Raw genomic sequence first — 72,089 nt, forward strand, 5'->3', positions numbered from 1 at the left:
TCATTTGTTTTTTTTTTCTAACCCTATAATTGTTCTAATAGTTTCTATGGCCAGAAGTAGACAGTGAGTGATACTGGCTGATGATAAATAAATGATAAAGGTGTGCTGACCTGAATATTTTAGCAAAACAAATAGCGGTACCTGATTAGTAAATTAGTAATTAAATATATAATATTTATTTGTTGCTAAACGTAAATGAGTTTGTATATGTATAATAATGTTAATTGAATTATGTTGAGAAGTTGGTTATGTCCGATGATAAATTATTGTGTTCTTTGTTTGGGCTATAAGTATTCATATAGATTTATGAAAACCAACGTTGTATGATGATTCATACAACGTAAGTTTTTGTAAATCTGTGATTAGGGGCAAAACTAAGGAAAAAAAACTACAACTTGATTTGGTTAAAAAAGTATGCCTTTTTATTTTTTTCAAATAGTCTTCATCTAAATTTATAAGAACATTGGACACAATCGAAGCTTTTTTACCGATAAATAAGTATAAATAATTTTATATTCACATAAATCGTCTTATTTATACATACATACATTACATTTATTTTTATATCAGTCCTCTCAAAAGGTCCATTCTCTCCCCGCAAATTAAATATTATTATTTACACAGCGATAGGGATCCATGACTACATACATACATCAACAATTAACAATTAATAGAGACTATTTACAAAATATATTTTCACGAACACTCACACGGACATCCATCATCGTTCGCTCTCGCGTCGAGATCACATTCACACACGTTATTTGGCATATGGATGGCGGCACGTCACTAGCAGACGTCGTCCCAGGCGAGCCACCAGGGCGCGCGGCAGTCCTCGCGCTTCCGTCGCCGCCGCTCCGCGCGGTCCGTCCGCTTCTTCACGAAGCGCACGTTGTACGGGTCCTCGGCCAGCTCCGGGTACCGCGCCACGTCGTGCACGTACTCTCCCTCGTACCCGGCCACCGAGCCTGCTTTCTGTATCTCGTCCAGCTCCGCAGCTGACCAGTCGAGGGATCCGCCGAGACCGCTGCGCAGAGTTTCGCGTTCGCGATGCCACGCTTTGCGCACTGCAGCTGCGCGCGCATGGTGAAGCAGCCGCTGGCGTTCACGCTCCGCGCTAGTTCCGTATCGCAAATTCACAATACTCGTCTGGCCATGAATTTTTACGTCTGCATATGAACGTCCGCCTTCTGCCACTTCGTGGAAAGTAACATTCAGCTTGCCCTGCATACGTTTCAGTTGTTGTTTGTCATCGGCAGCGCGCCAAGTTTCTTCTTTAACGAAATAGAAGACATCTTGTTGATCTCCATGGACAACGAATGAGAATGGCAGCAGATGAGATCTGTTAAATACTGATGTGTAGACGTCGCGATAGATAGCGTTCGCAGATGGCACGGCAGTTACTACTGCGCGGCCTCGGGAATTTCGAGACACTAATATACCGCGGCCGAAAGGAGGTTCTGAATCCGAGCCTAAGCGTTTCGGCGCTAAATTAAGACCATCCGTCTTTAATGCGGACATAGCTGGAATTGAAAGGCTTCTGAAGTCAGCTATGCGTTTGTTCGACATGTGAGACAGGAAGCCGGATTCGATAGTGACGCTTGGAAGTAAGGACATAGCTGAAGGCAGGCCAGGTCCAACGTCCGTAGGTGCTATACCCCAGACAGAACGCCCGCGGGGTATGCTGGGCAAGACTGATCCACCGGGTAGTTCGTCGGGGTAGAGTTGCGGTGCCAAGCTTTTTGTGTCGTAACCCAATAATTTTAGCCAAGATAAATGGTCTGAAAAGTTAATTATATAATGTTAACATTAACATTTAATAAATCAGGACAATGAAGAATTGAATACAGAATAGAATGATATTTTAATGACATTCAGAATTTACCTGTTGGTTTTTTATTTTGCGGTCTTACGTTAATTGGATCATTGCCATTAAATCTGTATAAATGTAGTTGTGTGGGGCTGTGGATTCTTTCAATTAAATTCTCCCAAAGTGGTGACATCCATTGTCCAATAAGTGGGTCATATACTTTTCCATTTGCCATATGTACTAAAGATGTTACTTGGTCTAAAAGCCCTCCACAGAAGTCTACAGGCAAGTATAAATAAGGATTCGAATCGTAGACGATGTGACCATACGGAGATCTCATGATTTCCCGAATGCCTTCGCCGTACTGGTTGAAAATCATTACAGGCGTTCCACATTGATCAGTAGCTATGTAATATTTATGTCGTGCGACCTGGAAAATAATTGTTCTGGATTAAAAAAACAATCCTTTTTTATTTTACAAATTGTATGATTTGAAAAATATATACCTGGGTGTATATTAAATGTCCTCTATCGTCGTAGACCAAAGTCATGAATCTATTTTCTCTAGGTGAATATATATGACTGACTTCATGAGGCTTTTCCTTATTTGTGTAAAAGAATTGAGTGACGTTACCAAAATTGTCTTTCCGTGTCGATAATCTGCAATTTGATATTAGATTATTATTTAACATTTTACATTTTCAGTCTATTGTAAATTACGAGTAATCAAAGCGAAATAGCATTTATTAAATTTGATTAAGTCGGCTAAAAAAAAAAAAAAAAAGCGGCGATAGCCTAGTTGGGTGTGGATTGTGGAACGGACTGCCGAGACGAATGTCCGCAGGTTCAAATCCCAAGGGCACACACCTCTGACTTTTCTAAAAAATCATGTGTGTATTCTTTGTGAATTTATCGTTCGCTTTAACGGTGAAGGAAAACATCATAAGGAAACCTGCACATCTGAGAAGTTCTCTATAGGAATTTCGAAGGTGTGTGAAGTCTACCAATCCACACTAGGCCAGCATGGTGGACTAAGGCCTAATCCCTCTCAGTAGTAGAGGAGGCCCGTGCTCAGCAGTGGGCAATATATAATACAGGGCTGATATTATTATTATTATTAAGTCTGCTATATCTTTAAGACGGTTTTATTCAAAAGACATCAAAAAGAGTTATATAAGGCAGACATTTTAAAAGATTTTATTTTAAAATCAACGTGTGAGAAATACTTAGCAAATTTGATTATTTTTTTTAAACTCTGAAGGTACTAATGGAACAATGTCTTGGCGTTCTGGGAAACCAAGACCCTAAGGTTATAAAAAAAAACGCGGGGCAAAAGGTGTTATAATAATTATACATTTTATTACATACCTATCAAGATGATCGTAGTAGTAGCGAACATCAAATCTTCCTCTTTTCATGGCTCTGATCAGCAATCCTTTAGAATTATACTGGAACCTCTCCTCTCGAGCGTTTTGGGATACAAGACCTCGGCTGTCATATCTATACTGTCCTTCGCCAAATTTTATAATACGATCCATGTCGTTATACTCCATCGGTATAGTATTTCCTCGATATGTTAGAGATAGCATATTGCCATTGTCATCGTATCTGAAACCCCATGGTTCCTGAGCTTCAACTCCTGTCAACTGACCGTCACAGTCCCACGTATAGTTCTTAACATTGGTGTAGGTATTAACACCTACGTTTCTCGTATGTGTCCTTGTTTGGGATATTCTTCCATGCCTGTCATACGAGAATTCCATTCTAAAGACTTCCATTCGATGGATATTTACAGTCACTTCTTTTTCCAAAAATTGGTCATTCAAGACACGTGAAAACATAGCGATTCCATCATATACCGAAGTTTCGTTCCACTTCTGTTTAGATACTGTAAATTGTCCGAGGATTTCTGGAGCACCTGTTTTGCTGTTGTATATAATGTGATGTGGTATAAGAGTTTGACCACCTATTCGCCCTTGGACTGCTGTTATTCTGTAGTTGTTATCGTATTCATAAATTATTTTTGCGTTACTTAAACCTGTTTTGGCCCCATAGTCAAGTCTCTCTTCCATGAGCAGTCCACCCACATAGGTAGACTCCCATCGGTAATCAACATCACGATCGACGTGCAATATTTCGGAAGGAAGTCCACTTGTTTCTGAATAATGGATTTGAGTTTGCCCATCCCCATGGACTACTTCTGAGACTTTATTAGTTGTGAAGTACCGATACACTACTCTTGCACCGTCACCAGGGAATACAGTTTGTAATAGTTCCCCGGTATGGGAATAATGTTGTAAATATTTTTTCGATGATCCGGGTGGTGCATATGTTACTCTCAAAAACCCGATGGACGGCTGAACGCTAAATGAATGGTTCGTACCAGAAGGCAGTATCACGTGCGTAAGTCCACCATCTCCATCATATAAATATTTAAAGCTTCTTTGGCTTGCTAAAGTAATTTTCGAAACCATGTTTCCTTCGTTGTAATAAATGAATTTTGTTCCATCTTGAGGACTCGTTATCTCCGATAACATACCGTGTGGATCGTAATTATAAGTTTCTTCCGTATCACCCCATTTCCATCCATTTATTCTGTAGAACCGATCATAGGAAATGTTTAGAGGTACTCCGGCACCGTGAGGATTGAAAGATAGAGGCAACCCGGCGACATCATATGAAATAGTGAATAGAGGTATTCTTTCGGCATTGAAGAACGTTTCTTTGCTTTTAAATTGGTCAAATTCAATAATAAGTACTCTAGAATCGTTGACCCATATCTCGCGGTTTAATGTTTGTTGTGGATTTCTTACGTCACCGACCAAAGTATACAAAGAATACATGTTATTTATAAGTCCATCTCCGAAAGTAGTTGTTTGATGTGACCACATATGAAGCATTTCAGCTTCAATAGGTAGTGCGGCCTCCAATAATGGGTGTTTAGCAGCGGCAATGCTTTCGAACTTTCCTGTCCACGGTGTTTCTAACATCAACGTGTTATTAGTATAGATACGACCTTCAGTCACCTGTTTTCCATTATTTATTGTTATTTGTTTAAATGATTGGCCGTGAAGAACGTATTCACATTTCTTTGCTACACCCACTGGAATGGAACTGGATGGATTTGAGACAGTTACCGCTAATCCATAATTTTTTGCTAGGCCAGATGTAATTTGCACTTGTTCGCCAGAAGGCATAATAATTTTTGTAACACGGCCTAATTCATCGTAGGTGTAAATAACTGTTTCACCAGCCTGGAATAATAAACAATCAAATATTAAAAGGAACTTTGTAAATATAAAAACATACCCTTTCTTGTTATACTCACCCCAGATCGACTGTTAAGTAGCCCGGTACTAGGATCATAATCGAATTCAATTTCCGAAGTGCCCTTTTCAGCTATTTTCGTTAAATAACCAATTCCAGATATCTTTAGTTCAAGTTTATGGTCTTGTGTATTTTCGATTGAGCTGACGACATTGCTATAATCCCTGAGAAGTTGTATTTTGTTTCCAGATGCATCAGTCACTGTTGATAATTTGCCGAAGCTTGTGTTTTTAGAGTACAAGAAGGAATATCTAGTTTTTCCAGATGTTAAATCTTTTGTGGTGATGTGTTGTCCGTAGCGATTAAACACATAAATCTCTGAGGTTGGTGGATATGGTATTCTGAATTCTCCATTTTCGTCATGTGTGGGCAAATAGTGTCTTAATGCTAATATATGAAGAGAACCTATAAGAAGAGATATGAGAAATTTATATGTGGCATAACAATGCATAATGAATAATAATTTTAAAATATACTTTTTTAATTTTGTACAGTAGGTACTCGTATTCAACCACACTGAATAATATTTTTGATGAATATAATTTTATGCTAATACACAATATCATGTTTGCTTACCTTGGTCGACTACGTTAAGGACGCCATCAGGAGTGACGGCAAGAGCAGAGATAGTCTGGAACTTGGCATTAGATGAAAGCAAAGTCTCAGTGCTTGTTGGTGGTTCATCTCCTGCAGCGACGCTTAATCGACATGGACATCCTGCGCCTTCATCCCGACTGTTAATTGGAAGCACGGTAGCTGACATAGACATATTACATTCGCAGCTCAGTTCTTTTAAGTTCTCTTGTAGTTTGCCAGCGAAATGTGTTATCTTTCCCGATGGATCTATTGATTTTATCGTATTCGTCTTTTTCGAGTCTGATTCTGCCACGTATAGAATTCCACTTGGCGCAAAAGCAATGGCTAATATTGTACCAAGACTAGAATCTTCCTTAGCTTCGGCATTCGTTCGATTAGTCGCTTTAGTAATCGGTTTACCGTCAGCAGTTATACGACAATGTGATGGTTGACCAGCCACCACTTTAATTTTCATATCGACGGTAAGTTTTAGTATAATTCTATCATCAATAAAGTATAACGACCCATCGAGCGGAGATAGTGCTACTCCAGTAGGCCATTGCAATTGAGCCTCGTAAGGGGGTATAGCTCCACGGCAAGGAACCGGTGACCAATGATTATGATGTCCGTGATGTCCGACTAGAGTATGTATAATTCCATTTGGATCTACAGCTCTGATGTTAGTGCCATCAGCAATATACATAGTTCTATCTGCTGCTATCGCGAGACCTATAATGAAATAATACGACTGGTTTATACAACGACCGAAAAACATTTAGTATAACTAATTTAAAATATTCTATACCAAAATAAAATAATATGTTAATTTATTTACCTTTAGGGTGAGCCAATTTCGCTTTGATAGCAGGTCCTTCATCACCACAGTTAGAGTCGTCTCCGGGGACACATCTATCACCGTTTCCGACCACTGGTTCTGAGTTCAACGCTGGATCTCGAACTTTTTCCAGGGACAAAATCTTTCGCACTTGATGTCTTTCTGAATCTGATATGTAGAGATAGCCATCCGCTGGTGATATGCAAATGTAATATTGATATGCGACTTGTGTAGTTCTGTGAAAGAAAACAATATTATTAAAATAATCATCGTTTAAAACCTTTTATGTAATACAAGCTTTGTCAAAAACGTAATCACTACTTACTCAAGTTGAAGTACAGTAGTGACAACACCTTCGGGTGTAATACGGCGAACAAGATTGAAGTCTCCGATATAAAGAGATCCATCTGGTCCAGAGGTTAATGCCGTGGGAGTCAAGAGACGCGAATCAGCTGCCTTTCCATTGCAATGATCTGGGCATTCCAGTGATCTTTGAAGACCAGTACCCATGACAACCTGAAGAGACATTCAAATAGGGTAAATGACAGAAAGATTAATGAATTAGGAACAGATTTTGAATAAAATACTTAGGTTTATAATTAATATATAGATTGCCGTTATATAATAACCGGAATGCATGTTCACCTGCACTGTCCTAGGATATTGCTTCAAATGTAGTAGAGCTCCGTCACCCTTCTGCAGTATGCCTTCGTGGAAATTATAGTGATGATGAATGTCTAATCCCCAGCCTCCGATATCAGATATATCCACGTCAAAGCCCGCTAACGTTGCCGTCTGCGTCTCCCACACGATTGACGAGCACGATGAGTATTCGTATCCGATCGATATTTTAGCTTGTGCTTGGCCATAAACCTGAAATGTTTATGACAATTTAAGTTTTGATTCCTATCAAATGTAGAGATCAGAATTTAGAGAACTAATAACACACTCCTTTACGAATGTTAGTAGTCTAGGTTTAGTAAATTCAATGTCCGTTAATGTTTTTATTAATAATTTAAAATTGTTTTTCTTTACTTTTTGTTTGTAAACATTTCTCTTGTTCCAAGCGAATACATGTGTCAAATCCGGATCTGCTTCGTACGTCTGTGTTTGTAAGGAACCTTCGATTTCAACTCGCACGTGTACCCTTGATAGGGTAGCTGGGACTATACGTCGGGTAAGCTGAATGTGGACGCACGAGAGATACCCAGCTGATTGCGAAGAGCGATATGTTAGTTTTACCAAAGATCCTGGTATTCCGATGGACTCGCTCACGATCTGAAATTAATATTTGATAGTAAATTAGGCGACATCAAAAAAGGATAAGTCAATAATAATTTTGGACTGCTTTCATAATTACGAAATGGACAACAGTACAAAAATTGCATTATATTTACGCAATGTATGTTTCAAATAAACGAGTTATTTAAACTAGAGGAATGATTTTAATTATTTAAGTAAACCTGACACCAATGTTTTTGTAACAGTTCCGTTCAATTTCGTCTTCTTTGGGCAGTAAGAACTTAAAAACAGGATACTTTATAAAGGACACTTAATATTTTGTGTCATATTACCTGCGCCTCCGGGTAAACGACAGTAGTAGTGGTAGCAGATGAGGCAGCAGGGGCTGCTAGAGGAGGTACAGCCACCACTTCTGGTCTTAGCCGTTCGTGGTCGTGAGCCGCGCATGGCGGCGACGCTACCTCCCACCATAGCGGAGTTGGCGACCAATCGATTCGCGATGGAGCTCTATGGAATAATTTCAATGTTACCCACTACATAATTTAAATATATTTACATAGATGCAATGCATTACGCTTCTTCCCTATTTACACGGGTAGGCGGTGTTATCACACCAACATTTCGCCAGTTGTCTTCGTGACATGGGGCTATTGCAATTTATCGGCACCAATATCAGACACCAATTAATTCATACTGAGCACCAAAAGCTACTTTACCCAATCTGGCGTTCGAAGCCGAGAAATTAATATTATAACACTTTGTATAGCACTACCTATAGGTATAAATCTTTCCTATAAACTATAAATAAAAAAGTATTGCAGAAAAATAAAAATAAAATAATATGAAATAATGGGAACATCAGATAAAACTTGTACATAAATATTAGGATATCATATTATGCTAAGCCGAGTTGAGCCTGTCTCTTGGTTGGCTTAGTGCCATTTGTTCCGATAAATCTTTTATTTAAAACGAATAAATATGACTGCATGATATAGATACAACGTTCGCTCTACCACATGTTCTGTGAATATAATATATAAATGTTTAAACTTAGCAAAGGCTTAGGTTGTTAGCTTAAACTGTGCATTGAATTGAATATATAGGCTTCATATTTTAGTCGTTTTTAAATCACCATGCGCGTTAAAAGTTTTCAACAAAATATTTAAATAAAAGACGAAAATACAATCCAGTTAAGCCCTTCTGTATAGTAACTTTTTGTGCAAGGTGTACGTACGCACGTTAGTACTTAGTAGGAGGTCTCTCTGGTCACCACATATGCAGATTTTTTTTATTGTTCCTAAATTATAGCAGGTTTTTCTTCTGCGTTAAATATTTACTGTAAGCGATTACAACAACGTGAATAAGGAACATAATTATTTTCCTTACTATCTAAGGAGAACTATCTTAGGAACTTATGAGTCAATTTAAATCTGCCAAAACATACACATTTCGAACGGGCCTGGCTGCGTGATATCAGTTGCTGCGAAGACGCATTGGCAGATAATCAAAGGTATATTCTGTAGTAAAAGCCGACAACGAACAAGTAAATCATCTGATTACTGCAATCTCTTATACATTTAGCAAATCATAAAAATCAACGCATCACCGACTCTTAGCGTACAGACAGCTTCTTACTCAAAGTTCTCTAAATCAACGACAAATGATAAAACCGCAAATCCGAAATGGTTGAAACTATGCAGTTCTTAACTTTAAGTTAATGTAATGTGGAATATAAAATTTACCTTGGCGTCGGGACCTTTACACTATCGTCGCTAAGATCCATTTGGACAGGCGGTAAAACAACAATTTGATTCCATGGCACGAATACTGTTTTCCTAAGCGGTTTGAACGGCGATCTCTGGAACTGCAGCGTCACGGCGCCTCCACCATTCACTAGCACGTCGAACCTGGAGTGGTTATATTATATATGTAGTTGCAGCACGTTCTGATATACATTATAAAGATAAATAAAAATAATACCATTAGACATTTGTCACAAGGGCAACCACACATACATGATCAAAGAATTTTATTTTATAAACTGTGTAGGTCTAAAATATAGAAAAAGAAACAAACAATGAATGAATGGGATGCTTCGGCTTTTTGGATTTTATAAAATGTGAGTCTATCCATTTAGACTGCCAATTAGTCTCTAACTTTTAAATGTGATAAAGCAGTCATTTTATTATGGCAATCATAAGACAAAATATGTTCATAGACTAAAGTACTTTAGAAATCAAGAAATAAAGCTATATTAATATATTCATTTTATAATATAATTAACGTTTAACATTTATATTCAGTCAAGTTATTCTACTATTAGATGTATTTTTTTATATAAAAAAATCAGTGCTATATAAATTTAAATAAATAGGTATACATTCAATGTGATGAAATGAAGTCACGTCATGTTAAGTTAAATAAGTATTAAATAATATAACAGATATTTTACGTAATGACTAGTTCTCTAGCCTCATAGCTGTCTTTATTACCTCATTAAAAACTGTGAAATTACTCATACGATGATGAATCTCAGGTTCGATCCCCAGTCGAGATCCAAATTTGTGTAACTTTTATGAAGCAAAATACGTCACAATACATGTAAGATTAGAATATGTGCTGGATTTGATAAAAGGCTCGTCTATCAGGCGCTGTATGACATAGCGCAACTCTGCTAGGCCTTCCAGCGAAGGATAAGTACATAAGTAATAAAGGCTTGAACTTCTTTATACATATATATTTGTACATTACATTATACTTATGCATAACATTCGTAAACTACCAGATACGTGGCCTTGAGAAATGAGAAATAAATTAAAAATAATTTTGATACTATTAAATAGTCTGTAAGTATTTCTACAGTTTACGGAAAATTCAACGGTTGGTATTATTTAGTTAACTATAGTCTATACAGTAACGTCAGGTACTCAATAACGGTCTTACTATCGCGATTATACGCATTTTAAATTGTATAGAAACTAAATAAAATAGAACCTTTAGATTAGGTAACAAAGTTTATTTTAAACTGTCGGCCAACGTCAGTCCTAACGTTTAACCATTACAAATTTAAATTAAATACAAATTAATTCTAAATTTGATAAAGCAAAAGTAAATGTTTGTTTTGGAAAAAGCTTACATAACAGGCCTACCGCGCAGATTTATGGTAATAGATATTTAAATGCTTAAACGTGACATGTTATTCGATTACCTGTTCACATGATACTGGTTCCGTTCCGCCGCCAAGTAATTCGATTTCATACTTGATGCTTTTACGGTGTACGTACGAGGAATACACAAAGACCGTGGCCGAAACTTAATGACGATAGTACGGATGTTAAATCAAATATTTTGTATTCGACGCTTTGTCAAACATTTCAGTTTATCACGCGATACAAACATTTTTGTCTATACAAAATATGGGTGCATATACTTGGGGGTTCAAAAAAGTTGCCTTAGTATCGATAAACTATACAACAAAAAGAGAGCCGTGTTAAATTCCGAAGCAATTTATAATTCCCACCTTCATTCAACCCGAACAACAGATACAAATAACTAACAAATAACACAATCAACATGAACATCACATTCTTATACACAATGTTTATAGATAATGTTATTAAAATAAAATAAAAAGTGTTTACTAACCATCCTCCTTGTCTAGTAAGCGTAAAGCCGAATCGCGCCTCTCGATCGACAGAAACTCTGATGCCGATGATGCCCAGACCTTGAGGCGAAACCACTTGTCCCCGCATCACCGATACACGGCTGCACAGATCACCTCACGTTAATTGTAGTCAGGTTGCAAATAGCACAACCCATCAAGCGATACGGTTTACTTGAACACTAATCAATATTCAATAGATGTATTGTATTGAAATACCGGTAGAATCAAATTTAAAAAATATGCCAGGTGTATAATAAAAACGCAACAAACAACTTCATAAACCATATCGCTAGATGAGCTACTTCGATCACAATTTCTGACCGAAGTGTTGTGCTTTGCTATTCTTTAATTTTAAGGTACTTGCACGTGAGAGTGAAGTATAAAATAAAATTAAAAATAAAAATAAATATGAAGTTAGTAGCATTGCACATTCTCGTCTTAGGATCAGCTAAAGATCTAGAGTATATTTCAGTTTACTCGTAATATTTATTTTCAGTAACATTCTATCACAATTACTAATCCAATCAATTAAGTACTAACTAGTGTATTAGGGATATCCCTGATTTTAATTTATTATGTAAACGGAAATTTACCTAGATAGGTATGTATGTATGCATGTAACAGCTGCCACACAAACCATAGTCAGTCAATTTTGTTATATCTTTTTTTATTTCTTTCATATGATATTCATGATAATGAAAATTGGTGCAAAAATCTATCTTATTAATAAATGAATAATTATTGAACACATGTAAAAATTGGTGATCTCCAATTTCAATATAGATTGTATATGACTGATGTATAATAATGACTAGCATGTCTATCGCATCATGCCAAGTGCATTGTCCAACGAGAACAATATTTAACAATCAAGCCACAACGTCAAATGAACTACAAATTTCTGTTTGGAATTCTGTTGCGCTTGTCACTATAAGCCATCTATATTATGTCTTAATAATACTCCATCTAGTATTTGTAAAATAGATACTTACTAGATTATTACAGCATTAAGTTCGTACCTATTGTATAAATTAACCGCGCTACTGAGTTTAATTAATCTAGTTCATTCTCTATTGCATTATGTAAGCTATCTTTAACGAAATGCCCGAAGGCTCGTAGCTTTGTTAGGGATATAGGCATTATAGTAGATATGGTAACTATTATTATACCATAGTAGCTTTTTACATCGCTCTAGCTGCGTGTCCCGTGGGGGCACAAGACGACCCGAAATCGTTTAATAACCCTTCGATATTTATTTTACCAAAATAACCTATTCTACTTGACTAGACATATCATTCTAGAGCCTAAATTTCTATAAATCTCTCCTTTCATTAAAATGTATCATTATGCATATAATATAAAATAAACAACCTCTAAAATGTTCGTGTTTTTATTCTTATAATGGAATTATAGAAGGGATTCGGATAATAATAAGTTCTCCCTTAATTGGTTTAAATAAAAGTATAAATATTGTATAAAAAATGGAATATTTAGAGTCATAACATTCTAAAGATACAAAGGTACTTAGAAATATACTATACTATTATATAAATCTGAAGACTTTGTTTGTTTAAACGCTCTAATGTCAGAAACTAGTAGTTCCAATTGATATATTATTTCTGTATTGGATAGCACATTTATCGAGAAAGGCTATGTAACATCACGCTACAACCAATAGAACCGAAGCTTCAATGAAAAACCTTGCAAAAACGGGGAAAATTAATTTCTTTTAAGAGCTTCCGTTGCGTGCGCTATGTAAAGGGTTAATGTAACATAACAATCAATAACGGTATTATACCTCTGATAAAGTTCTAAAAAACAAATTTCAAATAAAGTCCCCCGCCGCATTTGTCTGAACGCGATAAACTCAAAGCTACCCAACGAATTTCGATAAGATTTGGTATGAGATAGAGAACCTGGGAAGGACATAGACTACTTTCTATATCGGGACTTTTATTCCAAAAAACTGTATCATGCGGGCGAAGCTGCCAGTAATATAGGTATATGATATACATATAATATAGGGTCCCTTATGCTTATGTTATAACAGCGTGTCAAGTAGCCCGGATATTGAAATCCATGTAAATTACTTAGAAACTTACTTAAATTCAATACTTGCAATTGTGGAGGATGGATTAACTTAAATTTAAGGCCGATTTGTTCTAATCTCTGACTGGAAAAGGCTGAGTGGATCTCATAAACTATAATAATAAAAAACGTAAATAAAGGAAAACGTTTTGATTGTTGCGGTTAAAATACTGGAACAACCTTCTAATGCCCTCACTTTTTTCTTTTCGACGAAGATTTATGCGCAGGAGTCGCAGGAGAGCGGAAAATAACATACAATCTTTTCACCAGAATATTTAGTCCATGCATATAAATATTCAATAATTTCATGTTAAGTTGCTGACCATTGATATCTCTTTCCGATTTAGAAAAATATGTTAAATTGTATTACGTAGTCTCTCCCTGTCATGAGTATTTATAGATGCAGTTGATGGATATCCTTAATTAAAATTTATAAATACATTTTATAAATTTCTAAAATCATGAATAATAATGATTGAGCTTACGAAATTAACGTAAGAAAGATAACAAAATTATACTAAAATTTGTGTGTCCTGGTAATAATATAACTCAATAAAACAATAGAGAATCCAAAATCAAGGAAGTCTGGTTAAATATACATTTCCATAAATTGACTTTTAAAAACAATAGTGGATAAAAAATAACAATAGTGTATAAAAGCTTTTTTCATAGCTCATAATTGTACATTTATAATATAATAATGCATGGTTGATTGGAACAGATCTATAAACTTATAAAATCCCGCGTGATGTCCAGCTGGAAACTGTGATCTGCTGTTTAGAAAAACTATAAACACACAATACAAAACATAGTTAAAGATTATTATATTCGCAGGAAAACCTCTATAATTTTATTTATTAAGTAATTGCACACATCTTAGAACTAAGTTAAGCAATGAAAAATATATTTGCATAGTTTTTGCACCAATTTTAATGTATCATTATATTATTATCAATGAGTAATGAATGGAAGCAATGATTGTAATGTACAAGTCGGTAAATTATCTTGCTGTGAAGTTGTAGGAGTACATCCAAATAAGTTGTGATTTGGTTAGTCACAATGGTTGGGATCTAAACACATAGAGCTCGGGCGAAGGGCAGGGAGTTGGTTAACAGATGATAGACGCAGACAAAGGGTAAGGAATACATAAAAGGGTAAGTTCATTGGAAGCTAAATTTGCGTGTTCGCTGAATATTTGCGCAATTGATATCATACAATTCGCGTCTCGATTCGTATTTTACAAAGCCTACACCTGTCAAATGTGTTTTAACCGTTTTGCGTGAAAGCGTAAATGATTTTCCTATTTTTCATTCTGTATAACAAAATTATACCACAGTATACATATGTGAAATATAAGCCAATAGACGAGACAAATAAACAGTACAAAAATATTGTGACTGCGGCAAAACATACTTGAAACATGACACCGGTCGCGGCGCACCGCGTGATTTACAGTGAAACATTTAAGATTTTGTCGCAGCCACCCGAGAACATTCAAGACAAACATACAGATGTTACATACACATAGAGAATGAAACGAATACAGACAGAGGAGTGAACATAAAATGAAAAAGCAACAGTGGCTCCATCCGTGTGTCGAGCGTAGACACGCGGACTTCACCGGCATCACACACATAATGCAGGAATCGCAACCAAATGGAAGAGGTGAACAGATATTGAACACTGAGGGGCGAGGGCGGGCTGACTGACACTTACCATGGTGTAAAGGAATTCCAGAACTCGCTAGGAGTGGCGGACACACAGCGGCACAGGGACACAGAAAGACAGGACAGATTACTACACAGATACCTACATCCCTCAGTGCAACCCCACCCCGGATTTGCAACCGCTCCGGCCGATCGCACTCGTCTATATTGGTTACCTTGCGTTTAACTTTTGGTAAATATTTAAAATTTTTACTTGCGCACTGACTCACTGACGAAGCCCGTTTGCATTAGAACAACACCACCACTATTAATTTTTAATTTCATCTTTAAATTTTTAATTAAATTTAGAATAAAATTTATATGTAGGTTGCACTAAGATTATGTGAAATAAAAAACATGCTGGATGGTGAATGCATGAAGGGACCCCGTCATATGTTAAGTTTACCAAGGTTGATGAAACATATACCAGAACGCAATATAACCACTCTAGACTCAACTTAAATAAAATAGTTAAGCGGCTCGTGTTTTAATGCAAACAAACTTTTAGAGGCGCTTTTGCATATTAAGCGAGGTGGGTTGACTACTTTTATTATTCAGATTTGCTTTGTCTTATATGTATACAAGATCGAAAGTTTTATCAACGCACACGGTGTACAGTAGGGCAAATAAAACTTCAAGACTATAGAACTCAGATCATGAAAGACGTGTTTCTCGAATCGTTGTTGTTGTAAAATTTGTAAGCATCCACTAATCTCAATTCATTAACTTTTTTTGGTTTAACGCAATCGTCTGTCATGAGCCGAGCAGTTCGACCTTCTAAATTTTTGGCTAATTTTTTTGACGAGAAGACAAACCAAACTGTTCGAAAGCCTGTGAGCGCTTACTCGCTTTTATTTTCCATTAGAGTTTTCTAACTAAAGACGCCATTGTTATTTTTAGACAAACAGGGAGGGGTAGACACACACAAGGGATGAACATTAGACAATACACAACACATCGGATCTGGTGTGAAAAATAAAAAATTACAAAAACAAAAATGTCAAAATTATGGTTAATGATAAAAACATAACCATGCTAGGATAGCAAATTAAAAATTATTATTTTACACGCGAGAAAACACAGGAAAATCAAAACACTTCCACCAGATGGTAAAATAAAGTGTAATCGATAAAAGTATTTTTACTAATTAAAATTATAAAATAACCACACCAAATCCTTGGAGAGGTTTAGGAAGATGAGCGGGATAATATTGGTGAAGGTGCTATATCTTAATTTACTTTATGTTATGAATTTGTATCTTCTTCTTAGGGTACGGTACGGCGATGATATCGCTGATCTAAAATCACTTTAAAGTGCAAATATATTAATTTTATGGACTGTGCAAAACCGATAGACAAATCCTAAACCAACTTATAATAAAAGATATCGTAGTTAAGTCTAATTGTTAATTAACATATAGAAACATAATTTTGATAAAACATCTACGATAACTTTTATGTATATGAAGTGATTTGGTGTTAAATATTTACGACTGTACGGTTAATTTTACTCACTTACCTCTCTGAATATTCGTCCATATGTGCATAGCTTTGCACGGAGTTTTCTTCTATCAGGAACTTAACTCTTTGGTAGAAAGATGCGGTGACAGAAGGTGGTTGTTTACGTAGCAACACCTCTACAGGATCGTTGGAGGCTAGGCACATGATGTGTTCGGCACATTCGGGCCGACTGCAGCATTCCGAATCCGAGCAGTCCGTCATGCCATCTTCAAAACGGTAGGGCATCGTCAGGTGGTATAATTAATGATTAATTAAAAACTTACGCCATTTTCGAAGACGTGGCTATATAAATCTGAAATTTGACATGGTCTTACCTTCATCATTGTCTTCGTTGTCGTTGCAGGATAATTCGAGAGCGATCGAACAGTCAGTGCCAGCCCAGCCGTCAGCGCAAGAGCATCGATACACTCCGTCTTCTAGGAGACACTGGCCGTGGCGAGAACACCCATTGGGGCAACCGGCTGTCATATAAATATTAACATTAAAACTAGGGTAGTTGCTGAAGATTATTACACTATGCAATGAGCTTTTTAAGATGTTTTTTCTAAACGTTAATATTCTCATGTAAGCCTTAACATTGCTGATGATCTTAAACACCTTGTCTTATTTCTCTGGTATATACATAAATATATAAGTATACATTAAAACAGAAGACTTCTTAACATACGAATTTAAAAAAAATGGTTCATGACACACAAAAGTCTAAAATGTTTTGAGTCAGTGTCATTTATAATTACAGTTGACGCATAACTACATCCGTACTCTTATGATTATGAATACTTACGCAATGTACAATGCCTGCCGTTCCAGCCTTGAGTGCAGACGCAGGTTCCGTTCTTGCATTGTCCGTGGTCGTGACACCTGGTGTCACACGGTCGCTGGTCGCACATAGACCCTGTCCAGCCGTCGTCGCATCGGCAAACTCCCTCCGCGCACACACCGTGAGGTCCGCAGTCCAGTGAGCACACCACTGCAACATGTTCTTGGTTAAGTCACTATTGTATAAAAATGCTGTTTTATTTTTATAAATATTATACTCGCAAATAAATCTATTAGAATTTCATGTTTTCCGTGTTAATCAGACATTTTATAGCTATGGACTACTGCTAAAACTTCTTTAACATTGTGGGTCCTGTTTGACACAATTTTATGTATCTCAAAATGAATTTAATTAGATTAGTAAGAGTACCTAGTTTGAACGCACCTTGGGAACAGTCGTCGCCTGTATAAAGAGGATCGCAGACACATCTCCCAGCATCAAGGTCGTATATTCCTCGTTGTGAGCAGGCTGGTAAACATCGCTGTACTCTTGCATCTCGTTCGGTGCAGGCTGAGCCACGCCAGCCCGCACGGCATACGCATCGCCCGCGCACGCACGATCCATGGCCACCGCAGCTCGGGTCCAGACAGTCCTCTGAGAAAGAGAGCGATCTTATGAGACAGAGATAATCTTTTGTATAATTTTTATGTATATAAAAAAAGTCAAAGATATTGGCATTTTATATCGCCTTTTGTCCGTGTACCTATACGTCACCATTACCAACGATAAATTAATATCATTGGTGTTGGTTAATTTTCTGTATTTTATTGAATTTAATAGTTTTCTTTTTATTGCAATATAAATTATAATATACCTTCATCGCATTTCGGTCCTTTCCAGCCAGCTTTACAATGACAGTGTCCCGCTAAGCATTGACCTCTTCCTGAACAATCGGCTGGTTCGCAATCATGAGCAGGAATATCGCATTCGGCGCCCTTCCAACCTTCGGCACAATGACAAACACCACCCGCATACGCTCCGTGCCCTGAACACAGCACTGGACAGACACCTAAAAAAACGTTATTATTGTTAGCATCATTTATCCAAATACGTAAACAAAAATATTATAAACTAAAAAAAGCAGTACTTTTAGAACAGTCGTGGCCTTCGTATCCGTCCATACATTCACATTTTCCAAGATAACAAGAACCGTGACCAGAACAGTCATCGGGGCAAGAGTTAGTAACACCCTCAGCTTCCGACACAATCATCTCTACGTTATGCGGTTGAAGTTCGTCATTGTATATCGATATAAACCATCTTCCCGTGTCGAGGTACTGTAATATACTGACGTTCACTCTCATATCTGTCGATCTTTTGCTTATCGTATGATTCCATCTGTGAAACGGGCTAATCGTGCTCAGTAACTCTTCCCAGTCGACAAAAGTGTTTTCGTGAGAAGCGTCTCTGTGTGGACTCCTCCGTTTTCTAAGTCTGTGATCAACTCTGCCGCCTCGAATAAATTCTACAAAGTCGTACTGAGTAACGCTGGGAGCGACGTTTCGCCTGCCATAGACGGCAAAATTAGCTCCCCAGGGCACAGTAAAATTAAGGCTAACATAGGCGGGTTGTTTGTTTCGGAATTCTGAACTCCAAAACTGGTAAGCGGGTATAGTTGCGCTGTGAAGTTCGTCGAATTCCCTCAGTTCCAAAGCCGGTGACCAAGGCGGTGGCGCTGCTTGTTGCGCTTGCTGCGGTATTATGGCTGATTCTAGTGCTGCCTCTGCTGTAGTTGACCATCCGCCTAGTGATGATGTTGATATTGATTCTAAATAAACAGTTATAGAAGGTCAGAATCGTAGAACACAATATAAATTAATAATGTAAATATATTTATTTAAATACCGTCTGAAGGTGAAGAAGTTGATAAAGCATCCCTAATTCCTTGCGCGTGTGTAACCGCTTTCACATCTTGTACGAGGATGCAATTTGAATTGTCTATATTACTTTTAATTGACGATAGCGCTGGAACAAACAAAAAGCAATTAGAAGATAGATTGTCCAATTTAAGTAAGAAAAATTACTTGTTAACATGGAAACAAATCTTTATTAAACCAATTCCATCTAAGTGAGACCCAATGACGTGTCTCGTTTGAAAGCGTTTAAAATGTACGCCTTATCGACATCTCACATTGATAACCAGTAGCCGAGCTCTAATTTTGTATTCTTATTCATACACCCGTCAGTTCAGTGGAAGGGTATTACGAAAGTCAATACAATAAGACGTTGTTTGGGAGACGCACGGTTGTAGGATAGGTGACGCGATGTCCCGTCGAGTTTTAATTAAGCGGAGCACAGCCGTGGTGCATTTTGTACTGGTGTGACGGAACGATTGGACGCGCTCCCGCGGCCAGCTCTGACAAGCACGTAGGTGCGTCGCGGATGCCACTTCGTTTCTTGCTTAGAAAAATGCCGTTGTATCCTCATTATACGACAGTCGCAGGAGATCGAATCGATCATAAATTGGTACGCTACTCTGTTTAATTGGATAATTCTTCACGGCTATAAGTAATACCGGCACGAGCTAGACTAATAGAGTTGATTTGGTAATATGTATATTTTGGACGTTTTAAAAACTTTTTACCTACAGTAAATTCTCCATTGCAATAATTCAATATTCATTACTTTTTTGAAACTTTAACAAAACAAGTTTCTGTTTACAGCCATTATGTAGTTTATGAGTCTACAGTTTCAATTTAAAAGAAAAATTGGGGTGCAACCGAATGTAGCTGGTGTTATAGAGAGAATTTATTGTGTTTATTTATTGGTTTTGTCAGTAGACTGCGAACGCTCGGGATATGTATTTGAATAGGGACCCGATATTTATTTGTTTCCGAGCGTATGCGCAGGTTATACGCCTAATATGCGGCGCTGCTTGCGTTAAATCTCGTATATCAATCCGTGTACTTAATTGACGTAACAACGTTTTCAGAACAGTTAATTGGTGTCTTATGTTTGAGACTAATTTATTGAAAGATTTACATATACTTGTGTTTTTATTTATGTTTAATGGTAATTTTGGTATCTACCAATATTGGTAGTTCATCTGAACTAGAAAAAGTATTGAAGTATTCAAATACGAATATTAAAGAGGATAAGAACTTAAATTATCAGAGACTTAAATTATTCAGGTATTCTATGAAGACATATAAAAAATATGTTATAACATTTTTAAAATCGTGATCTCATTAATGTAAATGCATTTATTATTTATGAGCTCTTTGATGCAATTAAGGTATCTCCCATGACCCTAACAATTGAGAATCTGTCACCAAGATTCATCGGGAGATAAGATACGCGGTACATTGACGCCATTTGGTCGCTATAACTTAGTATCGGACTATTACATTAAAGGAGAATGCCCATTTTTGTATGAAAGTTGGGCTACGCTTGCGTCTGTACAAAACCTTCACTAAACTATAGGGAATATATCCTAATTCTTATACAAATTGAAAACAATTGGATATTCGATGGGAGTTCGGAGTTATCAGAATTTTTATAACGCAGTTATTTTGAGGTTAAGTATGGACTGCAATAATGTACGGTAGAAAGAAACTACGTGCCTAATTAAGTTCAATATTGCAGAACCTACTTGTTATTGCTATAAGCAATTATTGGACATTCTTTTCACCTAGCTTTAATCGCCCTTATAAGAAACTGATAGGTACTACATATGTGATAAGACGAAACTTCAATAAAACTTCTAAGATAATATGACGGAATATTAGTTTTTCCACTGAGCATATTATGTTACCTGACCTTTTGTGTATATATTTTTCTGACTTACGACTTATTCTATTACATGGATTGCCTAATCTTTAAATCCACCTACCATGATCTCACTCCAATATGGCATCAACACATATTGTAGAATAGATTTTATGACCGGCCTATGCCTGACGCCAACCCTCTTTGGAGGATTTCGATCCCAGGCAACTCATGTTAGAAACACCGAGATAAAATGTTGCTTGACCTGGAAATCGAACCCAGGAACTCACTTCATAGCCTGATTAGGCTAATAATTAATTATCATAGGGAAAGAAAAATAAAACGAGAAATACGAAATCGGATGCATATTTTTATATAGATGTATATTTTTAATAGAGGTATATATTCTTGGCATCCTAAAATAAAAACAAGAATTTGATATAGCTGCAGCACGTTTATATATACTCCTGAAGTGAGTGCATGGCTTCTTGCAGCGCTGGTCGGGTCATGTCATGTTGTTGTTGTCTGTGAACCTCTCTATTAGCTGATCTCCAACAAGCAGCACAAACTCATTCCCGCCTTAAAACCTAAAATATAATGTAGAAGTTGAGTAAACATGTTCAGATTATTATTATTGTTAAACTGTTTTCTTTAACTTTGGCAAGATTTTTCCCACATTGTGGGTATGTTAACAATAATCTACAAAACTTACAAACTGGACAGCTCGTCCAAGAAATATACGTGTCGTTGCTATGGCACCGCATAGGTGCAGTTAATACACCACCGGGATATGCCGTCTCGATTAACTGTCCTGGGTCTAGGTTCTTGATGACATTGTGTTGCTAACTAAAAGCCTTCCGTCTCAAAGTTCGAAACACACACTATACACGTTGTTTTTTAACAGAGAATTTCTCGGCTCAACATTAAAATACCATAAGAAAAACACTCCGATCTTGAGTAAGATAAAATATTTTAATGATTTAACATTCAAATCTGAAATGTCAAAATGTCATTAATTTCAGTTGCCAGTGGAATAAAAATCTCTACCCATATATTCATAATTTAAAAATAAAGTCCAGACATGTTTTAGCTGACTTTAGTATTTCTGTCAATGCAAGTACAAGTCACCATTTGTTTGTTTTTTGGAACGATTAATATTTTCTTTTTTACCAGCTATTTGGAGTTTGGTCATAATTATTAAGTAAAATGTATTATTTTATAACAATATATTTGAGATCAATAAATATATTGTTATAAAATAATATACATATATTATAAATTCAAGTACAAGCACATTTATTGTACATATTTACTTTTTTATTCCATCTAAGATGGGAATTTGTTATAAATTGGTATCATTTCGCCATATTGGCAGTAAATTACCGGATGTTTCATTTGCAACAATTAAACAACTTTTTATTTTCATATCTTTTAAACCCCCATTCGCTTATAACTGAAAAAAATACAAATGAAGTAATAATTAAAATGATGATTTTTTGTGGATATTTGGTTGAGACGCATGACTGACGCAAAAATAGCCTGGTTTTGGGCATTGTCCTTTATGGCAGTCACGCGTAAGTGAGGGTCAATGGGTGACAGTAGCAATATTTTTTAATGGTAGTATTTTTGCAAACCCTAGCTTTAACAGTTTAAAGAATCTTGGTGCTGAGTTATGGTCTCTGCTTTTCTAATCCATGTGACTGGTCTTTTTTATAATATTAATTTATTGAATTGTTCACCATTAAAGGACAAAATTAAAATATTAAAAAAATCTACTAACTGGTTAATAATGATGTTTCTTTCATTTGGTGTAGTTTAGTTATATTTGTATTTTTATTCTGTAGATCCGTGTCAACCGTAAAGATTTTTGGATATAACTTCAACAGCTTCCGATTGCTATTTTTTTTATTGCTCCTTATATCCATACTGTGAGTTACATAAAGCTTAATGATCTAAATAAAATTTTTGGGAGCGAGCGGTTTTATTTAGTATGTTAATATTTCGGAACAAGGGGAAATTCACCAACAATTAGCGCCAGCCCTACCCCTGGCGTCAACAAACTTATTTAATTTCCATGTTGAAGTAACGTTGCGCTACATTCTGTAACAAGAGTTACTACAACAAAAAGTTGGGCTGCAATAATAAACATGACATTATTTATAAACAATACATTGTGTAATCATTGGCTACTTGAAAAAGTTGGTCTCCAAAAAGGTATTACGATACAAATGCATCATGAATGTATTATCATTTATGAAATGCACCATCACATTCAAAAAGATGACGCAATTTCCTACATAAAATAAAGTATGGCAATTTCTTGTATTCGCGATAATCCTCCGTAATATCCATAAATTCGACATTGAAAGAGCGAAGAAAGTAGAGGGTGTCTCAACTGACATCGGCCGCGAATGCAGCGATTCTGTGCAGATGGACGATGTTTGCTATCTCAACTATTTTTCGAGTTAATACAATTTATTGTAATACGATTCAGCATAGATTGCATCGCCAGTTGGGGGAGCGAAACTCGTTTGATAGAGTCCCGAGGGACGGAGCGACTGACTCGGTATTAGTCACGTGATAAATCTTCCCATCCTAGTTTGCCCCAGCTTCTTTTAAAGCGTCACTATTATCGTGCTTGTTTCGTGAAGATATTATTGTTATTCGTTTTATCTTTAACTTATTTTGTAACACCACACATTTAAAAGACGTTTATTTAATAAAACAAAATTAAATTAAGTAAAATATTATGAATTCGTATACACAATACAAAATAATTGGATTATAAGTACTTATCATTTCAGTATTTGTTTGCAACTGAAAATAACGAGGACGGATTGTTCGAGTTTTTAATAAAAAATGGTTCGTGATATTTTTTGTCACTATTTCATTGTACCGATGGTGTTTTTGAAGCACTTCAAACGCGTTAATGCTCAAAGCTGAGAGAGCTTTAATAAAACATTTGGGGTCGTCACGATTTCAATTATATTAAAAAGTTGACGGCCCCGTATTTGCCCCTATTCAACTGCGGCGTGTGCTTAATGAAGGGGGCAACAGATGGTACTTATTTTTTTATTTAGCTCAAACTACCAGTAAAGATTACGAGAGATTTGTGAATCATTAATACTCAACAGCATTATTTCTCGTATACAAATTTGTGACGCTGGGATTTGAATTATTTTTACTAATAGTACAATCAGTAGATAGATCTAATTGTTAAATACCAACTAGAGAAAGGTAAACTTCGAACGGTTTCCTACAAAAATCTTAATGGGGTAATTTAGAAGCGAAGGTACTTGTCTTTTAAAAAGGGGTATTTCATTTTCATGTGGACACCGTGCCGCGTTGTATGTATGTGGCATTGCCTTATCTCTTGTCGCTATAATTTAACAGGCATCTAAATGAAGTGAGATCCGATACGATAAGTCTTATTGACTGGGGACACCTTACATCGGCTCGTTTCATTACATTTCCTTCGAATGCAATTGAATAAATTTATTTTTCGAGAATTTAAACAACAATTGTTTTATATACAATATATAGATTTAAATGTTTTTGTTTAGTTAGTTTCCGAAATTGGTGGTGTCGCTAAACATTCGCGTAGCGTGTTCGGCATATATTATTTAGTGTTTGCTGAAACCATTTAATAGAGCGGCGGCGGGTTAAGTTAAATTGAAACGGTAGTTAGGCAAACTACAGTCCTAGCAGGAGCTATTATAATTATCATTTTAAAGTAAGTCTGCTTACTTACAGACACTGATACATGACGTAGTGTCTACAGTCTAATTGACAACTTTGTTAATATTTTCTAATGTCAGCATTATAATGTAACAATCGCGGTAGAATCCTAATGCAGAGTTTAATATTTCATGGTAATATAAATTGAAGTGCACAATCACTCACATAAACTATTACTAAATTGAGCAAGAAAACATCGGGCAAAACATCATATTACAAAACAATAACGATTCATAAGCTACAAAATATTTATAATACGAACACCCCCATAGAAAAAAAATATGAAGATGTAAAGCGCACTCGTCAGATTATTACTTGACAATATATTGTCAAAACTGTGATTTTGACAATAAATTTCTATTGAAAATTTGATTCAAGATCAGTAACCTATTAATTAGATAACATTGCGACAAGTTAGAATATTCATAGCTAAGAATGCATAGGACTATTTGACATTCTGCGTCAGAGAAGACTATGTCAAGCGTTGGTTGGATAATGATTCATATGAATATACGTTATTTTTTAAGTTTCTGAAAAAAATACAAAAGCTAATATTCTATATGACAAGTTATAGCATAGACTATTTTAACCTATAAGGCAACATTCCGTAGTTCTTTATGATACATGTATCTATAACGTTATCTCATTTTTTTTGTTTAAACTAGTGATATGTATTTAAAGAATAATAAACAAAAGTAATTTCCTGACATTACTCACCTAGTGCTTTCAGTGTAATGGTAGTGAGCAGCCAAACAACGTATTGTTTCTGCGAACGTTCCGTGGTTATGCGGCATTCGCGTGACACTTCCACCAACTTGCTTGGCAAGCTTTTATTCTCGTGTATGTACGTACATTAAGTACGTGATAAGTTTCCGTTATTAATTGAAAGCCACTATTTTGCTTTCTTAAAACATGCTCTATCTAGGAATGCTGCTTTATTTAATAAATTATGTTATAATTTGTTAATCTGAATTATGTGCAGTGTTGGTTTTTTAATTGACGGTATACATGTCATCTGTCGTAGGCATAAAGTAGTTAACATTTATTATTCTAATTACAATGCGAATATCTATGTGAAAAAATCATCAACAATGTTACTAGTTCTTTGAAAATAAATCGAATACTCAGGCCTATCTATGACCACTTTATAATACCATTAATGACGTGACTGAGTTTTTAATGACATAACTGAGTTTTAACAAGAATTTCATATCAACCATTTGCGCCAAAATAATTAAACACGTATATAATTATTTTCCAATACCAGGAATAGTTGTGTGAATAGTGAGTGAGGGACACGGCAGGGTAAATGCACTTCCCGAAAGTAGGCCAGAGGTAGCACTCCCGTAGTGTTTCGTGTCGACTTTGATGCTATTTTTGTGATATCTTATATGTCTGCGGTGACGTTTTATTGCCCGGGGCTCACTTGTGGTTGATTGCACTGAAGTGAAGTAGAAAATAACAGAACGGAAAGCACACTTTTGTGTTTTTAAACGATGTAGCACTTATGCACTTTGCAAATTGTATAGTAGATAATATTTTGCAAAATAAGTTATGAAATGTTGGAATATAGAATTATAATAAATAAAGAATCACGTAGGTATACAATTTACAACAAACCGTGGTATCCTGTACATAACTATTAATACTTTAAATCGTTATTTTATACAAAGACGAATAGATTAGTCGTTTTGCTTCAGAATGTGGGCTTTACCTTCGCGATTTACGAGCATACAGCATTCCGCATGTAAGTATAAATTATGATCGGCCGTTTGGCGAATAGGCTAAGATTCTGAGCTTGATATATCTGTAGTAAAATAATACGGGACGTAGAAGTGTAAGATAATTTATAACCGAGCAAGCACGGGCGCGCAGCTCCGGGGCACGCAACGCGCGTTGCCTTACGTTAGGCGCATCATTAATATTTTTATCATGTTTTTTTAGTTGTTTTGAGAAGCCCTTTTGGGATGCCGGTTGCGAGATAAACAAAGTAAAATAATGAAAGACTAGCGGTGGATGTCGGTTTTAATCGGAACATCGATTTTTAATCATTTTATTGATATGGATGATGCGGGAATTTAAATTTATCACATTTTGTAATTGGATTCGTAATAAAGAAATATTTACGTATATAACGTTATTACATACAGCCGATAATCAGTAAAAAAAAATGTAATGTTTCTTCAGAAGTTGATTAAAATGCACAAATGGTGTATAAAGATAAAGACTTACCCTAAGTTTTACTGAACAATTTATAGCGCTACTCGGAAACTGATTGCAGCTACTGTTTCATATTGAATGGAATCCCCGCAGAGCTTTGTTATTCTATGCGGCTAGGAAGCTAGCCCTTTAGTATTCAATCGTACATTTATGGCTCCACCCCGATCAGGAAAATTAAAAAATAAAAACTAAAAGAATAATACGCAGTATAAAAATAGTAATTAAGAAATGTTAGTAAGTATACTATTTTATTGTATTCACATTGTAAGACATATTATATAAGGAAACAATAGAGTTTTTCCTTGGAAATATATTCCCATTTCGGAATAAGAATATACAACTTACTTAGATGTATCATGATAATAAACTTTTGTTTTCAATACCGTCCAAATGAAGACCGTTCACAAACATTAATGGATTGAAAGAAAAATGTTATGAATATTTTAATCAGTATTCTGAGCGAGTTCATAAAAATACTATCCTAACAACTAACGAGTGTTCTAAACGTCCCGCTGTGATTTTATGAACAAAGCTATTTACATTGACAGTGTACCTTTCAGGAATTCAATAAATAATCGATGAGTTATAATTAAAGGTTCCTCCTAGAACTTTCTTTATTGTCTCTACTGATTTTAATAAAGGAATGTTATAAGGGATATTTCGAAGATACAATTTGCTCATAAATAAGAGTCTGCAACTTTTCATTCAAACTTAACCGCTGTAGTTATAAGTTTTCGAACTTTGATTGCAATAAACTTGCCACTTAATGGATGAAGAATGCGTGGACTGCTTAATTAAATAATTTCGGACTAATATAAGAGTCAAAGTTCGTCGCATAAGAAACATATCGGTGTTTTTATCATTTATTTTGTGAAAATTATTATATTTTAACACAGACAATATCTAATTTTCTTTTGTTCATTGCGTTTATTACACCAAGATATAAGATTGTTAGTGATTCTTTTTGCATTACGACCCGAATTAGTTGCCGAGCTATGAATAAATGAAACATGTTCGTTACTCACCTATAAAGTATGCGAGCATGGCCGCCAGTATAACACAGAGGCAAATCATGGATATTGCCAGGCACTTCCACGTGCATCGGTGCTGACACCGCTTGTCTATGTGGAACCGAGACGGCGAGTACACCGGGACGGGGCTCGGCTGGCTGGCTCGCAGCGGGAACACCGGCATCACCAGCGGCTGGTTCGCGAGCTGGCAGTGCCCGCTGCTGAGGGTCCCGCCGCCCATACCACTCGACATCGCTGCGCCTCCCAATCTGTCGACAATTCATCACTTATATTAACATTTGAGGAACAAGTTCGTGTTGAATAATGGTAGATTTTTTGTGATTTATTTTTGTTATTGCCTAAACGGATATATTAGAACATTTAAGTTTATAGTTTGTAATCTTTTTTACTTTATTACAGTTATAAAGTTATAACATATTATTCGATATTACATATTTAACTTAGCAATTTGTAGTAGTTAATAGTTATTACTACTAAATTAACTAAATATATCAATTAAAAACTTCTCAATTCAAATTGCATACCTGGTTTACACGATATCAATATTTAATTTGCCATCTGTCGTTAGAAATCGGTGCTTCGCCACCATATGACGCCGTTTTTATAACCGTGTGGAATCAGAACGTATCATTACCGGGGTTTCGGACAAAAAAAGATGATCGCGCGCGTTTAAACACGTCCGCCCCGAAGGCCATTAATCAATTATCCGAACTTCACTGTCACGACTGAATTTAAAGGCCGAAGAACATATGGTGCACCGACTGTGGCGCTCGCCAACTGACGCCATCGTAATGACCATAAAGAAACGAGAAAAAAGTGCGTAATAATAATTGGACCGACTTTAGCAAGAACGAACCGTGACTTCTAAAGGGTTTGTTTCGAAGAAGCCCTCCATTGTAATTTTCTTTTGAATGGCAACCGAGAAGCTCGAGAAACGTTTGTAGGAAGGACGAATTCATTAAAATGTGTACAGAAATCACAGCGCCTAGACGCGCAAATTTGCTCTCAAACCACTTTAAAAATGTTGAAGTGTTTTGTAGTTTCATTTTAATTTGTAGCTATAACTTTTAACATTTTATTATAAAACGTTTATTTCATATGGAGATTTTATTTATATTTATTGATTGAACTAAGACGGACGAAAAAGAAAAAAAATAAGACGTTATTTGTGTTGAAATATGTGGCAACATAATAATATATTGTACAGCCATCAAATCGTGTTGGCCAGTGCCGATTATGTTAGCGTCGGTAACTGTAAACGAAATTGATTTTTTCTATCCATCATGACATTGATGGATTTTATTGTTTGTAATATCATGTAAGTGCTTGTGCTCGCTGTTTAGAATGCATTGAATCGGTATATTACCGAATGAGATGAGCTGTTGGAAAAAATGATTTTGTATAAAATTGCTTGCGACAAGGGAGCAAGTATTTTGTGCTACATTAGAACACTGTTATTATGAAACGAAATGTAGTTATGGATTATAGGTACATAAAAGTTGCTCTTTTGTGTGAAGTACACGAAGTACGTCACGAAGACGGGAGACAACTAAGACAATTAACGAGCTCGACGACAGCGTTATAGTAGGACAATGCTGCGATATTTCAAGACACGGCGGACGAACGGGCGTTCGGCGAGATTTTGACAGTTGCTCGTCGTGAAAGAGCTCTTAATGAAGCGGTAAATAATGAGCAGAGGTGTTGCGTTGCGCCAGAACCGAGTCTAATTAACGCGGGAACCACGACCAGTTTAAACGTATGAGTATACGTCTACACGTTTTGTGATAAATTCACATTACTACCATTTAGGTATAAATACGCACACATCGTCCGACGGACGACTAACGGTAGTGATATCTCGATCGTCAACTGTTAAAGGGAAGGTATGAGCGAACAAAAACATTGGCAGGTAGCTTAAAGCTCGTTAGGATCAACGGCGTCACACAGTTTTTATTGTCGTAATCATGCAGCAGTCACTCTAGTCCCGCAGCGTACAGCGGCGACCTCTACCTCGGAAACCAGATGAAATAAAAAGAAAGAAACGCAGGCACGGGCCGTGAGAACTCGTCTTCTTCGCCGCGGCCGCTCGGTACCGTCCATTTATCTTACACAGTCGTGCAGGAATGAACCGGACAGCGATGTGCTTTTATTGCCTCGCGCTTCTAAATATAGGCCTGTGCGGCCAAACCACAATGCTTTTAGCCCTAAAATGATTAGTCCGGGGAACTGGTCGGAATGGTAGGTGTGGCGTATGTGAATGGGCTGTCATGAATTTCTGCTTTTTCGCTTTACATTTTTCGGTCTTTTTCTCATTTCACGTATCTGCTTTGCACAGAAGCTGCATCACTAAGAATAATGAAGACAGTCGCGTTCAGAAGTTTGTTAATGTAATGTACTCGCTGCTACACTCATCCACTAAGGCTCAAGTAGAAGGTTTTGATTAAAATTGGTTACAACAGATGACTCGTAAACATGTGAATGAACACAATCTTCGACGATGATCATCAAAATTACGGCCACCAATACTTTATAAAATGGTAATTTAGTGCCAGTATAAGTATTATTGACAAGGTGGGTTAACATTAGGCTGCGAGTAATAAAAGTAAAATCCATGTATTTCCTACAAAATAGAATTTTGCGCGCAATATTGTTCAACATATAGAGCATGTTGAACAATGATTGTTTTGTTTACAAACATCCTCTGTCCATACATATGGCACAAACAAACACGTTATGTTTTACATCTGGCAATCTCACGCAATGACAACGCTGTAGCGAAACATGTGTGTGATATTCACCTCAATTGTCTTGTAGAAGAAGCTTAGACCAATAAATATTTTTAATCTAGGGTTAGTCTAATCCGTGTTTCATTGTGTTATTATACTTCGACGTAACAAAGAATGTATAAAGGTATTTTTATTGCAGTGTTATTCGAGGGGGTAAACGATTTAAACCAAATGACTGTCGTAATTGGTTTTGTGATAAATATCACATCGTATGGTGTACCGACCTTGCGTATTTGAGTACGGAAATAAGATAGTGATCAGTTTCATTATAAAGTTAAAGCTGATTTTAAGATTGTGTCGATTATTGGGTCGGTTGAGAAATACTAGTCGTGGACGTAGTTCCTGGCTTTAGTAGTTTTGATGTGCTATACTTCCCAGTGACCTTCGAGTATAAAGAATGGAAAAGATATCTGCATGTCTAAACGACAAGAACTGTACGTGAAAATAACTATTGTCTTTTGTATCCTTATATTTAAAATTAACTTCATTCCAAATTAATATGATAGGAAAGTTTCAAAACTTATATTAAATTTGAGTATAGTTATATTTTAAAAAAAGAAATTGTGTCTTTTTACGTTACGTCTGAAATGAATAATACATAATAAAACAAAAATAACAGTTAATTTGTATGGTTGGTAGGTGGGGTACATTGTAACTAATCCATTTTTTCCTTTCATAGCGGCACTTCAAGCGCCTCCTTCGTTTTGAGGGTTCGAACTTCGAAAGCGCTTAAGCGATGTTATCGATTTTATTTTAAACGAATATTATTTTGTAACATTGAATTGCTTTATTTTCTGATGTTCCAACTAATTGTGTAGGATGAACTGAGAACAAAGAAGCGGGCATAAAACGAGCATTGATCGGAGCCGAAGCCTACAATGATGATTGTTTCGCATTGAACGCAAATTAGCCATATATTCCTGTAGACTTCACAATGGAGCATTCGATACGTATTTTAATATTAAAAAAACAAATGCATGATTTAAAATTGCATTATGAGATTTGTTCATACGAATCGTTCCTTTAGTAGTGAAGACGGGCCCCACAGGCCACCCTCCCATTGCAAGTCATGGGTATAAATTCAAGAAAGCCCCTCAATTTAAAACGAAATGTATAACAATAGCATCGACCCGCTGCGCCAATTTCCTTCCCCGACGAACGTTTTTACTACAATGAAACTGAATAATATTATCACCTACTTATACTTATTACACAGTATAATAATTCTATCGGTATATATGTGCGAATGTGTAGTATATAAGTATATATATAATGTTGTGAAATTCAAATGTACATGACTAGGTGTTTGTAAAGCAAGTTTTTTTACGAACAGTGTATGTGTAAAATAAAAAAAATAGAGTCGTACCATACATCTCTGTTAAATCGCGGCGAGCCACGCCTGGAATCTGTCCACTTAAATAGCTGGCTTATGCGCCAGCGATCACACCCGACGGATTAATTAAAAGCATTTGTCAAAATGAGCTTTTAAATGGGAATCTTACTCGGAAAGTATAAACTGTGGATGTATTAATTGCACGTTGAAGTAATAAACTAAATAATCTACGACAATCGATTAAGTTTGTACACTCGTTTAGATGATCGAACGAGTTTACGATTATAAATTGACGCCATAATTGATTTCCGTAAAGCTACTATTCTGGGACTCATTAAACATGAAGCCGGATAATCTGGGCAGATAAATAGCGCTCATGCACGGTGGAGTGCGGTGCGGTGCGCTCATGGCACATACGGCGTGTCGCCAGTCGCCACATGATACACGGATTTAAACAGCGCGTAGTCGGATTCATTGAACTTGCCATTTTTATTAATAGCTCTCATAGCGTGATATTCGTTTTAGCCGTCTCGTGCTACGGTTAGGTAATGCTAAAGTTGATTCATGAATGGAGGATTGCGAATCGCGAGTCGCGGCAAGCGCGAGCACGCACCCACACAAATGTACTTGTATATGTTTAGCAAACGTATTTTCCTAGAAATGTATTGCACAATGGAAGAGGTTAAATTTGCGTTTTACATTAAAACTTTATTTTGGATGAAAATAAATACACAGGTTAGACTATATGATAGTATTTTATTTAATATGAACGATAATGCCGACCGTATATTTTATTGAACACTCACCCGTCTGAGATTTAGTATAATTAAGCTATGTAGATAAGGCTAGGTGAGATAGCATGTTACGACTAAGAACTTTATCTAATCTTTACTTAAAATGTAAATTCAACAATCTAATAGCAACAATCCAACTAAGATAATCTTGTACAGTGGCATCGAGGGAGCTTAATGTGCAAAGCTCGGAGAGCGCCCCAGGCACCAGATCTAGGCAGATTTATCGCGAGAAATGAATGGATGCGATACTGAATAAACGGCCAATTACTAGCCAACCGCTAAACTGCTAGGCCTCTTCACGTATCCACGTGTAAAAACACGATAAGTGTAAATCTGTTGTACGTGTCCGAGCATAGAGGATGACGCTACTATACAATTATCATAACTGAGAGAGATTTAGAGCCCCGTAAAGTATATATTTTTATTATTGAATATGTCATTTGAGGATATTATCATGGTAAAATCCGAGAAATGCAAATTAAGCACAGCGATAAATAAGAACAGGAATAGTTAAGGTGTAATTTATTTAACTGTAGGTACGAAAGGAAGTAGGAGCTTTACACGACGATGTACAAGTATTATAATGAGAATTTGTTGGTAAGATATATTATTTATGTAATTCTTGGACGCGGCTTTTTTGAATTTATCACCTTTTGTGACCCGATTTCGTAAGGAACAAAAATCCTAAACTAAACGCTTGGTATTGTTCAGTGAAACGGAAAAACGGTTTCACAGGAGGCGTCCCTCCGCGGGCGCTCGTATTTCACCCAGAGTTCAATATTATTTCGACAGTCGCCGGCACAAAGAGGCGGAAAGCTCGTGCCCTCGCTGCCGCAGCGGCGCCGCAAGCGCCTCTCGCGTATCGCTCCACAATATTGTCCTCCCGCCTGCTGCCTCGGGTTACTGTAAATATTTTTCGGCGGTTGCCTGATTGAAAAATTTTATCGCATTCCACCCCCGCCTTCCACGATAATCGATTTTGTTCGATTTTAGGCACCCAATGATAAGGGTGTTGTCTACTCTGAAATTCTTTTTTCCTATATATTGTCAACATCTCATGTATGTAAATAAAGGTTTCGGAAGAAAAGCTGCGTGTTTAAATATTGTGTGACTGGTAGCGAGTATTTTTTGTAAGTGAAAAGTTGAAGTTTGGGTTTTGTTTTCTTAGCAGTAAAAGGGTTATTGCGGCGAATCAACATTGGAGTGGGATAAAGGTATATAGAAGGAGATGTCTCTCATGGTACATCAATTTCGAACTAAAGTCAGGTTAGCATTTAATTCTGGGCGATATAACCTCTCAAGGTTCTCAACGTTTGACTTAACTTTAGTGTTCTTTAAATCTACTTATACCTCTGGTCATTTGGTGAATACTATTTTTGAAGGATCCACCCTAATTTGAGTCTGGGTCTAAACAGGACATTTTAGGGTTCCTTAATATCTATAGCAAATGTTTCCCTAAGCCTAACACGTTTCTTTGTTTTACAGTTAATGAGCTCTCTATTTTAAACTGAACGGCGTTTTTACCGAAAACATACGTATACTTATAATACAAAGTATACTTATGATATTATGTGTTTTTGTGACAAATATCTTAACAAATAATAATAAAGACGACTTTACAATGAATCTACGTATTCACGAAATTTTCTGAATGTTCCGCTATTCCATATTATTCTTGTCATTTCGTGATAAATGAGTGAGTGGCATTTCGTTTTTATATAGATTAAATTCAAATGAATTACATATTTTGTATAATAAATTTCGTAGAATTTATTCGGTTATTGGAAATTTTATGAGATCATGTGTAGTGTAATTTATATTTTCTGTAAAGATATTTTAGGAAAGTCTTTCCACCTAAAGTATAATATTTATTGTATTATTACTAAATGAAAGATGAGTTGCATGAAAGTAGTCATGGTTTATTAGAATCATTCAATACAGACTAGTACCAGGAAAGTATCTAATTGTATTTGTTTTGGGCGGGCGTAAGGCGTGCGGATCGTCGCACGGCGCCGTTATTTATTCAGACGAAGATACAAATGAGGATCCATTATGGGATTTCCTCGATTTGAGTCTAATGAAAGACAAATAACTTTGAGTTCAAAGAAATCGATAAGGCCGTTTGCTTTAATTTGGACGCTTAAATGAAGCAATTTATTCAAATTTTCTTTTCATTTGGAATTAGAAGTTAGATATTAGTTAAGGGTATGTTATATTTAGATTGTATTAAAATACTTTAATTGATAGCGGGGTTGAATCACGTATGTCATAAAACATAAATCATAAAAATATTAATGTGGGGGTGCAACATTTTACCGCACTTTATACACATGTCTGGCTGAATAAGCGAAACCCTAAAGTTCGGAGTAGAACCCAATGACATTTTGTCTCATTTACATTTTTTGCCTATAACAGTTTTCATGAGCCGTGAAATTTATTAAAGGACAGATTCCGCATGTAATATTTTATTAATTAAGTACGGTCGGTTTCGATTTCAAGGTTGGGATTTGCCATTTAAATACACAATTTAGTATTATGTTAGCATGACGCAAAAATGTTATAGAAATAGCGGGATTTGTAATTTTGCGTGAAATTACTTTTAACAAGATTTGTTTTTGAAATGTAACTGTATGACATTATATTATGAGATTGGATGGTTTACCAAGCCAGCATAAAAACGAAGATTTAATGTCTCATTCTACGGGCGAGCAATAGTTAAAATCTGCAATATAAAAACGTTTATCGTGATTTTAAATTATAAGAAGTTAGGTATCTTATTTCCATGAAAGAAAATTAATCTTTATATTTACATTGCTTTAAAAAAACAATGTATAATCTTTATGGCATTTGATAAATACGAATCATGTCTAAAAAAAAAAAGTTGTTAATGTTAAGTAACAAGAAACGTCAGTTATTTCTAGTTGAAATGCACCCTGCAAAGGTCACACTTTCGCTAGCTGAACTCTAAACACATAGAATTGCAAAGCTGTTTACCGGTGCATTGAATATTTATACACGTTACGTGTGTAAAGTCAGTTGATGATCGTTCAATGTATTGGCATTTGAACACGGTGAAAATACCAACTGGTTTAAGAATAGTAATGACTGTTAACGTCCTTATGAAATAATTGGCTGGCAAATTAACAAAGTAGCTTTAATTATAGTTTCTAAAAATTTTGTGCTAATATTGATGGTGATTTTTCCCTGCTTTGCGTATTAACTATATTGAACTACAATATAAACTGCATAAATATTGAGAAATTTAAAAACGTTATTATTACTGCATCACCTTTCTATTTTGCTATTAGTGTTAAATTAGTTATAAGTTTGTTTGAATCTAACGAAAAAACTGCTGAATAAATATAAATGAAAGTTAACTCACAGATCGACCGAGATCTTGTTTAACATTTCAGCAATGCTAAATAAGCAAAATGCAGTCTTAAAAGAAAGGCGTCTACATTCCAAAATCTTTAGAACGCTTGCTTCAGAAATGCATAATAGCTAAGAAATTCGACAGTGAGTCATAAAAAGATTTTAAAAAATGAATACTTCAGTACAAATCCCAGGCGATTTCTCTTTGTGATAGTTTGTTGTTGGTTAATCTGCCATGCGGTCTTAAGCGGGCGGACAACACTGTTGACTGGAAGTCTAGTGTTTGATTTTTAAACCAGCTACAGGTCCCCTGACACGGCTTATACGACAGTAGCCGTTTGGAAGAATTAGGTCAGTTGGATTTCATTTCTCTCAGAGACAATGTTTTGTTGTTTTTCAGCGAAGTGCATTTGTTAGATTACAGTAGATGTTACTGTGCAATATGCTAATAAATGTTAGGTTATGTATTTAGATGTCGTTTAATTTTACACAAATTGCAAAGAAGATATTCATAAATATTTATTTTATTACTGCACAGAACATTTAATGTGTCAATAAGTTGAGTTTAGACACTACGTTTTGGATAGTTGAGAGAATTTGCTTAAAAGCTCTCTCACCACATTGTTACAAAATACAAATCTATATAATAAGGTAAATACCTACAGCATTTAACATGTAAATATCTAATTTCCTTTATCGAGTGATCGCACACGACGCTAAAACTAGCAACAGTAACTTACACTTAACACTTACACCGTATAAACCAAACACAACAATCTTTTGTTTGCATGTTTGGTTAGTTATTAACGTGCCTTCTCGAAGCTCGGTCAGAGGTACCGATTAATGCCATTATAGGGCCATATATGGAAATCACCCACATTATGCCGCGATTCACTCCGATACCAGAAGTGATAAGTGGTAAACACACCGCCCGCAGCCTGTCGTGGATTAATTACCATCGAATTAGATACTGAATTTCGCCCTCGATACGGTGCACCTAAACAACTAGCCATTTAGAGCAAAGCGGTTTACAAGATTAAAGATTTTATTAAGTTAATTCCGGAATATGGGCTGTAGTAATATAAAACTGGTAGTCACGAGCGAGCTAAGAAACATAACCCCATCGGATTATGCGTATTAGTACTTTTGGTCGTAAATTGCTTCTTGTGATGCCCTAAAGGGACCGAAGGTTGCATTCTTATTTAAGGCATAAATTTACATGTTCAGTTGCTTGTGATGTTTTTGTTTCGTATTTTAACCGTTGACCATTTTAGTACTTCGTGATATTTTTATATTATTTTCCGTATGATTTATTTCGGATGTTCAATAAAATATTTTATAATTATTTTAATGTTTTAAAACATCCTGATGTAAAATGTTTGGTGTAACTATACCTACATTTTTCATGACATGTGTGCATTTTCGAAACTAATCTCTTTATTCAAAAGATATTACACAGTTTTAAAAGAAACTATTGTATATTTTCTTAATGTTGTTTACGTTAAGCGATTCCAGTGACTGAGGTTACGATCTCATAAATGTGTGGGAAAGGATCTCATAATAATATACAAGTGAGATAAGAAAGTGATTTAAATTTAAATATACTCAAGAAAACTGAAGACAAATACATATTATCATTAATGTAGTAATTACGAACTGCGACTGATTGTTTGGTATTTCGCAAAATAAAAATCAATTTAAATAATTAAAAATATCTTTTCGAATACATGATATCTTTCTTAGGTTTTTAAAACTGTTCTAAGTTAATATGTTACTTGTTATTAAGGAATTACATTACCATAATAGAGGCATTAAATATGAAAATGTTAGCGTATGAAATAAAAACTAAAGGAGGGTTGTTTGCGATAAGTTTTTAACAAGCCATACTTACAGTAATAATCGACACTGTTCTTGAAATAACTACAATTCTTGGAAGAGAGTATAAAACTAACGTTAGCAAATAAGTATTATAAAATTCACCCTTATCGATAGCACAAAAATCATTTAAAAAAACATTTGAATCCAGTTTTCAAACCAATACTTAATTACTGCATACGCCATATCAACTTCAAAACCGACCGGAAATAAAGAAACGTTATTTTGACATTATTCAAAATACAACCAATGCTGTATGCAAAGTTATGTGACATAATTTAGGTAATTTACATTAACTTGTTTCTCGACTATCGTCATTCCGATCGCCCACACGAACATATTGCATCGTAATTTGTCCGTACGTCACTGCCGGCCACGAAAATGATTATTATTTATATTATACCCAGAGTACCTGTTAGTACAAGGATTAGAAGGATCGTAAACTATTTAATGTACGTTAACCGTATCAAATGAAAAAGGATTAATGTGTTTCAAGTGTTCCGTGTTATTGGTGTATGTAATTGACGTTTTAGTTTGGATGAGAGTTATGGCAATGTTCGGCAGCGTTCGTAGATACCGGGCCCCGGCGTCGTCGTGTTATTGATACTTACGACTCTGAATTTAGGGTCTGTAGGGCGAGCCATTCGTTAGTCACGCCCGGTGACGTGTACCTTGGACAAGACCAAAATTGTTATTAGAAAGATTTCGTCAACGTTTTTTTGGGTACTCGTCTTAAAAGGTTTTTTATACTCTCCATCTCTGGACCCATTAATGTGTTTTACTCAAAATTTTTGCTTTTGTTTACATTTTTATTTTAAGAACGTATTACGAGAGCCATTAGTGTAGTCTATACAACATATAGCACTTAGATTACCTTAACTTTAGCCACGTGGTGACACGAGATCAATTTTTTACCTTATTTACAGTTTACGGAAAAATATATGAATGACGCAAACAAATGTATTCGATACGCGAACCGTTCTATGTTCCAGAGTCCTGAAGGGTAAAAAGACGTTTTGTGGAAAAAATTGAGTTAGGGGCAGCTTTGTTTGAGTATGGCTCGAGTTAAGTGTTTAGATAAGTGCAGCGAGAGAGCCGAGCGTTTGTTATCTCTCGGGGAGCATGCGAGCTCAGACAAATGGAGCCACCCCGTGTGTGGTCTGTTATTTGGTCGACACTCACCAAATATGTGCTCTCTAATGCTCAACTCGCCTAATATAACTGAGTAGTTGGGAAAATCAATATGCCGTGAAATAAGCCATTTATTGATTTCAACTTCTATTGTAGCTTTACAGAAACATAGCGTCATTTATATGAGTAAAAGGGACGATCGTACTGGTCTATTATGTAATTTGAACTAGAACAAATAATTATGTATCGATCGCCCACAAACTTATCTACGGCTCTTGCGTCAAGTCTTTTTGGCCACTGCGACGTGGAGGTCGTCAATACTGTTTTATTATACAATTAATTAAAGATTAAGGGCACCAGAGCTTTGATACAAAGCGTGTAGAGATTATCATAATCTTGTTTAACAGTTTGATGTATTTTTAAAATTTATTATTCAGTTAATAATTTATAATTTCAACATGCATCCCCGCTGGTTTGGGACGGTGATTAATTTTACCGATAGAAATAACTTCTCGACATGCCTCAAGATTAGGGTTGTTCTCCCTCTCAGTTAAAATATTGAATATTTTTAAACTATAAGTACCGAAATATATTATTCATATTAAATTTCTATTACGTAGGTAGAGGACTCGCCTGTGTCAATGTATTGTTCTATTCAATTCGATGTTACTATTTGTAATCAGTACAATGTCCATAAAAAGAATTTAATATTCTCTTTATAGGTAAGCACGAGGCAACCCATCCTTCTATATTATAAAATATTCAAATAAGGAGTGAAATAAATCGGAGCGAGGAAACGTTGACATTACATATTACTGCAGGAACGCCGGCTGCCTATTCATTACTGTTATTTATAGGTAGCAGTGTCAAAGCGCGGTTTGTATTTATTCGGACGGGCACAGTTTATTTATTTTCGAAACGGGTTGAACTGAAATATCCGTATTTCCGATAAGCGGCCGGTGCACTGCCGTGATGATGATTTGGTCGATGCTGTTGATGTCACTGTCAGTGGTCCAATATGCGCTGTCTCCAGACATGACGAAACGGTAGCTATTATTAGATATTTATTATCCGTCGCGTTCATCGAACTCTCTTTAGGATTGTCACATATTGCTCTCGTTTTGCGATATTGCGTAATTTTAAAAGTGTAATAGTAGGAAGCTAAAATGAGCTACACATTTACGAGTAGAGCTTTTATTTTTCGACAAGATAAAATGCCGTTTACAAACTACAGTATCGGCAGATATAATATAACATGCTTAATTAGTCTATCTATATGTATACCAAGGATATAATCTATCTATCTTCACTCTATTGACAGCAACCTGAATAGCATTAAAAGTGTCACTAAAAATTTTAACATTCAATTGAGTCCAGTCGGTGGTAAAACATCGAACTGAGAATGAACATTGACAGCACACAACAGGAAACCAATTTCCAGCGCTGACATTTGTAGTAATAGAGATGAACTCAATCAATATCGCGCGGAGACAATGGTCGTCCCTTATTCAAAACGGAAACTATTACAGTCTTACTATTGTATTCAGGGCCTCACCTCAACGAGTGCATTATTCAAACGAAAAGTGGTTTGTTTACATACGTCAGAAAAGATAAGTAGTGGGGTACGATGCGACGGTGACAGGAGATTATGTCTGTCTGTGTGTCTATGTTGATGTAGATAGAAATGAAGGAACGTGGTGCCTGTCGATCGATGTCGCCATGAAAGATTTATGTCCAACTTCGTGACGGTGCTGTCGTTTCGACGATCCTGGATTATCCTTTGTTGGATATGTAACGTCATCTCCCGATAAACATTGTTTTGTTAGCGATGATATATTCTTTGAATAAGAACGTTTTATTCTTTTAAGAGAATACGTGCTGACTTTCCATTACCCCAATACGATCATTAACTATAATGGTTTGAACATATCGCAAGTTATTAGATAAACATAACATCAATCAATTTCATTTATCAATAATAAATAACTATTACGATATTTTAATAAATTCTCTACAACGTTTAATGTTATACAAACTGTTTGATGAACATTAAGCCAATGTTATAAGGGTGAAGTTTAAAAGCATGTTGCACGATGACACAGTAATTGGTCCGTTTGATCAGACCAATTAAGAGCGATTGAATCAGCAAGATTCATTCTAATGAAATGATTGTGTCGACATTATGTATTAAAGTTAAAGGAACATAATTGAACTTCCTGCAGCGGGCTGCGATTGGTTTGAAGCGAGCGCCGACGGGATTCAGTGCCCCTTTCATACGGAGCAAGGAGTCACAGACACACGGTGTTGGTTTGATGGGGCGCTTCCTCTAATTATACCCAACATTAATAAAGTAATGCTCGAGTATCAATAAACAATCGATCACTATGCTCTGTAGTGGCACCGTAATAGCACGCCAGAGCTCCAAATGTCAAGGGTAGGGATGAAGCTAGATATAGACGCGATTTAAATTTAAGTTTATTCACTCAAGGGACAAATTAATATTCATAATAATTCCATCTCACAAAGAGGAAGGTTATTAATTGTACGTAGCTAACAATTGTTAAATTTAACTAGAAATGACTGTTCACAGAAAGTATTTCGTTAAAAAGCTGAAGAGGTTTTATTTTTAATTTGATTGTTTACTAAGTTAATAGCCTGTTCATTGCCATTGTAAGCCTAAAATAGGGAACGATGCATTTCTGACTAATGGCCTGACAACAGCGAGTGTCTTAATCATTGCATCTGCCTGCGGTAATGTAAACTTTCCACTTCGTACGAGGAATAACTGTTAGCCGAAGTATTCACTCCATTTGTAATGCCACAGTTTTGTTTATTTACAGCGGTTCAATGAACTTTGAAACATCTTCACCGTCTGTAGTTGTAAACACGTTCTCTTTAGATATATATGTCTGTTTTACTTCTTATTTTGTGTATATCTATAAGAATTAGCTGATGTATATAGCGATATTTAAACGGAATGTCGAAGGTTGAACAAAGCGAGCACATGAAAGCATTAGATCGTTATGGTTTCCATTGCGAGCGTCTAAAGGCTATTAACTAAGTCGTTAGTTTGTGTTGGAGTTTGATGGGTGAACGGTGTTTGCTCTGTCCGTAGCGGTATGGAAATCATTTCTTGCCAGGGAGAACTTCCCGCCTCCATATATGCCCCAAATATTTGCAGTCAGTTTCAAACTCTACGCGCAGTTCGCCGATCGTGTCTTTGCAGGCATATGGCGCATTTACTCACGTTTGTGTTTCCGCGCTAATATGGAAACTCATAATGAAAGATTTTCAGCAAACAGCGTTGAATATAGACTCGTTAAATATTTTATAAGTTTTAGGGTTCATAATAGTTTATCAAATATAATTGAAGGATTTTGCTTTTTAATTTTCGTAATTATACGTACTTTTGTGAATATTTAAAATGCATTTTTTTAAAACCTTTAATACAGAAATCATGAAATAGGAATATGATAACATTATTACTCATATGTATCTATATAAGGTAGGAACATGCTGAGATAAATGTTGCAGGTTCATTATTTATTTAAATTATATTGTTAAGGACGGAGGCGTACCTTCTCAATATTCATCCACATTTATTATCGACACTGAAAACTTAAATTAGTTATTAACCTCTGACGAAACGATTTAAAAGTCAATTATGGAAAGATAATCAAGATTCAGTTTTCTAGTATATTGTAAAGTTTTTTAATATCTTATAAAAAAAAAGAATATTATGCCAGAGCATGCCAAGCTTTCAGTTTTTATAAACTAGTAATGAGTATAGTTTTGAAATAATCAATGCTAGCCGAACAAGAATTAAGTGTCACACACTAGCTACTTTGCACAAAGCAAAATGTATTAAATGAAATTGAATACTAAACTAGAAAAAGAAAGTGGTAATGAAATTCTGAATGCAATATTATACACAGAAGGATCTATTAAGGTGGTTCAAGTGTTTACGGTCTATTGCACTTATGCAAAGGCCTTTAACAGTATTTGCTTGGGGTTGTTAGGTTGTTACCTTGTCGTGTCCGGTGCCTTCTTGAACCGTAACGGTGGGGCACGAACTACCGATTCACGGAGGCGCCGAAGGGTGCCCACGATGCTATCTACCTAATGTAAGTGCACTTAACCGTCATACAGTTTGCCTTGTTAACTACGATCAATGTTTACATATTGTAAAGGAAATTACATTCTTTACTTACAGTTGGAATCAGAGTTTCTGTTATCGAACATCGCTCTTGATGTTTTGGTAGCATTAGACTAATCATACACACACGAGGTCGATGTATTTTGTTCATAGTGACTTAGATATTGCATAAATAACTTACTTTTTTATACCAACCCATAGAACATGTTTTAATAAACAGACCAATAACTGCGGCGTGTTTTCGTTTTACTCGATAAATGTTATATTATCTACCGATACTGCAATATTAATAGTGAGGTTCGCCCTCGAATCTGTTGAAATTAAGCTGAACAGCGATTGGGGTGTCGCAGATGGCAGTAACTGCGCTGTCTACGCCGCCCGCCGCCGAGCGCGCGCCAAGTATAAAAATGTGATTTATGGCGGAGCATATAGAACCGCACATCCGCCCGGCCTGTCTAGCTCGCAACCATTAGCACATATACCGTCTGCATTCAGCTTTGTATCCCTTACTCGAAATATTTCCGAATAGGAAATTTCTTATTACGAGAACTCTGATGGGAGACCCCAAAGGAGAACCCAAATAAGAGCAGTAAAATTAATTTTGTGTTGTGTTTTACTTTAATAATGTTCTGGTCTTCAGAGGTTTGTTGGGGTTCAAGGCGAGCGTGTTTATGTAATAGTGGTCTATATGAAATGGATGTTTTCTGGCTTCGGGCTCTTTGTTATTACTTTGAACTGCGTCTATGAATACAGGGGTGGGTGTAGTTGGGGTCGGACGGAAGGCAAACAAGTGCCGGCAACTGATTTAAACAGCCAACTCAGTACAAATGTTTGGACTTATATTAATTTCTGGAATTTCCTAAAGCGTGAGTATAACATTTTTTATTTTTATTGCACCAAGTCACGTAAATTATTAATTACTTAGAATTAGTGACACTATTATTAGTTTCATAGAAAGTAACATTGTAATACTATTGTTGCTTTTGAATTATGAGAGCGGTTTATAGTTCCGCGCTTTTAGCTTTCGGCTTTATCAAAAGCTGTATAATTTATTTGCCGAATCAACAGCCTCGTTTTTGTTTACGTACAAATGTTGTTTTATTAGGCAAATACTAACCGGGTGTAAATCGTCACAATTTCTTTGGTGCCTAATCAGATTATCCAGAATAATTTTATTTAATACAATGTATTGTTGGTTTCTTTATACCAAAAGGTCGGCAAGGAGCACGTGAGTCATCTGATCATAAATTGTCACCCGTAACACTTGTAATACTAGGGTACTTGTGTCCACTGCTGACTTTTGACACAAAGAAGGATGTTTTATCTAAATATTTCATGCTACTTGCATTTTTAGGGAACGTCAGAGTTGCAACGAAAGACCTGCCATGGCACGAATGTTTCCATAATACGGTGATAATATCCCGGCCCGACCGGATCTTTCGTGCTGTAGACAAAACTTTCTCTACCGCTTAAATAACCTACTATTTATATCAGGGAGTATAAAAAACTGGCAGCAATTTATAATTGGATTATACAGGTTCACAATGGCTACTAGTTTTAGTCATTTTTATTTTAATAGATATGAAAAAAATATCCGTCATAAGTAATACAGTTATTGCACATCTGCAACAGTTTCTATTGTCGTTATTTTTCCCTCAATAGTTTCCATGCTTATATAGCTGAACTTACCTAGGATCTACGAAGGGCTCGGCATAGATGTTCCTGACCGGCTGCCGCCGGGGGAGCGGAGGCGGCACCGGGCTGAACCCCTCCATCATGTCCTCCCGCTCGCTGTACTTCAGCGATTTCATCGTCATCCTAGCTTCCACTGTTACCAAGTCCACTTCACAACTGTTTGATCATTTCACTACGTCCGTCTTCATCACTCACATTTTCACTGTCTTAACGTTTATCATTATGACATAATACATGTACGGATATAATAATTTAAATATTCGTGTATTGCATTTCGATTCACTAATGTGTTTATATGATCTGTAAACATGTATGTGTTGTCAACAGGTTGTGCGTGTGTGTTGTGTGTTGTGTGATACGCGACCGCTTGCCGTCAGTGGAGCGGGCTGACTGGCGCGCAGTGCGACTCGACTCACTCTCGAGTGGCGAGTTTGTGTCCCGAGTCCCGACCCTCGCTTGTGCCGAGCTTGAAGCTCCGTTGTTTTTTGCGTCCGCGCCGAGGTGCCGTCAGAAGCTTGTCGAGTTATTAGAGTCAACAAAAAATACGAGCCATACGTAAGACGAGGGACTCCATGCAATAGACCTGACGCAACCGTACGGATCACGGACACACCCATGTACCTACAACACGAGATGCGGTTAAATTTCCTTTTGTAATATAAAAGATTCTACTGCGTTAAAGTGTGAATAAAAGCTGTTTTGTACGAAAGATGAAGGGCTCTTTTGTAAGTTGCCGCATTGAGTTAGGTACATTCTTTTCATATTATTTTTTGTATCGATTCTTTAGATTTATGGATTAAATTATTATGTATTAACATTTTAGCACATGGCACGTTTTTTGTAGACTTAAACGTCGAATATTTATATATAACAGTAATTAAATACAACCGGATCCCCTAAGTAGAATATATGTAACTGACATATCCTTGATTAGTTCTAGTATTAAGATAATCTAAAATACTTCTTGGCATTCTGTTATCTTTACGATACTAGATACCTAACTGTTTAAAGTTCTACTAAACAAAGCGCTTTTTGTAGAACATTTACATGTAAAATACCTGACCAGTTGAGTAAATAGTAATTACTGCATCGTTGTGTTCTGAATGCGATCGTTAAGCCAAAGAAAGTATTTAATTCTAAACTGAACATGTTATGTGGTACAAAACAAAGTAAACTGGTTGAAATATGAACACTATTACGTTTGTAGGTACGTGCACATCAGAGAGTGCACGGTTCAAAGACCTGCAGCGTGCCCCTGCTGTGACGCAGGGGCGGCCCGTTGATCTCAACGCTTTGCATGTCTATGTCTAACAATTACCCTTGCAAACATTGTTGACAACAAATACGACAGCCGTGCGTCGGTTACCCTTTTTGTTCTCTAAAATGTTTTTAAAATTAGTCCCCTATAAAGTTTGCGTTTGAAATAATAATACGCATTCTAATTCATAAAACGTTACTTAATCGAATGATTGGTATCGCGGGAACAATGAAAAGCTTACAAAAAGTGATTTCGCGAGAACCAATAGAAAAAGCAGCGGTGAAATTATGTAAAAACCTGTCCTATGGGCCCGAATTATCCCGCAAGGATAAGGAATAAGAATATAAAAGAGGCTTAGAGTTTTCCATACGGCTTTTTCAAGAAGCAACGAACGAGAGATTTACATACGTACATGCGGGTAAACACATTGGTTGAAGTATCTTCACAGTACCTTTATAATAAATTGATTTAAGCGCCTCCTGACAGGTTTAAGTATGCTTTGACAAACATTAGGGAATTTAAAGCCCCAGAGACGAAACTTTGTTTTGTATTTCCGAGATGTCGATTGAGGAGTCATGAAACAAATTTTCATAAAGTTTTATAACGTTTAAACTTTTTCACAATGTAAACTCGACGTACTTGATTTGAATAAAGATAATAATATCATTTAAAGATATTTAAATTGAAATTCAATACCTATTGGCAACAGCCTGAAACAATACAGCGATCGAAAATATTCAAATTTAATCTTTCTGTTTGCCGTATTTTAATATTTTGGGGATTATGAGATCTTAATATCGTGAATTAAATATTCATAAGAAACAGGAAAACAATAATGCAACTCATAGATGTGCCTTAATATAAGATATGCGACAAGAAAGCTAATTACTGGCAAGATAATTTGAAAACATCATAGTTATGTATTTAAAAGAAAATATTTTTAAAATAGCTTTGCAGTTCGACATTCCATGCGGCTTCTCCTCGAGGCAGTCGGATTGTTAACTTATAGAGCAAGGCACAAATTAAGTTATTACATTAGCGCGCAAATTACTCCAACGTTTAAAATTATTATTCTCAAAACAATTTGTGGAAATACCAAGAGAGACAGTTATAAAATTACTTACAAAACGGTTTGAAAATTGTTTGTGTCCGATCGCGCATTTGTTCAGTGTAAAAGGCAAGCAGGAAGGAGGCTGGCTTCGATATATCGTTTTCCCATGCCATAGACGCTGACTGATGTATTTCTGTCCGAGTAGCTATAGACATATCCGAGCTTGTTCTTGCACTTGAACTCGCTCCGCACAGTCTCGCTTTGATAATAACTGAGTAATGTTACCGAAGCGTTCTTGCCAACTATTGTATGAGTCACGACCATTCCGCCACTTCAACCTTGAGTTAATATGTCATATTTATTATTTAACCGATTTTAGAGATGAAAACAGGGATAATAAAGTTATAAAAACAATGTAGCGCAAAGGCATTGCACGAATTACACTGTATTGTTTATGTTCAAGATCTTATAGCCCACTTTACTGAACAGTTGTAGACTAATAAACACGTTTTATTTAGTGTATTTACACTAACATTAACAAGGCGTGCGTTTGTTTGAACCATATTAATCCTCACTCTGGCCTAAATAATCGTCAGTCAGCCTGCCCGCTATAAAAACGTTGCTCAACTATTTTAATTGGAGTAAAAGTTTTACGGGTGTGTGTTGTGAAAAAATGTCAATGAATTGCGTGCTGAGTTACGTGTGTATTTGTAGATCTTCCTTTTAAAAATAAATTTGCATATGTTTTTCATAAACATAATCAAATAACAAAATTGATGGTATTTGAAGTAAAAAGGTAAGGTAATTTATTTTTTATGTATTATGTATAGCGGATTTTATCACGAATACTACTGTAAAGTAATAATAAATAGTTGTAATTATAACATAATAACATGAGTTTAGAATAGAATTAAATAAAAAGACTCAATTGAACAATAATAAAGTTTACCTATCACTTATTTTGTCCTACAAAATAACGACATTTAGTCCGGAATTAGAGCTAGACGATTTTTTTTTAACCCTATTATATAATGAAGCTGTTCGTGATGCAAAGGTTTCTGTGTATGAGGAGCACGTTTTGTAATATAAAAGGCGACATTGATTCGTGACGTGCAGAGAGCGCAGTGTGGGAAACTATCCCCGACCATCCGCGCAGGCAAATGTTCATTGTATTTTGCTAAAATTTTTATATGTCACAGTGTAACAATTAAAGACAGGGTTGTAAAATTCGCTACATATGTGTAAAGTTTTGAAGTGTAATTAACGAGCTAAGGGCACCGGAGCAGGCACTTTATTCGTAGTGTAGCGAGGCGGCCGGAGGCTGGTCCAGCCGCAGGACCTGCCACATTCTCGCCGGGCAATTACGCACGCCCGTCTCGTTCCCAAGCTTCAGCTCTAACATTTTATGCCTCATTCGCAGTGTATGATTTGCCGCATACATTATTTATTGTAATTATCGTGGGAGTTAGTCGAGCTCCCGTGCGAATCGCTATACATTCATTGAGCTTCGACGATAACTGATATTTTATCCTTAATGAAACGTTAAAGTTTCAATTTGTGTTTGTTTTCTGTGTTTCATTGTCGGTTGGATGCATGATTTGTGATTGATGGCATGTCAACAATATAATGTTTTATTGGTTTAGTAGTAACAGAGGTATGAAATTGTGAAGTGAGAAGGATTCATTATGAATATTTTACATATAAGTTACAATAGAATATGTTAGTAACATTATGTAATATACCTACTTATTAATAATGTAACGATTACAATATGCTTAGGTGTGTTTTTTCCTTATAAACAATATTTTATTATTTGTTATTCCATTATTCCAGATATGATTACTTGTGTAAGTAAATTATTTTCCAGTACACAAATGGAGGCCCCTTTCTTATTAGGAGGTTTGAGAAATCCCTTCTCTCAACATTTCGAATATCTCTCTTATCGGTTTGAGCTCGGCAATAATAATTCAGTGAATGTATCAATCAGTCAGTTTTTTGCGTTATAATATACTTAGATAAACAGAAAAAGCGTATTTTTTTTTAAAATGTTAAATAATAAACAAAACCTAGACATAAATATGAAGGTAAAATATAATTCAGTACGATTTTAAAGTTTTAGAAAATATTATATTAACTGTGTACAATGAATGTCCAATTTTTTAAATTAATCTTAACCGGTTTTATTATACATAATCTTTTAATTTTTAATTTTTAGGTACTTGTCTCATCTGCCAGGAAATAAAATGTTGCTAAAAACAGAAAAGGTAATTAAATATTTCGAATATACATTATTGGTTATTCTAAATGTTTTATACTTTGGATATCGTATTCAAAAACTATATATACACAGTCTTGTATATTATTATTTATTACATGTGATTGTTATTTATACTTTTATATTTGTTATACTTAATATAACAAGTAAAGATGTATGTTAGCAACTCTTGGCGACAAAAATACATTTGTAAATTCGTCTAAAATTTTTTGATACCTACTGTAGAAAATAATTAAAACTATTATCAACACTCTAGTGATAATCTCGTCATACATGGGTTTTTTAAAATAAACCTTATCTTGTAAAATATCACATCAGTTTAAAGCACCGACGGGCTGCATATTTTTTGCCTCTGTGATGCCTTTCCACGCATTTTTAACGGTTAATTTGTCATTAGCCCTGCATCTGTCAGCACTTCGAATACTGTCGATGTAAAGAGCGACTCAAAAATACTTATGATAATGAGGTCGAGAATAACAATATAACATAACATGCATGTATGTTCGGAACACAAGACTGTTACAATTAATTTCATAAACTATTAAAAGGATTTTTTATGGCACGTAATAAATCACGGAACTTGTAACAAGGAAAGCTGCTGTCTGGATAATTGACTTTCCAGTAATAAATAATGGAAAGACAAAATCAATGTAAGCGGACCTTAATGGCGTCGCGGCATCATTAATGATTATAATGGTTTGAGAATTGTTTTTAGTTGTAATGACGGGAAGGTGGGGAGCGGCCCGGAAATTGTCGTCTTGTCGGCCACCGTCGCATTAGCCGAGGATATTAGCCGGCCAATAACGTGTGCGTGTATGACAAGTGACATACTGAATGTAAGTTTAAATATGACTTGAAAGTGGACACTGACTCGACAAAATTATGATAGGTACAATAGGCCATGTGTCGTGTGAATGTGGCGTGGGCTCGTCGTGTATCAAGATTCGAAACATTAAACACGAATCTTCCAGCAATTTAGTGTGAGCACATAATTGCGGGAACAGATCAAACCTAATATGAACGGGCTTTGTTGCTAATGCCGTCGTATGCTCTTGCATATTCCCTGTGTCTAAAATTTAGGTGTTAATCGATATGCTTGAGGTACACAATATCTTATCATATACCTATCAAGATGTTACACATTAAGACGGGAAAGTTAGTATGCTTATCATACTGAAATAATGTGAAATGAATGTTAATTTACTCCCTTTTAAAAATCGTTCATCAATAACGTTTCATAAAATGTCTTTTCTTATCCAATGCAAAGTTAAATTTATGAGGATATCTGTCACAAAACTTTTGTAACAAATTGCTGTCGTTATGAATTACAAAATTTAATTTATCCGTTTATGGGAGATACAGAATTTTATATGGAATAGCTATGTATATTTCGCACTGGAAGCGAAAAGTATATTTTTTAAGTGACAATACCAAGAAAACCGTACAAAAAACAAATAATTAATTGCACGATTATTATATTAACTATTAAAATTATTAAAACTATTAAATATATAATCTAAAGTCACCTCTATGTGATTTATTTTTCTTAGATCTTGGATTCAAATTCGAAAAATAAAACATTTTATTGACGTAAAGTATGAAACTACGCAAGATGTATCAGAACACTTCTTAAATAAATAAAATTTGTTGGGCAATAACCATTTATTAAATGGATCTGAAAGTGACTATTTAAAAGTCACCAAAAACTTACAAGAATTATTCACTATTTGAGGTTCCAACGTAGACAATTATAATGTTTAATTGTCATTAATTACGAATTGAATAAATAATGAAACTACATTGAGGGTACATAATATAGAGGTCATGTTTAGGTGGATTAGTGCGTTTATTATATTGAATTATATTACGTGCAAAATAACAATATGATATCCATCCATCATATACTAGTGGCAATCCATTAACTCACGCCGATGCGACATGATGAAGGCGCTCATAAATTCACTTTACACAGCAGGCATACACATTTTACGAAAACAATAAACACCAAAAACAATAAAGAACAAATTAAATTCGGACACAGAGCGGGTATCGCTCACAAACATATTACTGGATGACACGCTACCAAGGGTCGGGGCCGGCTGGTGTGTGCTGTAGTGTTAGCTGTGATAGGCCACGGCACGTCAATTATGGTCTAAACCGCGGGGCGTAGGTCAATCGTGATCACCATATCGGTCACTGACCGCGCCAGGTACTGAACACCGTACCTCGCCTCCGGAGGTGTTGTGTTAAGTGACCGCGCGGGAGACGGCGAAAACGCGCGCGAACTGAGGGCCCTCCGCAGGCGATTTGATGCCCTCCTCGCGACGCCTCTGCGCGCGCATTCATCGTCGGTTAATGCCGCCCTCTCCCGTATCGAGATATCGAGTTATCTGGATATCATACTTAACCCCATCACTTATTTGGAAGCGAAAGTCCGACTCTACTGGCATAGTATGATAACTCTTACCGTGTAAATCGAAGATTTCTTTAAATTAATCGTAAATGTTATAAAACCTAAGTTCCACGTGCGTTCCGTGAAACTCCTAAAATTTTTGTGCGTTTTATTAAGATACTATAAATTGTTGGCAAGAAAAATAAAAGCGAAATGTTAATCGACAATAGACATCCCTAAGCAGATTATAAGTGGAGCATGCGTGGTTCGAGGGTTGAGGGTAACAGAAGGATGACAGCGGGCGTGAGGTGCGCGGTGGGGGGTGCCAGTGAGGTTGAAGGGGGCAGGGGTGCGGGGGTTGTAGTGGGGGCGCGTGTCACCCGCTGCTGCGCGACGCTACGACGTGATCTTGACACCGAGCATGCAGCCCGTGATGGTCCACATTTTGTAAATCATATCGCTTATCACATTACCTAATTTTATTTTACCACCTATACCTTACACGTTGAAGCTTAGATGTGGTCGAAAGGACTTGAGCTTCCAGTTTGTCGCGGTGTTTTTAACGTCGTAAATGACAAACTTTACGTTTACATTTCCCTTGTCGGAATGCGTGTATGCAGTGTGAATAATTTGATTTAAAAACTAGAGCGCTTTTACTAAAGTAAGTCACTCGTTATAGATTAAAATCTAAAAAAAATGTCATAGCAATAAAGCAATCACGCTGCTCTACAAACATCCCATATATCGAAGCCATCGAAGAATTACAGAAACATATGCGGCAACACCAACACTCCATTGTAAGTTAATCTTCTTACAGAATTCCATGTTTGAAACATTTGAATTGTCATCCAGTATCGATTGTGATTGGTATCGATGTTATTTTCATATTACGGACACAGAGGAAGATTGAAAGCTCGCGCATTAAGGCGAAGCGACTGCGGCCGAGATGTGTGGATACCAAAACCCTTGGCGCGTGACTCTTGTTCATGCTCCATCGACTTTAAGGCATGTCGTATCTACTAAACAATCTTTGTACTAAGTAAAAAACCTACACTTTGTGTTCACTCGATGTAATTTTACCGTGAAATTATATATTTTTTATACTGACATCCAATTATGTGAGGGAATAAAAAGATAATGTAACGCATATATAGGTTATATTAATAAACTGAGTATACAAAAGAATTTACGGTCAAAGCGATTGAAAATAAAAAACCTTGCATATTGAGTTTAAAAAGCTTGGGGTTTTCGACGAGAAAGTAACTCATATACAATGGACCGGGTATAATAAAATAGATTTTCTCCTTCAAATAAAACTAAAAAACAGTAAAAACAAACCAATTGATGTTTTTTATTTACCTTCATTTTCATTTTGAACATTAATTTCTGCAATTTCAGAAAGTAAGTCCATATGGAATAATTTTATTAATTTTATGTATAGTCAGCCATATTAGTAGCTGAACAAGTTCAAAATTTCTAATCGCCTATACATGTTCAAGTTCATTAAATCTTTTTTTTTTTGTGTGAAGTTAAGTACATCCCCTTCATTTTATTTTTGGAAAGTTTTTTTTGGTAGAATACATAAGTGTCTAATTGATTTGAAGTTTTAAATTTATTCAGCTGCTTATGTGGGTACTTGTACAATGGAAGTTGTATGAAAATCAATTATGAAATTACTATTACGCAAACGATTAAGTTTAAACGCGTTTATGTTAGAATACATTTTTCAGTTAAGAAATATGAGATAATTATATATTGAGGGCCAGTATTAAACCTTTTTTTAAGAACGCTTTTATAACTTTTAATATGTTACAACTTAGACAATACATGTTTATTGTTTAGCCTTAAACGTATTTCATTCAAACAAGTTTTATTCGCAATTTACGTGTAGAAAAAAAAAACATTTTCATAATTTAGTTTTCATAAAGAGAATTGTGAACTGTAGATTATTTCCAAAACGTTATAGGGCTTTATGTTATTCTATGTACGTAATTATGTTGGTGTTTTGTCTCAGGGTAAATAAATAAACACGTTGTCGGAAACACATGAGATCACTCACATTTAATATTGTTCTGTTTTGTCTCTACACGCGGCAACAGCCCTATTGTTGTAATATGGTGTTAAAACATTATATGATTACATTTATATATTTCCTCATTCTAGTATTTTAATAATTTCAGTACAAATTCTATCAACCACTCGAATACTCTGTATTCTGAAATTATTAATAAGTACATTTATGTCGACAAGTTCACTTGGCTACACCGTCTGACTTTTATAATATTAATATTAGATACATATGCATGCAAAAGTATTTTATATTAAAAAGAGACGGTGTACGAATTCATGTTCTGATTTTATTATTCATGAATAGTTGGAGTATTGGTAAGGTTTCGGTAGGCGCCGCGCCGCAGTCGCGCGGGTGCGGCGCGGCGGGTAAAGGGTTCTGTTTTCTTTATAAACAAGCGCGAAGGTGCTGTTAACGACCCCACGAACAAATACGAAATTCGATCTTCCATTACGCATACAAATGATCCCCCTAGTTTCCCCCGCCATGCCAGTTACGCATTGTCTTTGCCCTAATCTACGCTCAGTTTATTCATTCAGTCTCATAGATTCCTTAAGTTGGTATTATTCAACTCTAATAATTTAAATGATAACACGCAGTTGCCGTCCACAAAAATACAACCGATTCAATAAACTGAAGATTGATTTTTGTGAAAGTCTTCCGATGTTCTTATCGCTATATTGAATCCGTATTAAAAAGGAAATGAAGAGTAGGTATCGGTTCCACAAAAAAAGTTGAAGTGACGCTATCGCTTTGATCTCGGGTTGGTATTGCCTTTAATTTTTGCCAAAGATATTTAAATTCCACTTTTCTTTAAGTATCTAACGACACTTCAGTTTCAGAAATTGAGTTGTCTTCGTCAATGTACGTGGAATGTTGCTTTGATGATTTACCTGTGATTATATTGAATCGACTTTATTTTGAAATTATTATTATTTCAACGTATAATCAATATAACTGCCTTTAAAATTCATAGCAAGTTGTCCGAAAAAAAGACATTTTAAAAAAGCGGGACGAGGAACGTAAATCGAAGCATTTCTATTGATGGGCATGACGGCGCATAAATGTCTTACACGAATGTTGTTTGTCACCGCGCAGTTGCGGTTCAGTCATCCATGTACGCCCAGATCACTAGATAATGCCCGAAAATGGACGGAACGACCGATCGTATTGAAATTACTAATGCTAAAATATGACACATAAAATTGACGTGAATTACAAGTACGTTGCTAATGAATTAATTTTTATAGCAATGCTGTTATCACCAATAAAGATGACTGTGTAACGTAATATGTTATTTTGTTTATAAATTTCTATCTATAGAAATAGGGGCAATTGATACGTATTTATACGGAAATATCAGCGTCAAAGATGTATTCGCGTATATGGAGATAGAACGTCGACGATTTCATAACAAGTTCGCAATCAGTCTACGAACCATGAAATGTTGCAGACGCTATGCACGACTCAAACGATGGCGTTTGCTTGCTTAAATTTAAATTTCTAAATTGGCTGGGCTGTATGTGTAGCTTTATTTATATCTGGTAATCAAATAAGACATTTAGGAATTGATAATGAACGTTTGAAAATTATTCCCAGACCGTACACTTTTGTATTAAAGATATCTAAAATTATATGTGACTTACTAAGTAAAAAAACGAATTGAAATTGACTAATTAAAAATAGAAAGGAATAGATTTGCTTAGAACCAGGGTGCCACATGGTATTATTAACACATTACAAAATATATTTAAAGGGATAATTTAATTTAAATAAACAACCGCCTGCGATCAGACAGTCCACTCTAGGGACTAAATCACAGTGTCACAAAGTTTACAAATCCAGGTTTAGACAACACAATTTACAGTTTTTGTACATTGCTAAGAATATAATAAATTTAAAAATTATAAAAACAACAAGACTCGTTTCTTGGTACTGGTACGAGTTATTAATTTTCACATTTTGAAACAAATTATTTGTTGCTAATTAATAATTCGGATTCTATGTCAAGTATTAAATAACTAAACGACGGCATAATCTACAAAAAATTAAAGCGAAATCGTGTCTGTACCACATAGTTTTTTATTTCAACTCACTCTTCTCTCAATTTTTTTGTAGCTTCGAGAATCACAAAAACAACCCAATCTATTTTGGCTTTAAGCAGTTTAAAACATGTCACCATTAAAGTAAAAGTATAAGTGTTACTCAATATTTGCACCCACGGTATACGGACAGATTTAAAACTCAAATACGCACCATGCTTTTAAATTAAACTATTTTACGAATTTTATCGCGGTTTCAATATTTTACTTTTTCCCGACGTTTCGAAGACTTTGCAGCCTTCATGGTCACGGGGGGGACTGAGGTGTTGTTCATCTGTAAAGTCAGAGTTACAATATCTACCTACATTTTATAAATATACAACTTTTAAAATTTATTAGCTGTTAGTGGTCCGATCTACGCAGAATGAGCTCACAATGTCTTGAAGTAAAACCGCGATAAAATTCGTAAAATAGTTTAATTTAAATGTCTAATATTCGCGTAAACTTAAGAAATCATTACGCACCATGCTTTTAAAGGGTGTACCTAAACCGGTAGTTTCAATACGCAGGAACACAGACTCGTTGGCAAAAGGAACTAGGCAGTAATCAATAATACTAATTGCCGCAATGTTACCTGAGGTGATTACATTAGTCCTGAGTGGACTCTAAACACATCGAGGGTTAAAATGTAGACAGCGTGTTTCGATGGAAGTACCCTGTACTCCATTAGGCGGTTTAGAGAGGTTTATTGAATTATGACACGTCCGCTGAGATTGTCACGTCGCACGCATGTGTGATATTATTAGGTTAGAGTCCTGTTTATTGCCAATTTCGTAAAATAGTTACTGGTTAAGGAAATTCAGGTGATCTGTAGATTGTTGAATACAGTTTATAGACTTGTAAGGTAATTCTACTCTGTTTAAGTTAGAAAACACCGCTATTAGTTTGTGTACGTTGGCGGGACTCACAAGGTGACTTTAAAATAACTCTGAACGTGTTTAATAGTGTATAAACTAATAATTATTACTGTATCTTCGTAGTCACTTAACGTGTAAAGCAAATAAACATTACGATGATAAGGTTAATTTATTTTCTAACTACTACTAAAATGTTTGGATGTTTGTTAGAAGTGAACGACGTATCCTCCGAATGGACTATTTTTTTATCCCGCTAATTTGCTACCGTGGGAAATACAATTATTAAAGTGATTTATTAATTAGATGAGTCTATGTATCGCTACTGTAACTTACAGATTTTTGTAGAGAGAAAGACTTCAAGTGGACGAAGCCGCGAGCAACACCAATACCCTCTTCAGATTCCGAAATTCAATCGAATGAAATAATATATCTACTAAATACTCATTATAGTATTTTTCATAAAGTCTGATGAACAGAAATAAATGATGTATAACTGTTATAACATAACGTGACTATTTCGTGCTCCCGAATAGGCAGGCAATGGTGCAAACAATATTTAATATTATGTATATTTGTTCCTGGTTGTGAATGGAGTTATTAAAATAGAGTAGATAAGACTTTTTTTTATTTTATTCAATATTTAAAATGGACAAAATGGGCTTCAAAATTTCAAAATTCATTGACGTCAAAGCTAGTCTATAACGTTTTAAGGTTAGGTAGCAAAGGAAAGAACCTTTTTCGTTTCGAGAAGTCCCTCCTAGTGTCGCAGTAATTTTGCTTGAAATCCATTAGGACTGTTAGGTTATTTCATAACTTAAATAAATAATTAATTAAAAGTCATACAAAGATCTTATATAGATGGAAAATACGCAATGCGGTTACGTTAGTACGAATTTAAAAGTAAACTTTATTTTTTTAAACATTATAATAGGTATAAAGAATTTTTTAATAGCATAATAGATGCCTATTGTGATATTAAAAAAATATGATATAGGCATCTATCATAAAAAATCAGAATAATTACCAGCACAAATTACAAAGATAAAAAATACGTACAACTTGAAATGAATAACTTATTATAATCAAATAGTTTACGACAGATCTAATTGACTATACTTTGTTCATTTTTACTTACAATAAATGACACAGCACATACGCAGGGGACATTTTTTTTTTCACACTCTGGGAAGCTAGCGGAAGAACAGTAAGAAATACCATAGATGAGTAGGTCTCAATTATAAACACGTAATTATGTGACAGCTAGTTCCTATTTGGCGCCAAGTTAAGTGCCGGGAACGCTTGAAACCCTAATGCGGGGAAAATTACTGGCCTTTCTCAGAGCATGCACAGGATTCACTGTGGGAAATGTCGGCAAACTTTATGATTACACACATATTTTGTTTCCTATTTAGCAGTGAAACAAACGTAGTCTTATAAAAAAAAAAGTTTCTATGTTTCCTTGCTATATGTTTTTTAGATAATCATGGAAGGTGATGAAACTTTAGTGAGTTGTTCTACATTAATATTTATTATACAATAACATACAATTTATACATATAATTTCTGTCTATGACGCGAATTCACACACAACAGCTAGTTACAAATAATCGTAGAATATAATATATATTAACAACGATTTATTGACAATTAGGTACTTACTTTAATTACGTTATAAGAAGATATAATCTACCAAATGTGTACAAAATTATTTCAATACAATTTTCTTAATAACTTCCAGAAATAATTTAATACATTTGTCCAGACAAAGCGTAGGTGTAGGAAGGTTAATAATGTTCATACTTTAATGTCAAATGTGTTTATTCTTGTATTATTTACCAAAACCAACAGTTGAAGGACGCTTTGATCAATATAATTCTTAGTTCATTTGGAATATCAAGAATATTCGTTTATGTGCATACATTGTTAAATATATAGAGTAAAAACACTTTAAAAATGTAAACTGTTTGTTTAAAAGCAACTGAACTGATAGGTACTAATAAAACTTTGTCAATTTATAGGTCCCTATATAATTTAATGTTGTTAATGCTATAAATTTGTTGAAATCGGTGAAGTAGAATCAGAGATCGCGTACATCAGACGTGCCCTTGTACATCAGAGACGTTAATTTAATTAAATTTTCTTTTACTTTTGTACTACGGCTCATGCTTTAATTGCGTTAAAGTAGCTTTACAATTACTTTGTTCATTAATTACTGTTTAGTAAGAGTATGATAATAATCAGATTCTCATAAATAAGGATCTAAATATATAAATAAAATGGTTCGATTATGCCTTAAATAAACTTAAAATACAAGTAGGTAAAAGCTTGCTGAGAACTAAAATTAAAGGGTCTAGACAGAAGTTTACTTTAGTTCTTGTGATAACAACTAAGAAAGCAACTACTAACTAAGAAAACACGAATAGAGCGATACAGATGTATTGGCTTATTTATTAAGGCTACGTTTAGTTGGGAAATTATATTCATTTTGCAAGGTATCCATGAAAGAATTTAATAATGAAACCTATGGCCTAATTTGTATACGCACCTTTATTAGTGTTAACATACAATATAGATCTTATTCTTACCGTAGATAATGAGATCGCCAGGGCAGGAAACTTATAATATGAATGGAAATTAATTGGCCAGGTCGACATTTCAGTTTATGATTTTATCTTTAAAAATACTATTTTTAACACAATATTCACCATTTGTAAATAAAAATATCACTATTATGAAAAATAAAGCGTGTACGTTTTGACAATCACCTATATCAGAGAGAAATCACATCTAATTACAAAGACCCAATTCTTTTGTTCCATACTTTTCTTTGAGAGATAGTGTGACATTATGCAAGTAGGCACAGGGCAATAAAAGACCCTACATCCTCTGTCTTGTGTTTTTCCGGACCGGGTCCCCTTTACTTTTTCATTTTACAAATCATTTTTCTGAAGCTAAGCGAGGAATAGGCTTTGCTGCAGCATCTTATTTAAATGTGCTGCGATTGCGTTTAAATAATCGTTATCTACTTAAATAAACTGTTCCTACTTTTATGTTTTTCGTTGCTTTAAGTTGTAATTGTTTGATTCGTTTATTTTATTTGTACTTACCTACTGAATTGGTAGCAATTAGTTCTATCACTGCGTTCGAGTGGCATGGATTCGGCCCCAGAGTCTGGAGCGACCACATTTAGAGGCTAGAATGTCTATTCCTTTACGAAATCGTTAGTCCACAGTCCGAATCGTAGTTTGACTAAATACTTTACACAGCGTTAATGTATACAGCGTACAAAATTGCTTAAAATTCTGACAGTAAACCATAGAGTTATAAAATCATATAGAGCGGACATTGTTAAAATTGTCATAAAAAATAATTGCGCTCATACGATGGTTACTTAATCTATACTAGAATATCAAAAAAAAAATATGTAAAATACTTAATCTTTGTTCTCGATATGTACGGCGTTACTTTTTCAGTTATAGCGAGTAAAAATATTTGTAAAGTGTCGCGGAAATTTTACATTGCACCCCAGCTTAACACTACAATCTGTGACATATATGAGTAAGGATCTGTTTCACCTCATTATTTGAAAATTATCGTATTAAACAGCTAATGTAGATAGTACTCATTTTATTACCTTAAAATTTCAATTAATCGATTTGTTCTTTTTTGAAAGAATATTATATTTCCAGATCGGTCTCATAGATTTTATTTAAAAATCGGTTTAGTAGTTTGGTTTTTAAACTTAAAAACTGTTATTAGTATATCGTCCAACTAAACGAAATTGCTAATTTTGCTTCCCTGTGACATTTTCAGTTGTATTTGCGTTAGTTTTGGTTATTTGGGACTATAGATTAGAGTGTGACTTTTGTATTTGGTCGGTTCATACGTGTGGAAGTTGTAAAACAGCCCTTAGAGCCTTAACATAAAATACAACATACTTTTATAATTTTCGACAGCTGTCCATATAGATTGACACGCAAGACAAAAACGTTATCGGTTTGACATAACGATTTATGAGACACCGCGGCATATTATTGTGTCGACACTGATTACTCTTTATGGAGATTTAGCGTCCTAACGCGGCGCGCCCTACATGCTCCGTTTACCTACAACGGGTTGTATGGACGTAAAACTTTTATGCCTCCACCGCGTTTTACAGCGGCCTTTTATTATTTAGTGAAAGGAACGGCGGTGATGTCATAAATCTCCGCTTCTGCGTGAACTTTCGCCTCTTATCTCAGCAAAGAAATTATAGAACTTTCCGACTTCTTCTAGACAAAGTGTTTGGCTTTCGGGATCGCGACTCACTAAAAGCTTTTCACAAATTAATGAGGATCTGGAGACACAACCGATTGAAATTACTATTAAATATATATAATTCATGGTTATATGGAGGTGTTGTGATTGCTGAAAAGATGAATGGTTTTGGCATTATCTATTTATGTAATGTTTACAAAATATTCTGTTAAAGTTTTTACAGTAATCATTGACCAAAAATGTTTTTGATAAGGATCTCAATGATTTATTTTAAACCTTAAAGCAAACTTCTATCTTAATTTATTATTATTAATTAGTTTTACGGCAAGCGAAAAATAAAATTCCGGATGTCATCGCCTTTACCAGGATGATACAAACTAGAATAGAGCTCGGAATTCCCGCCAATACGAAATTAATTGAGCGATCAGTTTTACGCCAAAATGATAGATAGCAGCGGCACATGAATCGGAACTGTTTTGACTCATTTGTTCATTGGAACGTCCATCAGAGAATAGCACGCAAGTATTAGTAGAGTTCAATTAGCATTGAAGTTAATTTATTTTTGTTGACAATCTAATAACAGAAATAGACGTTGATTTTACGTTATTACTTGAATAAATTGTGATATACGGGAAAATAATTTTGAAATTTATTTATGAAACGCCAGAAAAAAAAATATTCGCATTTTATGCCTAAGAAAAGTGTAGAAAAAAAGGCTTTATCAGGGATGCCATCGGCTCAAAATAAAACATATTAAGAAAGAGTAAAAAACATGTAATATTCGCTATTAAATTATATACGCATGTATACAAATTATATTAGCTTAAGTTCTAACTGACGACAATGGATATATTTATATTATAATATTATATATACATATTATAACAGATCCATTATTTGACTAAGTTTTAAATTATGTATATCTACAAGCCGTCTAATAAACTCTTATTTCGATTTTCGAATTACATCGTAGCTTTTTGAAAAATTTTGTCATGAAATTTCCGGTAGAGGGCATTTTCCATTTCTCGGAATTTCTTGGGAATCGGGACCAGGAAAGTGAACCTTAGTCAGTACGTTCAGATATTGTATTGTATAAAGCGTTTACGGCCATGCTATTTATCATTTATAAAAAAAATAAATATAATTGACGTTCGTTTCATTCTAATAACCATCATATTATTACCATCAATTATCACACGAGCAGAAGCCAATAAAATTTATTAGAAGTTTTAATGATGAACACATAAAGTGTGATGAACATAATCATAGGATATAGTATTGCTCGGGAGTCATGCATGATACTTTAATCATGTGCAGCCGGCGCGGCGTCCACGAAGGCTCGTACAATTAACCAGATAACATTAAATTAACGAACTAGACTCGTAAATATTCTAAGTTTATTATCTATAAAAGTCACTAATTAATTAATTGAATAATGATAAAGTGTTTTCTTGTCTGTTGTGGACCGAGCCGCGTAGACCTTCATCGGAAAGTAATATTGCGGGCGTAACTTGGTTGTCGCCACGTCTACCTTATTAATTCTGTTATCCGTGATGTGGGTCGCCTTATCTAAAATACTTAAAACTGACTCGAATTGATGAATGCATCATATTTATTATAATGTGTCTACTACGACATAAACATTCTTTTTATCCGTTTTGTTTTGTAGTCGCTTCTTAGTATCTCCGAGCCCTGGTTACCGTCTAAGGTTACATCAGTGTGTTAGAGTTTATATAGCGGAGTAAATTTATTCTTGCTAGAGTCGGCAGTTAAAGCAGTTCACCTAGACTTCGGAGATAAGCTAACAAGCCTTTTTAGCTAAACAAGAGGTGGCCAAACAATAAAGGCTAGTTAAGCGTCGTGAAATATGGCAGAGACGAGGCGCGATAACTCAGCGCGTTCGGTAAGGTCGCTTCTTTTCCCCTAATTAGCCATTCAATTCCCGTAATCTTGTTTACTCGTCGGGGCGGCTCGCGCTGCCCAGGTGCGATAATGGCCGAGCTATTTGCATGCCGCCATATTGTTTCGCCATGTTCGGCTGGCAGCCTCCGATCCCGTGCGATGGGCGATGCGACCCCCCGTTGTTTTGGCCGGGCTTATTGGATCCGCTTGCGATTACTTTGTATTGATCCCGCTGTCCATTATCTACATTCGTTTATTTTGGTATCAGAGTAATGATACTGTCTGATGCTTGCAAATCCTATTCCGAGTGCTTCGTAATTCGATATGTGTAATCAACCCACTCGTTCTTAAGCGATTGATTTGTTTGACATTACTGTTGTGTCGGTTGTATTTTATGGCCGTACTATAATTGTGGGTATTTATAAACGACGGACGACGTAAATTCCTGAGCTATGAGAACACTTCCTAATACGTATATTATAAAGGGAGGGGAGGGGGTCAACGAAATGTGACATTATGTGACAAGAGGGTGGGATAAGGAGTCATAAGTTTCGTGCCGTCACATCAATATCTAAAGTATTAAAACGCAAAACATTAACTGTAAATGAAAAACATCTATACATATTATAAAACAAAGTCCCCTTTCCTGTTTGTATACTATCTATTTTCTCAAAATCTATTGAATATTCAATTTGGTATGGAGATAGTTTAAGACCCTGGCAAGGTTATAGGCTACTTTCTATCCCGGGGAAATATATAGCGGGACTTTTGTCCCGGTAAACTCCTTCACGTGGGCGAAACCGCGGACAAAAGCTATTCAAAAATATATTTTCCTGGCTGTATAAGTTTTTTTTGGCGAATTGTTGCTCTCATTGCCTGACTCCCTATAATTCGGGATCGCTCGTCGACCGTATATGGGCCAAATTCAGCCTGGTGCAATTTGATGTTGATTTTATTTAAAATGTAATCCTTAATTTTGAAACTGCTATTCTTATTTATTCGATCCTAGGTGTAAAACTACAGAATATATGTATGGCCATCTGTGACAAAGACACGAGAGGGAAAAAAGAACGTTCTTTTTAAGCCTAAATCTACTTGGGCATCTTTTCTGTGTCGACGAAAACTATTTTGTCTGTAAATTTAACCCGGTCATTGACTGTTACTTTATCCGACATATTTTACTATTTCGCTGCCCTTAATTGACAAGTTTCTTAACGACGATTTATCTAATAGTACGAGAAGAAACAAACCAGAATTAGGGACAAAAATCCGTAAATGTTATTTTAACGAAATTTTACGCGAGGATGAAACCTTAATGCAAGTTGGATGAAAAAGTTAATTGTAATCTTGTACAGAAAACTGAAGGCGATCCACGCGACGAAGCTATACCGGTATATCTCTTATAAATATATTACTGAACACGCTTTATTACTTCACCATCTTCATCCAATCCTATTAAGAGACTGTTTGCAGGCGGCTTTCTCTTCTCGCGTAAGCGTTCAGTTACGAAGGCCATTTTTAAAAATAGTATTAGGGTTCGATAATGGCTTTAACAAGGGCTCCCCTTGAAGGTCTATATTACGTGTGCTGGCGAGAATTTGGCGAGCTTAGTAGATATGCAAAAGCCCGATTGGTCCGCTGACACCGCGTCTGGTCCCACCGATGAGATGCGATAATTTAACGACAACGCTTCGGAAAAGATTTCTCTTCGAGCGGGGATATTGCCGATATTACGTTCGCTTCTCGAGGACCGCGTTTTATAATTTAGACAGCCGTTGCCATGGGCTGAATAACGTTTATGCATTAAAGAATTTTATGCAAATCTTATTTTGCATGTTAGTAGGAAGACGCGGCTACGATATTCTCCATAATCAATATCTGTTTTGTTATTTCTAGTTTGTATACCTATGTCAAGAAAGGTTTTGTATTTTATGTCCCTTGAAAAGGGATTCAATGATAATTTTGAATATTTATATTTGTGGTAAAAAAGTTTAAATTTGTTTACCTTTTTGTGAATTTCCGTAACATTAAACTAGATATCAATAGTGTTGCTTAAGTCAATTAGCCTTTTAAACGTCGATATGCATTTCAAAATAAAATTAAAATAACCAAAATGAACAGTTGAGATAGTTTGTACTATATACCATATTCAGAGAACAAAATTACTATAGGTACAATTATAATATATTAGCACTTCATAATGTCTATATAAATTTAAATATGAATTGTAAATTGCACTGAAAAGTAGGTAGATATATTTACATCTAGTTTACCTTTCGTCGCTAACCATATTCAACTACACATAGGTACCTAATATAGCGTCAGAACCTAGAAAAATATGAGAAGTTGCAGAAATATACAAAATGTGCAATGCATTTTTAGGGTTTCGTAGCACAGCAAAGTACTCTTGTAGTTTCGCCATGTACATTTCCGACGGTTCATGTATCATTTTATTTAGAAACTAGTTTCCGCTCGCGGCCCCGTTTGCGTTAAAGTTAATAGTTACTCTACTACTACGAAGTATTCTATCCTACAGATGTAGGCGTGTATGAAGTTTGTCAATTACAAAAGTATACTCAATACATTAATTAAGCGTCAGGCAGCAAGCAATTTGACCACATGTATTTTGTTTGTAAATCTGGCAAATCTAGCAGACACATTACGTAAATTGGCATGCTTTACCCGCTCATATCAGCGGACCTGTGTAACCAGGGGTATCAACACAATGCTTCGAGGCGCGCACAATATGTCTACATAAACCACATGTCAATTTAATTTGATCCTCGAACCAAGATGGCGGCCAACCCTCGCGTCGCCCTACGTCGATTCGACTGAATGCCTGTGGTTTTTGGCCGCTTACTAATTGACGTGTTTTACGAAAGTAAAAATATTTATGTCAGTGTGTCAGATTTGTTTGGATTTGTGTGTGCTTTTTACAAATGGGGTAGATAAATATAACTGTTTGTAATATAAGTAAATATTTAGTTAGTTAGAAGCTTCACAGTTGTGCAATGCCGGTCTAATTTAACTTTTATAGCTAGACGTGTTGGGTAATTATTTGTCATTATAGTAAATAGATTTAAATAGCGATATTAGTATTCTATATACTTAGATTTAAGTAAATTTAGTATCGGAACAGGTTGAAAAACTTATATTTATTGGGGCTCCCTTATGCGGTATGCTCAAACTGCAACAAGGGGAAATAGACACTAAATAAATATTTAATCTATAAAAATACAGGACTTATTAAAAATAATTTCCAACATAATGACATAAACTATTACAATACCACATAAAACATTTTCCAATAACTAAACAGTAACCAATGATTAATTCATCTAGTTGCACCTATGTACCTAATGGAATGTTATACAGAGAATTCTGATGATATACGGAGAAGTTAGCTGGCGAGTGACACCCTGTGTGTCACATTATCATCGTTGCTACGCGACGAGGCTTGTAACAACACCCTCACTCGGAAAGCATTTATCATGAAGCCTCTAGAATATCAATTGACAGTCCACGTATGTCGATGAATATATCTTGTTCTTGGCAATGAATAGGAGTAGTAGATATGCCTTATTCTAGTCAATGAATGTCGACTGAGAGAGATTGCCCAGTGTGGAATTACCTTCAGGCTTCAGCGGTATATCAGTAATATATAATTCTTAGATACAACATCAACTCACATATTTCTAAGAGGAACAGAATATTATGACTTTATGTGTGTACGTATTGTATACAATGTGCGATATGCATTTATCATTTTCGTAACTCATAAATAAACATTAAGAAGTTTCGATGGATTGAGATCTTAAATAAATTCCTATCTTTTGTGTAATACCTTTATTCCAAGGGCTTGAATATACGTCAGTCTTGCCCGTATTTATTAAGAAAGGTACATATTTTACGGATGAGATCATTCAATTCTACGTCGGAAACCTGTTTAGGTCTCCGGTAAAAAAGGTAGCGAATTTGTCTCTGTGCGGTACAAAAATACGAAATAAAGAAGGTACTCTGATGAAATACCAACATAAAATGGGACAATGTATTGGTAGAATCAATATTTGCTTATTTTATTGTTTTGTCAATAGCCTTTACCTTTTAATAAAAAAAATAAATATTTTTCAATCAATTTTCTTAATTTGATTTTGTGTAAATGTTCCAAATCGAATATGCATTATAATTTTGAAACTCAGATAGGTACTTTAAAAATTATCACATGACATAAACAGCCTCTAATTTCGATATTTTCCTTATGCTCAGACTATTCGAAGAAACAAAACATTAAATTAAAATTACACAATAAAAAATTCTTTCATAGAACATAAAAATGTATTTTAACACGATCGTAAGTGTGTCATCTCAAACAGATTATTTATGTTTTAATAACTTTCCAGGAAACACGTTGAACTAACTATGGAATTTTAAATCTGGATGTTTTGTGAATAATTTGACAAATTTAAATATTTTCGCGCAAACAACACAATGCAATGGCGTCTATTACAAATTGAGAGCGCGGGAGGCCGACAATAGAGCTGAATGACATTAAATTGGTTAAATTGTGTGCCGAGCTTGGTTCTGCAGCTCCTTTGGGAGGTGTAGGTGTCCGTACGATCGGTGGCCGTCGTGACGCGATCGGCTCGTTTCGCAACACTCAATCCTCTCGGAGCCCATGCATCTTTAGCGGCAAATGTTTACATCAACAAAATATTATTCGCACACTTTACATTATTTATGTGAGTTTACGGTTTACCTGAAGAATGTTATAGTTTATAAGGGTAATAACCATTAACAAGGCATAAACATGTGTATGTATGTGTATAATATACTTTACGTTATCAAACAATAATAAAAAGTTAAATAGACTTGTTAATTACTTCATAATGAGTATGCGCATGAAGTTTGTTTGAGAAAAACCACTTCATAACTGTTAACTATCATAACACATGAGCTGTTTCGTTACGTTTTTGTGTGATCATTGCATTCATGGCTCTCGATATGAACGTATACAAACAAGTGTTATGAACACAAGCATTGTTAGCGTGCGGCGCGTGTTTACCAAATTTCTGCCAGTACATACACAGATGAATTAACATTGTAAGCTTGTGGCTCTCCGCTAAATTACTATAGGGTTTGGTGCACCGCGTCTGCCGCTCTAACAAATAGGACACAGTCGAAATCAATCAATCAATTCGGCGGAGCGGCGCGCGATAATTGAACTCTTCTCTCTAAGCAATGCAATTCAATAGATAATTACAATCGCAAACCAAAAATTACACGGGGCATTTAACCGTTGGACCCTATTACGTTTCACAAAGCCGGGTCGGTCGCATTCGATCGGCGATCTTTGCCGGACGGAGGATTAACTCGCAACAGCGCACAATGTGGGCCTCGAGAGGAGACCGGTCGGGAGGGGATGTATTAATAATGGTCTACGTTGTGAATGGAGCACTTACACGGTCCGCCGGGAGGTGAATGTGTGACTATCGCGTTAGAGCAAATCGAATCGGTCCGGTCGGACGGTCGCGCTCGCCGAATTCGCTGTTTGACCGGAAGCCGTGGACAGGAAGGAACACGAAACGGAATCGGTAAACATCGCAGCCCGTCAGGATATTCTTGGTCATTATGAGATAGCTCGATGAGCGTGGCGGAGACGAGATACAACTTACATTCATATCGAATGACATTGTATTGGTTCCGTCCGAGTACTTACGGTGTACCAAATACCAACGTCTGTATTCGGAAAGATCTAGACTATCCTAGCAGAAGAGCAACTAGTTTACTCTCTAACAGGCGGCTAGGCCGTTGTTATATCGGATACATATTTCAATATATGGTCAGACAATCACCTAAATTTTTAAATTGTCCGATCTAAGATCTAACTTGGGGACTTTATTTGTTTTTAATTTGCTTGTGAATGCTGTCCTAGATGTTAAACTGATTGAGCGTGGTATTATTTACAATACAATATTTTTACATCATTGTTCAATTTACTGAAGAATCAAACACTATGTTCCCTATTATTGCACAACAAAATCTGTAATAGACAGCAGTCTAAATATTGTGCGGCGTTGATATCCAAAACAATCGTAGCTTGCATATGACGTAAGTTCTTGCCGCATAACAACAACAATGTTTGATTGAAACAAACAACTTTTGTGTTTCATGATTGAGTTGTTCGGTGTGTTTCGCCACTAAAAATGTATTATTTATGTATGTTCGCGTATATTTCGGTGTCGGATTTGAAGTAATGTTTAAAATTATTGTCATTTATAGGTAATGTAAAACAAATACCGCATTGTTACATTAGTTAAGTGTTCGTGTCTATTGTTCATTGTTTCAGTTTAACACTTTCCCAACTTTTCATAAACTATATTTATAAATCATAATGCCTACAATGAGTTGGTAATCGACATACGTGACCTTTATTTTGAAGAGAAATAGACATAAAATAACTTAGAATACGAGTTCCGTATGCATAATGTCATTTCATTCGTTTTCAACGAGTGAAGCTTGAGTGGAATAATGCAAATACATTTTCCTATTCACATTATTAAACAGGTTTATCATATTTTATTTATTCCGATATTACGTCACAAATGCAAGATCGGATTCACCTATCACAGAGACATTCTTTGTTTGTATAAATGGAAATTTTACGTAGAGAAGAAGTTCCATTCAAAGTCGATTTTCAAACTTGTTCGTTGGTGGACGCGGCCGGCATAGCGAGCACTCGGGGTGGCTACACGCGCGCCCTCTGCACACAATACAATGTCGCACGTGATCAACAATATCACGACACAAATGTGATCTTGCCAGATAATAAATTCATAGAGACGTATATTTTTCCTGTTTGTTATTATTAATTTTCCAGGAAATGAGAGTTATGTGCTTAGTAGGTAGGTAGGTAAAGATTCGCAAGTTTAATTACCTTTCGGATTTGACGATGTCGTTTTGTTTTACGTCAGCCATACTTTTTAAGGAGATAAGTAGTATTTATGGTTTAGAGAGATTAAAAGTTAAAATTACTGGATCCAATCAATGTTGAACTAGATAGAAAGCTGGAGATGTTATGATCTATTCATATATTAGTTATTACGAAACTATTTTTAAATTATAACCTTATCCTAGTAAATTTACATTAATGTGAGATGAAGTAGAAATTAAATTTTATATTCTTTGGATTTGAAATTTGTGCTATGATGTCGATGGTTATATAATTATTTATGATACTGGTTTGCGAAATATACGAAACACACGTCATCATAATATAAAGCTAATAATAAAATTATAGAGGTATTTCAATTAAATAATTTAGTGAAAATTTACAAATTGTGGTGATTCCCATGTGCGTTATCAAAATGGAAACAAATTGCTTATTAAATATTAATCACCGCAATGACGCATGTAAACTAAACATTGTATTATTATTATTTCAATTATAAAAATCTCTCTAGTACTATACTTAATTTAGTAATTTAAAGGTATTCTTGCTAATAACGTAAAACGTACTATGAATGTTGATACGAGAAAGAGTTTTTGTTTCTTTCTTTTTATCCTTGAATGGAAATTATCTCTAATCATGCCAATCTAATGTAATAAATATTCAATAAAATTTTAAATGTATATTTTTTTAACAGTTTTCAGCTCTAAGTTAAGCTTACTCGGTTAGCCAACCAAATCAGTTGTGCCAACACCTAAACTTGAATTTAACCAACTTGGGAATGTGGCCTAAATCCCGCTAATCAAGAGGCCTGATTCCCGGTCCCGCGTATCAATAGGCTAAAAGAAGAAAAGAGGAAGCCTATAAAAATTACCTAAATTGTTAGCTCTCGAGTTTCGACGGTTTTATTTATAAAATGAACCTACCTTACTCCTCTTTCTACCGCCGTTACAATGATGCATGAAAACTCAACCGAACGTATATGACAAAGAAATCGTTTCCATGTACAAACTCCAAACCAGTATACCTGGTACTGTGACAAATAATTCCCAGAATGTGGTCCTACAACACCCGGATTGGAAACAAACATTTGTGTACTGTCCAAATATTTGTCCCGTCGCGGCAATCGGACCCGCGCCTGCAGCCGTTGGCTTTACACCAAACATTAATGTGATGCCCGTTACTGTATTTTTTCTTTGCAATTCCAAACTGTCCATCTACATCCTATACCATGGTATGATCGACAATTATGGCAAAAGTGTAACCATATATTATAGCTGAAGATGGATATTGTAAAAAAAAAAATGCCATGCGAAAAGTTGCAGTGAATATCTAATTATCTTTTTATACAAATATTTTTTTTTTACTTTGCTGTATCATACTTTTTGATCTTGAGATATTAACGTTCACGTACATAAATATTGCAATATGTTAAAATCTGTTTGTCTAGTTATATAATAGTGAACAATAGCGCTGTTATGGCTTTTATAAAAATATTTTAACAGCGCGTACGCAACAATTAAATAAAAAACAAACAAGTGATAACATCTGCTT

General features: G+C 35.5%; 1 protein-coding gene across 2 annotated transcripts; it reads right to left on the reverse strand.

Moving 5' to 3' along the window:
* Nucleotides 1-395: 395 nt before the first annotated feature.
* LOC115452617 (teneurin-a) lies at nucleotides 396-52,310 on the reverse strand. 2 transcript variants are annotated; one of them, XM_030181206.2, is made up of 24 exons: nucleotides 52,197-52,310; nucleotides 45,422-45,727; nucleotides 39,057-39,116; nucleotides 28,280-28,533; nucleotides 19,434-19,553; nucleotides 18,676-19,356; nucleotides 18,403-18,597; nucleotides 17,973-18,182; nucleotides 17,553-17,738; nucleotides 17,083-17,229; nucleotides 16,767-16,974; nucleotides 11,436-11,555; nucleotides 9,533-9,697; nucleotides 8,123-8,297; nucleotides 7,584-7,826; nucleotides 7,194-7,421; nucleotides 6,874-7,064; nucleotides 6,549-6,784; nucleotides 5,714-6,442; nucleotides 5,139-5,542; nucleotides 3,179-5,064; nucleotides 2,317-2,470; nucleotides 1,886-2,240; nucleotides 396-1,781 (listed from the first exon to the last, which is right to left on the reverse strand). In XM_030181206.2, the coding sequence occupies exons 2-24, from the start codon at nucleotides 45,547-45,549 to the stop codon at nucleotides 790-792; spliced, it is 8,067 nt and encodes a 2,688-aa protein (XP_030037066.2). In that variant the 5' UTR covers nucleotides 45,550-45,727; nucleotides 52,197-52,310; the 3' UTR covers nucleotides 396-789. The 2 variants fall into 2 exon arrangements, with proteins under 2 accessions (XP_030037066.2, XP_037297268.1); XM_037441371.1 differs by lacking the exons at nucleotides 39,057-39,116; nucleotides 52,197-52,310 and having other exon boundaries at nucleotides 45,422-45,922.
* Between the last annotated feature and the right edge of the window lie 19,779 nt (nucleotides 52,311-72,089).

The sequence above is a fragment of the Manduca sexta genome, chromosome 22 (assembly GCF_014839805.1).
Source record: "Manduca sexta isolate Smith_Timp_Sample1 chromosome 22, JHU_Msex_v1.0, whole genome shotgun sequence".
NCBI lineage: Eukaryota > Metazoa > Arthropoda > Insecta > Lepidoptera > Sphingidae > Manduca > Manduca sexta.

What these genes read in the sequence shown, in the direction of transcription:
- LOC115452617 (XM_030181206.2), bottom strand. Translation starts at nt 45,549, where the DNA reads ATGACGATGAAATCGCTGAAGTACAGCGAGCGGGAGGACATGATGGAG. An exon ending in GTAAAGGTCCCGACGCCAAG is followed by an intron (nt 8,298 to 9,532) that starts GTAAATTTTATA and finishes ATTATTCCATAG; the next exon opens with AGCTCCATCGCGAATCGATT. An exon ending in TACTACGATCATCTTGATAG is followed by an intron (nt 2,471 to 3,178) that starts GTATGTAATAAA and finishes ATCAAATTGCAG; the next exon opens with ATTATCGACACGGAAAGACA.